Source organism: Sciurus carolinensis, chromosome 1 (assembly GCF_902686445.1).
Source record: "Sciurus carolinensis chromosome 1, mSciCar1.2, whole genome shotgun sequence".
Taxonomy (NCBI): Eukaryota; Metazoa; Chordata; class Mammalia; order Rodentia; family Sciuridae; genus Sciurus; species Sciurus carolinensis.
In genome coordinates this window covers 186,900,981-186,971,374 of record NC_062213.1, presented here as the reverse complement: position 1 = coordinate 186,971,374, position 70,394 = coordinate 186,900,981, and the positions used below count along the sequence as shown (strand labels likewise).

At 51.9% G+C, this 70,394-nt stretch overlaps 1 protein-coding gene across 2 annotated transcripts; it reads right to left on the bottom strand.

Annotated features, from left to right (window-relative positions):
• Positions 1 to 28,012: 28,012 nt before the first annotated feature.
• On the bottom strand, positions 28,013 to 70,104 carry Nkain1 (sodium/potassium transporting ATPase interacting 1). Of its 2 annotated transcripts, none has more exons than XM_047529537.1 (7): positions 69,464 to 70,084; positions 34,133 to 34,270; positions 32,809 to 32,889; positions 31,425 to 31,622; positions 30,555 to 30,615; positions 29,978 to 30,059; positions 28,013 to 29,838 (listed from the first exon to the last, which is right to left on the bottom strand). In XM_047529537.1, exons 1-7 carry the CDS (start codon positions 69,515 to 69,517, stop codon positions 29,829 to 29,831), a joined length of 624 nt encoding a protein of 207 aa, XP_047385493.1. In that variant the 5' UTR covers positions 69,518 to 70,084; the 3' UTR covers positions 28,013 to 29,828. The 2 variants fall into 2 exon arrangements, 1 of the variants encoding a protein (XP_047385493.1); XR_007105514.1 differs by lacking the exon at positions 28,013 to 29,838 and adding an exon at positions 30,749 to 30,845 and having other exon boundaries at positions 29,980 to 30,059; positions 69,464 to 70,104.
• Positions 70,105 to 70,394: the final 290 nt, after the last annotated feature.

Below are 70,394 nucleotides of genomic sequence, written 5' to 3'. Positions count from 1 at the left end.
ACCTGCATTATGCAATGTGGCTCCTGCTTCTGCCTTTGTCCTTGTATAGCGCATTCTCCACTTAACAGCCAGTAATCAATCCTATTTTCTTTTTTTGTCATGCTGGGGATTGAATTCAGAGCTCGGCATGCTAGGCAAGAGCTCTGCCCCTGATCCCCAGCCCCCAGTGTGTAATGAGACAAGGAACTAATAGGAATTGCTATAGTTGCGTGTTATGCAGTAATAATAAGCTGTATTTGGTATTTGTCTGGACTTGTAAAACTAAAATAAAGGTGCCTGGTGACAAACTTGCTGTGTGGCAGGATGATACTCCTGAACAATGCTGATATGACCTTTATCTATGATTTGAGTGGGGCTCCTAGTCTAGTCACGTTCTGGTCTTTATCAATGAAGACCAGAGCATGACTGGGCTGAAAATCACTACTTAAACCCCTGGGCTTTTGGAGCAAACTGTCAGCAGCACCGTGACCAGAGGACTCCACGTCGCTCTGTCTCTTGACTGCCCGGGCTGCTGTCCACACTATCGCTGATTGCTGCTCAACCGTTGTCACCAAGGCCAGAGGACTGACCGCCTCTCCCATGGTGATGACTGCCACCCAGCCTCCGGCTTATCAGACACCCGAAGACATCCAAAGACATCTGAAGAACTGAGAGAGGCTGAAAAGAATCCTCTCGGTCTTGCTGACTGACTTCTTGGCTAAGAGATGTTGCATTGAGTAAGTCCACGGGGATTCGTCTCTAGGCGAACAAGGGAGTGCATCTTCAATGTATTCGTGACTTGCTATATGTTAGGTTGAGTGTGCATTGCATGAATAAGATCCACTTGTTGGAACCAAACTTGATTCCGCTCTTACTTACTACTCGTGACACAGTGGTCCTAAAACTTGTCGTCTTGCTGCCTACCTCCAAAGCACACCAAACACGCTGACCCCAGGACCTTTATCTCTACCAAGAATATTCTTGTTCCAGTGATTTGCATGACACATCACTGCTCCAATGTTACCTGATCAGAGTGGCCTTCCTCAACAAATGCATGTAACATAGCCCTTCTGACCAGGCAGGTAGCACACGTCTATCTTCCCGGCAGTCAGAAGGCTGAGGCAGGAGGATCACTTGAGTTCAGGAGTTTGAAACCAGCTTGGGCAACACAGCAAGACCCCATCTCAAAAATAAACAGATAAATACAACAAATCTCCCCTCTGGCCTGGTGCAGTGGCACATGCCTGTAATCCCAGAAGCTTGGGAGTGTGAGGTAGGAGGACCTTGAGTTCAAAGTCAACCTCAGCAATTTAGCAAGGCCCTAAACAACTCAGTGAGACCCTGTCTCTAAATAAAATACAAAATAGGGCTGGGGATGTGGCTCAGTAGTTAAGCACCCCTGGGTTTAATCCCTGGAACCAATAATAATAATAATAATAATAACAACAACAACAACAACAATAACAACCCCTCTGGTTCCTTTTTTCTCTCTCTCTTTTTTTTTTTTTTTAAGCAGGGATTGAACCACTGAGTCACATCTGCACCCTTTTTATTCTTATTTTGAAACAAGGTCTTACCAAGTTGCTTAAGGCCTCCCTAAAGTGCTGAGGCTGACTTTGAACTTGCAATTCTCCTGCTTCAGCCTCACAAATCACAGGAATTACAGGTGTGTGTCACCATATTGGGCCCCTCTGGTCACTTCTTATACCTAAACCTGTTTTATTATTTTTTATGGCAGTTATTCCCTGTATGTATATATATACACATGTATATAAATGTCATTATATATATATGTGAGTGTGTGTGTGTGTATGTGTGTGTGTGTGTGTGTGTGTGTGTGTGTGTTTATGTGTATATACTTGTATTTTTTTCCAGTACAGGGGATTGAACCCAGGAACACTGCTTCACTGAGCTACATCCCCAGCCCTTTTTATTTTCAGTCTTTCTCACTTCAGGATGGCCTCAAACTTCTAATCCTTCTGCCTCAGATATCTGAATAGCTGGGATTGTAGGTGTATGCCACCTCACCTATTTCCCCTGATGTATTTTATTTTATTTTGGAACTAGAGATTGAACCCAGGTCACTTAACCACTGAGCCACATCCCCCAGCCCTTTTTATTTTTTATTTTGAGATAGGGTCTTGCTAATTTACTTAGGTCCTAGCTTAGTTGCTGAGGCTGACTTTGAATTTGCAACTCTCCTGCCTCAGCCTCCCAAGTCACTGGGATTTCAGGTGTGGGCCACCCCGCCCCTGCTTCCCGATGTATTTTATATTAATTTATTCATAATGGTCTGTTTCTCTCCACGTATATTTATAATCTGAATTTGTTTAAGACATGCACGTCAAGTGGAAATAGCAGGCTATATACAGTAAGCTCTCTTTCACTTACTTATATGTTTGTATGTAACTGATAGGCAGTCTGGTGTGAATCCCACTATTATGTATAAATATACCGCACCAATTAAAGAAAAGGCAACCTGAATGACATTGGCCAGGAAAAATAAAAGACAGATAAGTCCAGAAGGGGGAACACTATCCAGTAGGAATTCCAGAATGAGAGACTAGAAAGATTAAAAATAATTTTGTCCTTCGGCAATGGTTGAATAGCTGGGCATGGTGTTAAACATCTATAATCTCAGCTAGTCAGGAGGCTGAGGCAGGAAGATCCCTTGAGCCCGGGAGTTAAAGGCCTGCCTGGGCAACACAGCAAGACCTCATCTCCAAAAGAAGTCTCAGAACCTAATAACACTGACCTTCACAGGGAAGGCCTTAGGGTCTCAATCTGGTCATTCCTTCCTTCTTTCTGTCTCCATTCTACACAATTTGGAGAAGTAACCCCCCTCTATCAGGCCAAATAAGATGCCTACACACACACACACACACACACACACACACACACACACACACAAAGATTGGGAGCAAACCAAACAGCAGTACATTTACATAACCGAGGGGTCACTCCAGGGAATCTTCCCTGGACAGCTTCAGTCCCTACGTGACTTTCTGTGTCCTGAGCTGAGTAACAACCAGCAACTTTTAAACAACAGATTTTTTTTTTTTCCTAAACTAAAATAAAGACCTGTCTCTTCAGGCAGCCTTCTACATTATTAACAGCTAAGAGACCATTAAAACCTGCTCGGTCCTGCCCTTTCCTGATCCCACTCCATGGCCTGGAACAGGCAGACCTGCTATCTGCAGCCTAACTTGATCCACCCTGGGTGCCCTCCCCGCGTCTCCAGAGGACCGAGCGGCAGTTCCGGAGCATGAGTGCCCTGCACAAGGCCGCACGTCTAGTGGGCTACAAAACTCAGACCTGAGCAAAGTCTGCTCTTCCTTTTTCACTCAGATATTTAGGAATAGTTTGTGGATGATTCTGCACAGGAAAAGGTGGTCAGTGTGGAAGATGTCACCAGCGATGTCATGGTAAGCCCCTAGCAACCAGCTCTGGGCGCAAAGGCTAGCTGTGGTTTGTAACACTTGCTGGCTTCATTGGTGAATATATCTCACTAGGGTCGATTTCAAGCTACCAACTTGATGTCAACCTGGGTATTAAACAGCTCTCAGGAGCTGAGGTAGGCAGGCTCCAGAACACCACGGTAAACACTGGGCTCTTCCCAGGGACATACAGACGCAGGGTTCCGTGTGAATTTTCACAGAAGTATACAGCCCTGTAGCTCACAACCTACTTAGTATTCTGATAAAAATTAGAATTAATTCAAAACTCAGCATTGTGGCCCACAGGATCATAAATTTGAGGTGAGTCTGGGTAATTTAGCAAGACCCTGTCTCAAAACAAAAAAACAAACAAAAAGTCTGAGGATATAGCCAAGTGGTAGAACACTAGCCTAGCATGCAAATAACCCTAGATTCAATCCCAGTTCTGCAAGGACTGGAGGAGGGGGAGGGGGAGGAAGGGGAGGAGGAGGAGGAGGGGAAGGGGGAAGGGAGGAGGGGGAGGAGGAATGAATTCTAATTAATTCTAAATTGAGTCTCCTAGATGAAGTCTTCCTTCTGTCCCACCTCTGCAGAACCCTGGTATTTTGCTAAATGTCATTCTTAAGGATTTATGTTCAGGCAACAAGGACAGTAAGGGACAAATATTTGAGAGTCCAATGGGTTTGGTTTATAGCAATATAATTCTGACCCATGCTACCTAGCTAGCTATGCAGCTCTATTTCTGGGTCTCAGTTGCCTCTTTGTGAAATTGGGATAATGATCCCTGAGAAGGTTGTTGTGAGAAATCAAGGAGCTAATACTCATGAAGTCCTTATATCCAGTCAGGATGGCTCCTTCTGCATGTTGCCATGAATAATCACTTACATAGAACACTATGTTTAAAAATCAGAATACCATGCCAGGCGCAGTGGCGCACGCCTGTAATCCCAGCAGCTCGGGAGGCTGAGGCAGGAGGATGGCAAGTTCAAAGCCAGCCTCAGCAATTTAGCAAGACCCTAAGCAACTGAGTGAGACCCTGTCTCAAAGTGAAAGAATAAAAAAGGCTGGGGATGTGGCTCCATGGTTAAGTGACCCTGGGTTCAATGCCTGGGGTCAAAAAAATGAATCAATAAAATAAATAAATAAAAATCAGAACACCAATGTTCTCCTATGCTTTATCAGCAGGATGCACTGGTTGCCTGGGATGGGGGTACGGGAAATAAACAGGGAGAAACATGATGGCCTTATTAGGGTGATGACTTATTTATTTAATTATTTGTTTCTGGGGATTGAATCCAGGGCCTTGCCCCTGCTAAGTACATACCCCTCCACTGAGCTACACCTTAAGCCTGAAACTATGCATTGTCTTGAGAAGGGTCTGGCCCTAAGGGGTGTACACATTTGTCAAAACCCACCTAACTATACACTTACAAACAGGATTCTATTCTGTGAAAATTACACCTTTTTTTTTTTTTTTTTTTTTTGCAGTGCTGGGGTTGAACCCAGGGCCTTATGCTTACAAGGCAAGCACTCTACCAGCTGAGCTATCTCCCCAGCCCCTATACCTTGTTTTTAAAAATGGTTCCATGCCTGCAACCTCAGCTACGTGGGAGGCTGAGGCAGAAGAATCACTTGAGACCAGGAATTTGGGACCATTCTGGACAAGAATCCATGTCAGCCGAGCCCTGGAGCACATGTCTGTAATCCCAGCAGCTCGGGAGGCTGAGGCAGGAGGATCATGAGTTCAAAGCTTCATCAACTTAGCGAGGTGCTAAGCAACTCAGTGAGACACTGTCTCTAAATAAAATATAAAAAAAGGCTGGAGATGTGGCTCAGTGGCTAAATGCCCCTGAGTTCAATCTCTAGTACCAAAAAAAATAAAAAATAAAAATAATAATAATAATAAAATAAAAAAACATAAATTAATTAATTAAAAAGTAGCTGGGCATAGTGCTACCTACCTCTTCTCCCAGTGACTCAGGTTGAGGTAGGAGGATCACATGTTCCAGGCCAGCCTCAGCAACTTAGCAAGACCCTGTAAATAAAGTTTACAAAGGGCCAAGATGTAAGTCAGTGGTAGATGCCCCCTGAATTCAATCACCAATACTTCAAAATATAAAAACAAACAATAAAACTAAAAACTGAAATAAGTGGTAATGAAACAAGATTATAGATTATAAGTAACTTCAAAGTCTTATCAAAAAAAAAAAAAAAAAGGAGCCAGGTATGAGGCATGGTGGCACACACCTGTAATCCCAACAACTTAGGAGGCTGAGGCAGGAGGATCACAAATTTGAGGCCAACCTCTGCAATTTGGCAAAATCCTGTCTCAAAATAAAAACATTTGAAAGGTCTGAAAATACAGCTCAGTTGAAGAGTACCCCTGGGTTCAATCTTCAGTACCAAAAGGGAAGAAGGAGAAAAAGCATACAAATTAACAGGTGGAGATGAGAAAGAGCTGAGCGAGCAGGCCACACCAAGCCAAAACCCTTCTGTGGGTCTGCTGGGAGGTGACCTGAATCTGTCTCCAGCACAGAAGTGTCCATGGAATGCTCAACCCAGACAATGTGACTCAGCTGAAAAAGTTCACCCAGGCAGGCCTTGGTGGCACTGACTCAGGAAGGCTGAGGCAGGAGGATCACAAATATGAGGCAGCCTGGGCAACTTAGCAAAACCCTTTCTCAAAATGAGATTTTTTTTTTAATTATTTTTAGTTGTTGATGGACCTTTACCTTTGTTTGTATGCAGTGCTGAGAATCGAACCCAGTGCCTCACCCGTGCTAGGTGAGTGCTCTACCACTGAGCCACAACCCCAGCCCTCAAAATGAGATTTCTAAACAAATCTGGGTGTAGCTCAGTGATAGAGCTCTCACCTATCATGGGTGAAGCCCTGGGTTTGATCCGCAGTCTCTGAGGGTGGCGGGGAAAGCTCACATAATGGAGCCAGCAGCTGAATGAAATTTACCCCGCAGACACAGTAATGTACCCCAGCCTGAAGACCTTTAAGCTGCACCTTTCTTTTTTTTGGTACAGGGATTGAACCCAGGACCCAGGGGCACTATCACTGAGCTACATCCCCAGCCCTTCTTAATTTTTTACTGTATTTTTAAATTTTATTTTCTTTTTACTTTTTTCCAGGAAAAGACAGATTGTTTTGTACTGATTTTCATTTTTTATTTTGAGATGGGGTCTCCCTAAATTGCTTATAACCTTGCTAAATTGCTGACACTGGCCTTGAACTTGCAATCCTCCTGCCTCAGCCTCCTGAGCCGCTGGGATTACAAGCATGGGCCTCACACCTGCCTTTGTGCATTCCTGCAACCAGTGCTGCCTATGAACTGCTCCAGATTCCACCTGTGCGACCCACTGGGATCTGGGATCTGACTGAAGCGTGGGGGGAAACCTGTCCTGCAACATTAACACAAAAGATAAAGAAGATGTCAGGAAAAAAAAATTCTCTCACACAGAAACCAAAAATTTGCCCCATTTATACCCTGTCCTACCATCCCTCAAAAACCAGAAATAAATAAGAAAGCAGCAGTTACTGCAAGATGAAAAATAAGTAATTAGGAAGACGAACAGAACCTCTTTTTTCTGCCATCTGGGAGATACTGAACTGAAGACTCCAGCAGGTATAAATTATTTTAGGCTGTATTCCCTTCATTTCTTTCTTTCTTTTCTTGGGATTTTAAAGTATTTTTATTAGTGCCTTGTAGTTATACATAATATTGGGATTCGTTTTGACATATTCTACATGCATAGAATATAAGTTGCTCCATTTCAATCCCCCATACTTTCACTTTCCCACTCCTCCCCCCTCTCCCTGTTCTCCTTTCATTTCTACTGAGTTTAATCTGGATACCAACAAATCTATAGGGGGAGCAGTGGTGCCCACAGGAACAACCTGCAATATAAATTCGTTATTACCTTTAAGATAAGAAACAGCCAGGCATGGAGGAGCACGCCTATAATCCCAGCTACTCAGGAGGCTGAGGCAGGAGGATCACAATTTTGAGGCCAGCCTCAGCAAATTAATCAAACTCCTGTCTTAAAATCAAAAGCATAAATGACTGGGGATGTAGCTCAGTGGCAGAACACCCCTGGATTTGATCCTCAATACCAAAAAAAAAAAAAAAAAAAAAGTAAGGCCCTAGGGGTGCAGCTTAGTAGTGGTTCACTTGCCTAATGTGTAAAGCCAGGATTTGATGTACCACACACATAGACACACACACACACACACACACACACACACACACAAGGAAGAAAAAAACCAACAACTCAGAAACAGTTTCAACAGTCAACCAGATATAAAAATCCATCAAGTGACATTTAGGAAAATGTTATTTTTAAATGACTTGCCTTCATTTTCCTTTTGAATGAACATGTGCAATTTATGCTAGGATTTGACGCTGAATCCACATCAAAGTTGCTTGTAATTTCTCAACGGGAAGGCTGATTTAGATCTTGCTTTCAAGGGTGACTCAGTTTAAGAAATGTGTATGTTGCAATCTACTTCCTAGTTTTTCTTTCTGCCCAAATATGCCCTTATGGGTAACAGACCAAAGTACAATAAAATGAACAAAAGATCACCTGTGACTCTGTGTTCGGCAAGCATTCTTTGTCCTTAGGAGGGAGAAACACAGCGTATCTGGAAAAAAAATCTCTTGCAGTCATAATTAGTAAACAAGGGTAGCAATAAAAACGGTTTATGTAGTTATGGTCCTAGGTTGAGGAGATCTTAGAAAGCAATTTCATTTGCTACAGAAGGATCAGGTTCTTTGTTCCTGGTGGAAGCAGTTGATTCTGGCTAGCTTTCAGGCCCTGGAATCTCAGGGCCCTTGAGTGTAATCTGAGCAACCATTTTGTAATCGTGGGTCTCTGATTCCTGAGTGAGGCCAAGGAGATGTGTTTATCATCAGCAGGCATGGGCTGGGGCAGGGCAGGGAGCAGAGAACCAGAGACAGGAGTCACTAGGTTATGTATAAAATGACACATTTCACCCTGACTACTTTGTGTTAAATCAAGTCAATATTCATTTATCAATATTATGAGCTGCCTTTGAAAACTTTTTCTGAATTGGACACACACCTGTAATCCCAGCTACTTGGGAGGCTGAGGCAGTAGGATCAAGTTCAAGGCCAGCCTCTGCAGTTTGTGAGACTTTATCTCAAAATGGAAAAGGCGATGTGTGTGTGTGTGTGTGTGTGTGCGCGCGTGCGTGCTGGGGATGTGGCTCAGTAGTTAAGTGCCCTGGATTCAATCCTCAGTAAAGAAGAGGGAGGAGAAGGGGGAGGGGAAGGGGGAGGGGAAGGGGAAGGGCTGGGGATATGGCGCAGTGGTGGAGTGCTTTCCTGGCACATGCGAGGCCCCAACTCCCACCGCTCGTGCCCATGCGCGCACACACACAGAAGTAAGGCATCAAGCAAACCAGCAGCAGTGGGACCCTCTGACGGGGTTGGGATTGGTCTGATGCTCATAGCAGGCTTTAGCCTTAGCTGTAATACATACATTTTTTATGAGGAGAGAGGATCTGTGCATTTTATATGGAGTCAGGAACTATTTTTAAATGAATCTAACCCCACTTAAGTGTTAAGCCAGTCACTTGGAAGCCAGGGAGAGAAGTCCTGACTGAGCAGCCAGTGGAGTCACCCTGTGGTACATCTGCCCTCAGTGAGCCAAAGCTAGGGGAGGGGAGGAGTCACAGAGAGCGCACTGTGAGGACTCCCACCGTGTAAGGGGGACACCAGCTGCTGGCACCATCAGCCCCTGTTTACAGGACAAGCATAGCCCATCTAAACCTCCAGGGATTCCTAAAGCCCAGCCTACAGTGACTTCTGTTTTATAAAGATCTAAGCCTGGGCTGGGGAGATAGCTCAGCACGAGGCCCTGGGTTCAGTCCCCTAGGACCAGGCATGGTGGCACATGGACTAGCTAGCTACTCAGGTCCTAGCTACTCAGGAGGCAGAGGGCAGAGGAGGGAGGATCATGTGAGTCCAGGAGTTCATGGCCTGTGCCCATAACAGGAATAGACACTCTCAGAAGAAGAAAGAAAACAGAAGGGGGAGGGGGAGGCCCAAGGTTTGAAAGAGTAAGGTACTTCCTTGAGGACAAGGTGTCAAAGTTAACAATAATAATAGCTAACACTTATTGTGTGATCAGTACATAATACACATTGTTCTAAGACCTTTTTTAAATTTTTTTCTTTTTAGTTTTATATGACAGATGTGTTTATGTATTTTGACATACATGGAGCATAACTTCCCTCTCTTGTGGTTGTCCATGATGTGGAGTTTCATATTCATATATGAACACAGGAGGGTTATGTCCAATTCATGCCACTCTCTTTTCTATTGTTCTAAGAACTTTATACAAGCATTTATTAACTCATTTAATCTTCACACCAACTCTGTAAGGAAGAACTAGTTATCCCACTTTAGAGATGAGGAAAACGAAGCCCAAAGATCTTTGTCCAAGCAAGTACGGGGTGGAGCTAGAATTGAACCACATCTGGCTTTTAATTTTTCTTTCTTTCTTTTCTATCTCTTCCTTCCTTCCTTCCTTCCTTCCTTCCTTCCTTCCTTCCTTCCCTCCTTCTTTCTTTCTTTCTTTCTTTCTTTCTTTCTTTCTTTCTTTCTTTCTTTCTTTCTTTCTTTCTTTCTTTCTTTCTTTCCCCTTCCTTTCTTTCTTTCTTCTTTCTTTGTACCAGGGATTGAACCCAGTGGTGCTTAACCACTGAGCCTTGTCCCTTTAGAGACAGGGTCTTGCTGAGCTGCTTAAGGGCCTTGCTAAATTGAAGAGGCTGGCTTTGAATTTACAATCCTCCTGCCTCAGCCTCCTGAGGCACTGGGATTACAGGTGTGTCACCGTGCCCAGCAATTTCATGATATTTTGCAGATGAGGTAAAGACCCAGTGGAGGCATGGGGCTAAACTGCATTTGCAGGTGAGGGGTTCAGGGAGGAGCAGGGCAGGAGACATTTGAGTGGACCTTGAAGGACCAATAGGAGCTCAGAGCTGGGAGAAGGAGCATTCCAACAGAAGACAACATGAGAGCAAGATGGCAGGGTTGGATGTGACCTGGTGGGGACAGAAAGGGTGGAAGGGAGCAAGAAGGTTCCCTTGAGGGGAGGGTCTCTTCTGCACTTGAGTTTTATATTTCAGACGTTGAATGAGCCATGCCTGCTCTGCCCTCTGATTCTGCAACTGGGCAATGGAGATAATGATAGGAGCTGCCTCGAGGATTAAATGAGATACTCCCCGAAAGCACTGGCACAGTGCCTGGCGCATCTTAAGTCTCAAGAAATGTTAGTAGTATAAGTATTACACAGTTAGTATTATAAGTTATTACACAGCAAGAGTAGTAACCCTCCTGCATTTCTGCATTAGGTACAGCTCTGTGTTCCGAGGGATAGAAATCCAGATCAGAAAAGTGTGCTTCAGTTTTTCTTTGGAAGACTTGGCATCACCATGGAGGGTCTAGCTGGCAGTAGTTTCAGGAACAGCGGGATCCAGGGTCTCAGAAACTGCCACGCCTCTCCCCTCTGCCTGAACTCCATTCTTTCAAACCTGTTGGAAGTCATGGCGGTCAGTACAGCATCTCCCACTTTCCCCGCCCACCAGGAAGTCTGAGTCATTCTCCCTATCTCTGGGTTTAAACAATAGAGGGATTAAACAAACTTTGCCATAACATGGCCAAGGAAGTGGGGGCTCTAGAAGGGGGAGCACCTATTCCCCAGAAGAGTGAGGTGTAAGTCTGATAGGCAAAGGACCAAGTTCACTCTAACTTTGCTCACTTGCAAAAACTACATCCTTGGCTCAGTGGTACAGCCCATGGGTGAGACTCTGGGTTCAATCCCCTGCAAGAAAACAAAGACAAAACTGAAAACAGAAGCCAAAATCAGAACACCCATGACTTTGCCCAGAGCAGCTGTGTGTGCCTGCAACTCTCCTCTGAACACAGGTCTGGAAAATTGGTCTTTCTCTTTGGAATCTTATTATCTCTCTCTCTTTTTTTTTTTTTTTTTTTTTTTGCGGTGCTGAGATTGAGCCCAGGGCCTTGTGCTTGCGAGGCAGGCACTCTAGTAACTGAGCTATCTCCCCAGCCCCTATATCTTCTCTTTTGTTCCTGTTCTGAGATTTCATGCCAGTGGAACTAGACATGGACTGATTTTCAACAATTTTCTGTGTAGTGGGCCTTGCTGTGACACCTGATGTTCTTTAGAGTTCTCTCCCTCTTTTCTTCTCTTCCTTTCTTCCTTTCTTTCTTGGTGCTGGGATGGAACCTGGGACCTCGTGCCTGCTAGGCAGCTGCTCCACCACCTAGCTACATCGCTGCTTCCTCTGCAGAGTTCTTGAATGGTTGCCTCCTGTATATCCTGCCCTCTGTTTTCTTTGTTCTTCCTGAAACTCATTTTGGTCTCCTAGACTGCCCTTTACTTTTCCGATAATTGCGCTCTCGTTTTCCATCTCTGTCATTTGCTCTATGTTCTGTGCTATTCTCCTTAACTTTATTAAACTCTTCAAATTTTCATTGCAATGATCAATTTTAATTCCAAGCCCTGTTTTGTTTTACACAGAAAAAGGGTTTGAGCTTTTTGGAGGTATCTTCATGTGCAAAATAAAGAACAAAGTTCTTTTCATGAGATTAGTTTTCATAGTGTCAGATCCAGTTCACGGAGATCGTTTCCACTTCACACGGTCGATAGCTAAAACCAAGAAACCTTTGTGTAAAGACCAAAGTCCCAATTTTACTGACTTGCATGGGTCTAAGTCTATGCTACATTTTGGACCAAAGAAAACCACATATGGAAGCAATAGAAATGGGAAACGTGTCACTTTAGATCAATACTATACCATTAGGAGGCCACATTGACAACATGTCAGATGACTAAGCATTAATCCAGAAAACGGTTAGATACAAAAATGCTTTCATTGCAGACTGATGACTCTACAGATCTTAGTAACTGTTGTATTTATGTGGTAACAGTTAGAATCCTAAAAGAGAAATGTCTGGAAGAACATCCAAAGGCTCGAAACAATCTGCTGGGAATGCAATGTTCAAAGTGGTAATAAATACTTTGAAACACATGAGATATTTTGGAAACAGTGTATAAGTCTGGGTATTAATGACTTTGACAGGAAAGTATGTTGCTCCACAGAAAGAATTCCTTTTAGAAAACTCTAGAGTCAGGTAATGCATTGTTTTACTAAGAAAGGCTTTCCTGTAATCCCAGCTACTCAGGAGACTGAGGCAAGGGGATCACAAGTTTGAGTCCAGCCTCTGCAATTTAGCAAGACTTTAAGTGAGATAATAAAAAAAGTCTCAAAAATAAAATCTCAATCGGACACAAGACACAGTGGTGCACGCCTGTAATCTCAGCAGCTCAGAAGACTGACGCAGGAGAATCCTAAATTTGAAGCCAGCCTCAGCAACTTAGGGAGGCCTTAAAGCAATTTAGCAAGACCCTGTCTCTAAATAAATATAAAAAAGGGCTGGGGATATAGGTTAGTGGTAGAGTGTCCCTGGGTTCGATCCCCAGTAAAGAGAGACAGAGAGAGAGAGAGAGAGACAGAGAGAGAGAGAGAGAGACAGAGAGAGAGAGAGAGAGAGGGAAGAAAAACAGCTGGGTACAGTGGCACACACCTGTAAACCCAACGGCTCGGGAGGCTGAGGCAGGAGGATCGTGAGTTCAAAGCCAGCCTCAGCAAAAGCGAGGTGCTAAGCAATTTAGTGAGACCCTGTCTCTACACAAAATACAAAAAAAGGTCAGGGATGTGGCTCAGTGGTCAAGTGACCCTGAGTTAAATGATCCCCAGTACCAAAAAAAAAAAAAAAAAAAAAAGAAGAAGAAGAAGAAGAAGAAGAAAAAAAAAGAAACAAACAATCATAGGTGTATATGTGAAGGAGTCCCAGGACAAGCAGGCAGAAGTTTCTGAATCCAGAGTCCATCAAAGTCTCAGTAGGCAAAGCCACTTCTCTGTTTCTGTCTTCTAGCGTCACAGGGTCCCTTGGGTCCCTGATTCTTCCTGGTTTTTTCCATCTTGAAAGCAGACCCAGAATCGGGCTGGGGGTGCAGCTCTGTGGTAGACTGCCTCAGCAGGTGCCTGAGGCCCTGGGCTTGGCTGCCCAGAATCTGACCCTTCTCCCCTGTTCTGCCACAATGTCTTTGATCTGAGACACCCTCCCCTCATGCCTGGACTCGCAGTCAACTGCTGACAGTCTGCCCTGCTTCTCCCTCGGGCACTAGCGGCCGGGTCCACACACCGCAGTCAGAACAATTCTCACAGATGGTGAAGGGTGAGTCAGGTGGTGTCGCGCCTCCGTTCAGATCTTCCCAGTGGTCGTCTCGTCCACCGTGCCCTCCAGACCCAGCCTCGGTGCCTTCTCTGGCTTCCTCTCCCCGACACACACACAGCTCTCGCTTGCCCGCTCGACTCCAGCCAGCCGGTCCCCAGGCACCATCCCACCCCAGGGCCCTGCTCTGACTACTTCTTCCCTAGGGGATCCTTGCCCCAGGGACCACGTGGCCTTCTTCCTCTCTTTCTTAGTTGTAGATGGACACAATACCTTCATTTTATTTATTTATTTTCATGTGGTGCTGAGGATGGAACCCAGGGCCTCACACGTGCAGGGCAAGCGCTCTGCCACCGAGCCGCAACCCCAGCCCCTTTCTTCAGATCTTTACTCACATTTTACCTTCTTTGTGAAGACTTCCCTGGACACCTCAGGGAGCATTTCCATACTGCCTTTTCCTCCCCAGACACTAACTGTCCTACTGCTGAGATTCTTTTTTATTTTTATTTTTTTGCCTTGGCTTATCACCTGCTTCTTGTTTGTTTTGGGTGCTGAGAACTGGCCCCGGGCTTTGTGCTCGCTCAGCAGGTGTCTCCCAGCGAGCTGCACCCCTGCCCTAACTTTTCATTTGTCTTACTTATCTTGCCTGTTCTCTCATCAGTAGAGTACCACCTGCTTTGGGCCGGGTTTTTCCCTTTATGGTCCACTGATGGCCTAGCACAGAGAATAGCAGCTTGCACATCATTGTTGCTCAATAAATATTTAGTGAATGAATGAAATTCTGTGTCCTTTTCTCCGTGTAGACTACTTTCATGTTTTCCCCCCTTTCTGAGCATTTGATAGTAAAGTGCAGATTGTTCTGGAGCTCTGTAACAAACTTTATTTATTTATTTATTTGGTATTGGGGATTGAACTCTGGGACACTTTACCACTGAGCAACATTCCCCAGTCCTTTTTATTTTTTTCATTTTGAGACAGGATCTGGCTAAATTGCTGAGGCTAGCCTCCAACTTGAGATCCTCCTGCCTCAGCCTCCTAAATCAGTGGGATTACAGGCTGTGCCATGGACCCCAGTTCAGTGAATTCTCAGTACAAAGACTCTGGCTCAGTTTGAGTTAAGTATTTAGCCCTGAGCCAATCTGCTATAATCATTGAGGGAAGGCCACCTACACACCCTTCTCTGTGATAAGAGTCAGTTCCCTGAAAATCATGGTTGGATGCTCCTAGGGTTGGGCACAATGGCGCATGCCTATAATCCCAGCTTCTCAGGAGGTTGAGGCAGGAGGATTGCAAGTTCAAAGTCAAGGTCAGCAATTTAATTGAGGCCTTAAGCAATTCAGCAAGATCCTGTCTCAAAATAAAAAATAAAAAGGCTGGGGATGTGGTTAAGTCTTGATGGGTTCAATTAAAAAAAAAAAAAAAGGTGGCTGTCCCCCATCTCTCACATCCATCTCACACCTAGATGATGTGTCCAGTTAACCATGACAATTCTATTCCCTGGACTGTGATGGTCCAGCAATAGCCACGTGGCCCAATTCTGTGCAGTGCAATCCTGGATGAATCTGCAAAAGGGCTTAAAGTAGGTAGGTGTCTTCTCCTACGACAGGGTCATGGGATGACGTGGTGTCTGTCCTCTTTCTATGAATACTGTGCTGCTATTATGGAAGAAACTGTGGCCCTGACTTCCAACTGGTGAAGAATGAAGCCCCCACCAAGGCTGATGGAGCAAAGAAATGGTCAGAACCTCGGTCTTGGATGGAATTACAGAGACATCAGCCAACCCAGAAGCCCTCTTTATCTCTGGCTCTTCTTGGATGTGAAATAATAAATGTCCTTATTGCTTAAGGTTTGGATTGGGATTTCTGTTCTGTGCATCCTACCTGATTCATGCAGATGCTATTTACTCTCCTGCATCCCAGTCTTCCCAGGGGTGCTGCTGCTGGATTCGGATCAACAGGTAAAATGCAGTTACTGTGCTTTCCCTGGGAACACGTACTGCTGTAATGACACCCTGCAGACGGTTGGCTGAGAGTCATGACAACTTCAGCTGACCTCTGGCTAGATCAGGCAGTGAATGTAACATGCAAGACCTTGGCCTTCTGAGTGGATAAGAGAACATGGTAAGGGCAGGAAACTGTCCTTCTCAAACAGTAAAACAGTGCTGAAGACACCTGACCCAGCATGACATCTGTGAGCATTCTGTAGGCATCATGTCATGTCAACATTCTGGGGTCACAGTGCACTGTAATGGCTTCAAATTACTGCACGGTGATGTTCAGTCTTAACCTCTCAAAGTTGCCACTAAAAATAATTCTTCTTTTTCCTCTTCTTCCTCTTCTCCTCCTCCCCTCCTTTTCCTCTTTTTATTGGTACTAGGGACTGAACCAGGGGATGCTCTACCAGTAAGTTACATCCCCAGTTCTTTTTGCTTTTCTTAAACTGTGAGCCAGGATCTTGCTAATTTGTCCAGGCTGTCCTTGAACTTGGAATTCTCCTAACTCAGCTTCCATAGTCACTGGGGTTGCAGGCATGTGTCACTACCCTGGTTGCCACCAAAAATTTTTTTTAAATTAAAATGTGAAGTAAACACAAAAAAGTTCAAAAAACGATCTGCTATTATAAAACAATGCTGTGAATTAGCTACAGAAGCTCACAGAGCTGAGTGTCAGGACCTGGGCGTGAACCCAGGCCTCTTCGCCTCCATAGTCTGGCCTCTTTCCAATGCAAACTTAGACATAACTGCCCAGGCTCAGCTGTAAACAAATTCAAAATGAAATGGCCAGTGTTTTCTGAGAAGACTTTTTGCCCTGGCTTTCCCAGCACTCCTTCCCTATCCTTTTGGAAATGAAACCATTGATTGATTGATGGCAGAACTGGGAATTGAACAGGGTTTTGCACACACTAGGCAAATGAGCTATATCTCCAGTCCTTCCTTCTTTTTTTCTTGTTTAAGATAAGGTCTCAATTGGCTATCCTGTCTCATGGGATCACAGGGGTGCACCACTGTACTAGGCTCACTTTCACTCTTCAGACCTCAGATTTCTCAGTAGAAGACTGGGCTAGTAGTAGCAGCAACCCCACAGATTTGTTTCGAGGATTCTTGAGATGATGCCTATACACAGAATTACTTTGTTTCCAAGTGACAGAATCCCAAATCAGACTGACTTTTAGCATTAAAAAAAAAGAATATTGACTCACATAATTGTAAAGGCCAGGAGAAATAACTTCAGGCATAGCAAGATCCAGGAGATCAAATGATGTCATCAGAAGCAAGTCCCCAGACTCTGCTTTCTTCTGCTCTGGCTCCATTCTCAAAGAAGCCACACCAAATATATTTCAGCACAGGTACAAGCCTAGGCCAAACCGTCCTCTTCCCTACTGTTGACTGCAACAGCTTCGGTCTCCCCTCTTCCTCTACCAGCACCCCTTACTCCCAGTCTCATCTCCACATAGTGACCTTTTAAAAAATTTGAAGCAGGTCATATGACATGGTACTGGGGATTGCACACAGGGATGCTCTACCACTGAGCTACATCCCTAGCCCTTTTTATTTTTTTTATTTTGAGACAGGGTCTCTTTGCTTAGGGCCTCACTAAATGGTTGAGGCTGGCCTGGAATTTGGGATCCTCCTGCCTCAGCCTCCCTAATCCCTGGGATTACAGGTATGTACCACCACACCCAGCTCAAAACTTTTTGACTATCTGCTCATAGTAAAACTCAAATTGTTTGTCCATGACCCAATCTAACATCTGGCCATACTCATCCCCTGCTTCCCCACATCTTCCTTTCTCCTCGTGTGGGAAGGGATGGGAAGCAGGGTGGGCTGGGAGATATTTCCTCTGCCAGGAACTCATCCTTGTGGCTTGCACCATCTCTTCTTCATAACTCAATTCCCCTTGATCTCATCTAGCCTCATAATTTCGAGTCCAGCAGGAAAAACAGCTCTCTTACCCAACAGTTTGAACTGCGACCAACCAATTTGGACCAGTGAAAGTCAGGGCTGGCTTTCATTGGTCCGAACTGGCAGGGCGCAACCCCTTGAACACTGGGTCACTGTTGCCAGGGGGCTGAGATGCCTTGATTGGCTAGACTTGAGCCACGTGCCTGGATGGAGACTCAGGCTGAGTGGAGGAAGACAATCCCCCACCCCCAAGAAGATTGAGGTCCTGTTACCAGAAGGGTGAAGTAATGCTGAGCAGCAAAAATAACAGATGTGTATTTTCAGCGTTTGCACAGCAGCTGACGGATAGGAAGTGTCTATTTAAAAAATAAATAAATAAAGCGGCCAAAACAACAAACCAGCTTTCACTGCCTGCAGGAACCCCTGGGGGATTTCCTTCCTCAACATTCATTCATTTAACAAATTTTTATTGATAGTACTCATTTCCAGGCTTTATCCAAAGGGAATCTGTTATGCTCTTGAATCAAAATGTAATAATGTACTAGATGATGTGACTTGTTAGGGCAGTGCCTGGCGTCCATTCAACAGTATTTATTAGGCTTTTATTAGCACTGGCGAGGAGCTCAGTTGACAGCTGTGAGCAGCACCAGCCTCTCTTCCTGGGGCTTAGATACTAGTGGGAAGAAAGGCAGTTAAAAAGAAAGCTCAATTTAAACAGACAGAGGCCCCCATAAAACACACCTTCCAGCAAAGAAAACTAAACATCCTGGGTGAAGGGTTATGGAAAATAATATTCCTATAAAACAGCTCCCCAAGAAAATGGTGTGGCTCTGGAGGTGGGCAGGGAAATTGACCCAACATTAAACCTCTCCCAGTGCATTCCTGGTAACAATGGGCCCTCAAGGAAAGGGGCAGATATGGAATGGCAGGCCCTAACCCTTGACCTTCCCCATGTCAAATTAGTCCTGAATGACAACCGGCAAGATTTGAGTACTCGGGGTTTGGTTTTATGCTGTGTAACTAACCCCTGACGGTCAGAACTGCGTGTGCAGGGCTGGGGGTGTGGCTGAGGGGTAGAGCGCTGGCAAGCGTGAGGCACTGGGTTGGATTCTCAGCACCACATACAAATAAATAAATAAATAAAGGTCTACCAACATCTAAAGTAAACATTTAAAAATAAAACTGCACTTGCACGGTTTCCAATGATGACATCATCCTCACTGTACCTGAATCCCCTCTGTAAATGGCGGCCAATTTTCCCCATCTGGAAAATGGGCCCCAATGGCGCCCGAATCTGCGAAGGAATAAAGGCTTCTCTGAATCCTCCAAGGTCTCCTTCCCTTCCTTTTGCGCTTACACTGGGGTTCTTCTTCACGGAGTGGCCTTGTGTACCTTTGAAACTGTGTACTTCTGTTGATTTCTTTCTTTCTTTCTTTCTTTCTTTTTTTTTTTTTTTTTGGACCAGGAATTGAACACAGGGGTGCTTAACCCCTGAGCCACATCCCAGTCCTTTTTATCTTTTATTTTAAGGGTTTCCCTGAGTTGCTTAGGGCCTGGCTAAATTGCTGAGGCTGGCTTTGAATTTGCAATCCTCCTGCCCCAGCCTCCCCAGGCGCTGGGATTATAGGCTGCACCACCGCCCCCAGCTCACTTTTATTTTTTATTTAGAGACAGGGTCTCTCTAAGTTGCCAAGGTTGACTTTGAAGTTCTGATCCTCCTGCCTCAGCCTCCTGAGCCAATTTCCCAGCCGCCTCCCAAGCACCACCATGCCTGCCTGTGTTGATCATTTTAGAAAAGTAATGCCAGAATGAATTACGCCCAGTAGAATGGTTAAAAGTAAAGGGATTGGCAACATTGAAATCTTGGAAGGTTGCTGGGGAGTTGGAATACTTCTACATTACTGGTGAGAACCTAAAATGGTACAATCACTTTAGGAAACTCTTCAGCAGTTTCTTATAAACATACAACTACCCCATGATCCAACAATTCTGCTTTCACCCAAGAGAAATAAAAACCTATGTCTTTCATCTTAATTTATATTAAGTTAAAACTTATCTAGGATGATAAAAATTGAAACAGTAGTTGCCTGGGATGGGAGCTAAATTTTATACATGTTGATAAGGACATGAATTAAAAGGGATTTTCACTTATCAAAACTCACGGAACCAGGACTGAGGTTGTGGTTCAGTGGTAGAGTGCTTGCTGATCACTTGTGAGGAATTGGGCTTGGTCCTCAGCACCACATAATAAATAAATTAAAATTAAATTAAAACCCTCATGGAACCGATTATACATTGTAGTGAAATATCCCACTGTTCCCCACAAATATGTACACTTATTATGCCTCAATTAAAAATTAAATATAGGGCTGGGGAGATAGCTCAGTTGGTAGAGTGCTTGCCTCGCAAGCACAAGGCCCTGGGTTCAATCCCCAGCACCGCAAAAAAAAAAAAAAAAAAAAAAAAAAAAAAAATTAAATATAACCAGGTGCCTGTGATGCAAGCCTATAATTCCAGTGGCTCAAGCCTGAGGCAGGAGGTTGGGGAGTTCAAAGCCAGCCTCAGCAAATGCCAGGCTCTAAGCAACTCAGTGAGACTCAGTCTCTACATAAAATACAAAATAGGGCTGGGGCTGGGGCTCAGTGGTCGAGTGCCCTGAGTTCAATCCCTGGTTCCAAAAAATTTTAAAAAATTAAAAATTTAAATATATGGTAAATTAAATTCTAAGGCTGGTACTCTGAAAAGGGGGAAGAAAAAAAAGCAACTCATGAGCGGGAACTGCAAGCTTTAAGGTTTTTTTTTTTGTTTGTTTGTTTGTTTTGTTTTTTTCTGTACTGGGGATTGAACCTGGGGACGCTTTACTACCGAGCCACATCCCCAGCCCTGTTTTATATTTTATTTATAGACAGATCTCACTAAGTTGCTTAGGTCCTCCCTAAGTTGGTGAGGCTGGCTTTGAACTCACAATCCTCCTGCCTCAGCCGGTGCTTTTCACTGAACGCAAAATATACCTAATTAAAAAGAGAAATGCAGGAATCGCAGAGGGCAAGTTACACCTTACTAGGGAAGGTGCAGCAGGGTGAGTCCACGAGGGCTTCGACTGGGAGAGGCCCTTACTGAGGAGGTGAGCATGCAGACCGAACTCCAACTCTGCACCAAGTGGGAGGAGGAGGGAGAGTGAACTCAATACGAAAAAACTCACTTTCTTCAGTGGAGACCTTCCATAAAGCAGCTTTCATGTTTGTGCTTTCACATATCATCTCACAGTGATCCTTGGATCAGTATTTGGGCTCCCGTTTTCCAAGTAGGCAACAGGACGTGCCAGAAGTCAGGTTTTAGGTCTGCATATTCGGTGTCAGTGTGCCCGGGTCCCAAGCTGACCGCAGGAGACACTCCAGGTGGGGAGGGTCTGAGTACAGGAATGTTCCACCCAACAAAAGGCAGCGCCCGCACGCGCTCGCGTCGGCTCCGGGACAAAGCGGGGCGGAGCGCGGCCCAGCCCCGGAGAGCGGGAGCGGAAGGGTAGGGTGTGGGGTGCGGTGAGTTCCGACCCGCGGAAGCAGCCCAGAGTGCGAGGGCCGGGTGGGGCCCCAGCAGGGTGGGGGTGGGGAAGCGCGGGGCGGGGAGAGGGTGGTGGGGCTGGGGTGAAGGGGCGGGGCCCGGGCCTATCTGGAGAGGCAGGTCGGAGCCGGCACTGGAGCGCCAGGGCACCGGAGGAGGATGCGCGCGGGCCGGAGCTCGGGGTGGGACTCCACCTCCCCGAAGGAGGCAGGGGCGGGGGGAGGAGGGGGCGGGGCCTGAGGGCCGTGGAGGGTGTGAGCGCCTGATTGGTTCCGGCGGACTCGGCAGGGCCAATGGCTCCCTCCGCTGCCCCGCCCGCAGCTCCTCGCCGCCCTGTCAGTCTCGGGTACCCGGCACGTCTCTCAGGGTCTGCGGCTCAAGGCCGAACTGTGGAGCGACTCCCCACCCTACGTGGATGCTGTTTCTTCCGCGAAATGACTAGGACCGTTTCTGTTGCTCAGGGTCGGAGGAGACTGAAACGAGAGATTGGAGGTGAAGTGGGCTTTTTCACCATGCCCTTCACTTACATATACTTTTTTTTTTGGACTGGAGATGGAACCCAGGGGTGTTTTACCACTGAGATACATCCTATATCACCAGCCCTTTTTATTTTTGTTTTTCCAGACAGGGTCTCGCTAAATTGCCCAGGCTAGTCTCGAACTTGGGATCCTCCAACTTCAGCCTCGAGAGTAGCTAGGAGTAGCTGGAATTATTAGGTCCATGCGCCACCGCGCTGTTTTGTTTTGTTTGTTTTTAGCAAAAACAAAAAAATCAGTATATCTTATTCTGATAAAACGATGTACAAAATGGAACAAAATAATGATTGTTCGTTCTTTGCTGATGAGAGCCAAAAGCTTCAAGAAACTTTCATAAGAAACCTATTTATATATCTTCACATTAGAAATGTTTTTTCTTAGCAGCATTCCTTACATTCCATGAATTTAGGCAGGTAAAAGACTCAAAGAAGTAGCCTCTTCTGATTCCAACCAGAGAATCCGGGGCTAACATGCACTTTGTTCTTATTAGAAAGAACTGTACTGTAAAGAGCTGTATTAAAAATTCTCTCAAAGCTTGCACTTATCCCACAGGACAAGCCCATAAATAACATTCTCCTCCATTTTACAGCTAGGCTCTTGGAAAAATTTATGTGTCGACACACCCATGTTAATACAGCTAGTAAGTGGTAGAACCAGGACTTAAACTTGGGGTCTGAGTTAGTAATTTTGAAGTCCTCACCTCAAAACCAGTGGTCTTAACCACTTTATGATTACTGCCTAATTGTTTATTTGCTCATTCATTCAAAAAATATTGGCAACCTTCTCTGCTAGGTCATGTGCTGGATGTAAGGCATATAGGGACGTTTCTGGGCCCCATTTCTCTCATCCCTCAATTCTCTTTCCATGCATCCGAGCACAGTGACTATGAGTAGCTCTAGACTTTCATTGACTTTGTAGCTCTCAGTCCCAGAAGGGAGTGCAAACTTCTTAATAGCTGCAGCATGGAAAAAGCAGTCTTGGGGACCATTTCTCTAACCTCCTTGAAGTTGTCCTAAACCCTTGCAAAGCCAAACCCCAGATTCCTACGCACTGTACATGGCTTGGTGCAGTAGGAGCTGAGGCTACATGTGTGGCAGTCAATTTGTGGGAGTGGGAGTTCTTATTACAGGGCTCTTGGAGATATTTAATAGGGTCGCTAGGCAAACGCCAAAGGCAAGTGCACAGATGAGATGGCAGGAGATGTGTCTCAGAGCCCCAAGATCTGTGTCTAGGAACAGGACCCTGTGCATCACCATCCCAAGAGGACAGATGAATGCTGCAAGGACAGACAGAGGGAAGCTACAGCTGGAGAGAAAGTCCAAGTAACTCTCAGAAACGTCCCAGGCCGGAGAGACTTCTCTAAGCCCCCTGGACTCCAGAACCCAGACTCAAATGCCTCTAGTCCTGCTCCAGTGTGATCTGATAAGGAGGTCTCAGGTCACCCAAACTTCTGGGTATAGCCTTTATAATTTTCAAAGTCCTTACCCTTACCCTCTATGGCCCTGAGGGTGTTATTGGACCATTTTATAGGTAGGAATACTGAGGCTCAGAGCAACAGGCTAACCTGCCTAAAGCAAGCAGCCAGACCGAGACAAAACAACTTCTTTGTCACTCCCAGAGCTCTATGCCATTATCCCTCCTCCCATCTTCCCATCCATTGACTTTCCCCGACCCCAGGGTCCCCACCTGCACCTTCATCTTGGGGTCCTGAAACCGCCCCATCCACATCCATGTTGATCCATAAGCTCTCATCTTTCCAGAATGAGGTTCCAGGGAAGGGCAGGGATTTGGGGAGGGGTGGTCTCCCAGCTAGTTGCCTGCCAATCAGCAGGTGTCCAAAAGAGCCTCCTGCTTGCTTGTGAGTCGAGTAGCCCCAAGCTACTCAAGCCAGAAAACCACCCATATTAGTTGAGAAGAGTTTGCTTAAGAGTTTTAACTGGAATCGTCAACTCTTCAAGAGGTTGGGTGGTGAGTTTTGCTCCACAGAGCCATTTTGGCAAATGGAAAACCAATGAATTATGAATCAAAGCCCTGATTTTAAAAATGGGACCTGGATAGGAAGTTGGGAGACCCCAATCTAGTTTATATTCCTCCCTTCACCCCAATGCCTTGTTAGAGGTAGAGACACTGAGGTCCAAGTTTCCAAAATCACACTCTTGAATGCAGCCCTTAGTTTGCTGAGACTGGGGATCAGGGCTTGTTGTTATTGTCCTCTGCTGGAAAGGAATTAATATTTATTGGGGGCCTATTATGTGTCAGGTGCTTTATTGGCATTCTCACAATAACTTAAATATGCCATTTTACAGATGAGAAAAATGAGGCTCCCCTTAGGCGATTTATCCCAAATCTCAGTCTTTCCCAGATTGTGTTTCCTTAGTCAAAACAGTGGTTCTAGCCAGGCTCAGTTGAACATGCCTGTACTCTCAGAGGCTCAGGAGGCTGAGGCAGGAGGATTCAAGTTCAAAGCCAGCCTCATAGGGGCTTGGGGAGATAGCTCAGTCAGTAGAGTGCTTGCCTTAGGCCCTGGGTTCAATACCCAGCACCGCAAAAAAAAAAAAAAAAAAGCCAGACTCAGCAATTTAGCGAGGCCCTAAGCAACTTAGTGAGACCCTATCTTTAAATAAAATACAAAAAAGGGCTGAGTGGAAAAGGGCTGAGTGGTTAAGGCCCCTGGGTTCAATCCTTGGTACCAAAACCAAAAAACCGCCAATCCCAGTTCTCAACAGGGGATGATGCTGCCCAGGGTCATTTGGCAATGCTCAGAGACATCTGTGGTTGTTACACTGGGACCAGAGGAGCATGTGGTGGAGGACGCTCAGCACCTCTGGTGCACAACAGAGCCTCCAGCACAGAATTAGAAACCCCCAAATGTCTGTAGTGCTGGGTGTGAGAAATCCTGGCCTAGAGAAACCCTTGCCCTTCTGGTCACCCACTCTGAGTCCCCACCTGGGAGAGGTACCCCTGCAGCCAGCGGCTGTCCTGCAAACCGGTGCTGGTTGTGCTGCCTCTAACCAGAACCATGCAAGTGAATGGCATTTGACTGGCATTCAGTAAATGTGAGTTGGCTTGAAATACAAGGTAGCACCTGTCTCTGGTCTATTGACCTCTTGCTTCAACTAGGCTGCTGGCTTTTCCAGGACAGGGAGGTGTGTGAAAGGCCCTATAGCCCCTGTGTCCTTGCCAGAGATACACTGGGCTTCCTGTCACTTCAGTTAAGGCTGCAGAGCCACCTGGCCGTGTCCATAGAGGTAGTATATATGGAGGTTAGAGACATAGACTTAGGTCAGAAGCATCCTGCTTCAGGTGCTAGCCCTGCAACTTACTCACTGTATGACCTTGGGCATGATGCTTGACCTAAGTTTCACTTAGGCACACTTCAAGGGTAAGTTTAGCTCTTTTTTTTTTTTTTTTTTTTTTGGGTGCTGGGGATCGAACCCAGGGCCTTGTGCTTACAAGGCAAGCACTCTACCGACTGAGCTATCTCCCCAGCTCCCCCCCCCCCCCCCTTTTTTTTTTTTAAGTTGGGTATACCACCTAGCTAATTTGCTCCTGAATTTCTGGTCCACAAAAACTGAGAGCAGGTCTGGGGTTGTAGCTCAGTGGCAGTGTGCTTGCCTAGCACGGGTGAGGCACTGGGTTTGATCTTCAGCACCACATAAAAATAAATAAATAAAGATATTGTGTCCATCTGCAACTTTAAACAAAATAAAACAACAACAAAAACAACTATGAGCATCTGGGGATGGAGGTGCACACCTGTAATCCCAGCAACTCAGGAGACTGAGGCAGGGGGCTCACAAGTTCGAGGCCAGCCTCAGCAACTTAATTGTCTCAAAATAGTCTGGGGATGTAGCTCAGTGGAAAAGGGTCCCCTGAGTTCAATCCTCAGTACTGAAAAAATACATAAATAGAAAATCTTTCTCAGTAAAAACCTCCCTAACTGATCTGACATCCAATGTATTTATTTTTATAAATTTTTGACTTTGGGAGCTGAACCCAGGGTCACTTTACCACTGAGTCACATCCCCAGCCCCTTTTTATGTTGAGACAGGATCTAGCTGAATTGCCCAGGCTGGCCAGAAACTTGTGATCCTTCAGCCTCAGTCTCCCCAGTCTGCCACTGTGCTGGGCTCCATGACACTTATCTATCATGCATTTGACTTATTAATTTATGATATATCTCCTCCCAAAAGACATCCTCCCTAAGAGCAGGGGTTACTGTCTATTTTGTTCACTGTTGTATCCCCAGTTCCTGGCATGTAGTAGTTACTTAATAAATACTTGAAGAATGAATTCAAACGTATGGACCCCAGTGAATTAGGACCCAATATGCAGGTGGAGCTGGGGAATCTGCAGGCAGAAAGGCACCCCAGGAACAGTGCGGGTTGGGAAGCTGTCTCGGAATACCGGCAGGAGAGAAGCCTGCGCGGATCATACAAAGTCCAGGCCTCTTCTTTCACCCAAGATAGCACCAATGCCAGCGCGGGGAGAAGCGACCAAGGTCACCGGCGGGGGCGGGAGCAGAGGAAGCACTAGCACCTGGGCGCAGGACACCCGGGGTGGGGCTCTCAGCAGCTGCTGCCAGGCCCTGCGCAGCCAGGAGGCGGGCTGGCTGAGATGGGGACTGCTGAGTCACTGGAACCAGGCCTGAGGCAGACGAGGCCACCACGTCCGGGTGGGAGTGGAGCAGGGTGGAGCTGCCTCCCCTCCTCCAGGTGACCCCGGCTGAGGCCGGAAGAGGGAGAGGCAGGCGGAGCTCCAGCTGGCCGCCCCCTCCTGACCCTGCCTCCCGCTGAACCACCCTAGTGGCGAGTGAAGGCGCTGCTTAGTTTTAAAAGTCGCTTACATGGAAATGGCTAATCCACTAAGGAAGACGGGAAGGACGGCGGTAACAAATGAAATTGAGCTTAAATATAATTCCATTTTAGCCTGGAGATGTAGTTCAGTGGTAGAGCATTTGTCTAGCGTGCTTGAGGTCCTGGGAGGGAGGAGCGGAGAAAGGAAAAATGTTCATATAAAATTCCACTTCGCGTCTGTCATCTCAGTGGCTCAGGAAACTGAGGCAGGAGGATCTCGAGTTTGAAGCCAGCCTCAGCAACTTAGCAAAGGGCCTACGCAACTCAGCGAGATGCTGTCTCTAAATAAAATACAAAAAAAGGGCTAGGGAAGTGACTCAGTGGTTAAGTGCCCCTGAGTTCAATCCCTGGTAAAAACAAACAAACAACACAGAAGTTTGAGGCCAGCCTGGGCAACTTTAGCGAGACCCTGTTTCAAAATATTAAAGGACTGAAGAAGTGTCTCAGTGTTGGGGTGCTTCTTCAGCATGGCTGCAGGCCCTGGGTTTAATCCCCAGCACCAGGGTGGGGAGGAATCGAGAGGAACCCAACGTATTCCCCATGGAAGCGCCCTCTAACGCAGTCTTCTAAGCTTACTCAGCACCAGTTTCCTCTCCTCCAAGTTGCCCCTGCCTGGGCCACGTTGCTCTCTCGCAGCTATTATCTACCGTCCTCCTCCACACTGACCACCTCTGCCTGCTCCTCCAGTGCGCGCCCACTGGAACAGAAGCTCCTTGAAGGCAGGGTCTGCCTTGCTTTCCTCTGTGTCCCATGATCAGGCAGGGTAAGATCCCCTGCATCCGAAGGGGCTGCTGTGGAAGAGCAGGTGGCAGCTCCGTAGGTATAATTGGGGGAACATTTCCAAGATTCAGAGTCAAGTGGAAGAAGTAGAATGTTGCCATTTGTGTGAAAATAGGAAAAAAGAATATTTGTATAAATCGTCAAAGAACTGGTTATCTTTGGAATGATGAAGAAGAGATGTAAGTATATACTTTCCTGGAAACTTCTGGACTTTGTAACATTACGTGTTCATTAAAAAGTTAAACGTTTTAATTTCTTGGGCTGTATCATCAGAAAAGGATCCAGGATGTCAGGATAGGATGCAGGGATTCATGTCAAAAGCAGTCTGCCAGCTTGTTCTAAGCCAGGAACGGAACTGTCAGGAAGAGGCAGAGCCAGGAAGCAAAGAGGATTTGGAGCATCAGCCTAACACGCACTTAATCAGAAAAATAAATAGAAAGCTCTCCAAGGGATTGCGAAGCCAGGTTTGGGAATCCACTGATTTACTATGACCTTTGCGGGCTTTTTCTTTCTTTCTTTCTTTTTTGGAAAGGGAGGGAGCGCATCTTGAGAGGAAGAGGTCAGTGCCCCAGAATGCATGCTAATGCTGACATGGCCTTCAGCCTTGCTGGCTCTCACAGGGGGACATTTCCCTTAGGAGGTCTTTCTGACCCAGAGGGCAGGACAGGAAAACAGAGAAGAAAACACCATCTTTAATTAACCCACCTGCACAGAAACCAGGGGAGCCCTCCTGGCCTTGCAAGGTCCCAATGAGGAGAGAAACTGGTCCCCTTGCAAAAACCAGCTTATAAAAACAAAGGCTTCAAAGCACCAGTGGCTAGACCCGTCAGAGGCCTAGGGATGCGGGGAGTGAGGGCTGCAGGCGGGACTGACCCGCTGGCAGGGGAACAGCTCAGTTGAAGGGAACTGTCCCTCTCTTGAGCTGTACCCCTAGTTGACGAGGCTGGCCATCTGGGACCTCGGTGTCTATGGTAGCCAGTTACTGCTGGGGTTGGTGCTTGGTGCATCACTGCAGCTGGGCTAGGGGGGCAGGGGCACCCCCCCAGTGAGATCAAGGAGGGGAGTGGGCACTATGGACAGGCTCAGGTGTGTGCAAGTCACCCCCACCGTCTGGGCTTCCCTCCAAGTCCCCCGGCCTCCCTCCTGCCCAGGTCTGCTTCCATCTCATAGATGAACAGCCTGATCCTCTTTTCTGTGAACTCACAGCCAGTGCACAGGGGCATGTGTGGAGGGAGGTGGGAAAGAAAAGCTCCTGCCTCTGCTCGTACTTGTCCCAGAAGGGGTGGGTGCTGGTCCTCCTGACCCACCCCCCATTAGTCACGCTCCCATTCTGCCCCTTCGGAGCGCCTTCTGGGCTTTTTAGGGGTTGCCCGCGGTCTGTAAACACTACTGTCTGGGCAGCACTGACCCATCCTCTCCCTCTGGAACCACAGATCTTCTAAGTGGTGAGGTGAATGGAGCTAGCCATCAGGGACAGGTGGGGATTGGGCTCATGGGGGCAGCAGACCTGGCCTGAGTGACCTGGAAGGGAGTTGCACCCCACTTTCCTGGAGGAGAGAGCTTCAAAGGTTTGCCAAGGGTCTGCAGATGGTGAGTCTAGGAAGCTTTCCCTGGAGGTCAGGTTGAATTCAGGGCTTGGGCTCTGTCCTTCAGGTTCCCACCAAGAGAACACATGGGTATATTGCTTTAAGAGAGGCGCTGGCAAGTAGTGGAGATGTGTGTGTGGTGAAGTATCTGAGCCGGGGGGCAGGCTTGGAAACAGAATCCAGACCAGACACTGGGTTTTGGAATCAGAAACTAGAGTAAGTACACTATGTTCAAGGCCTGGCTCCACCAAAAACCTAGCTGTGTGGCCTCAAGCAAACCGCTTCACATCTCTGGGCCTTGGTTAGCATGTCTGCGAAATGGAAATTATAAACCCAGCCTAGTCCAGGGGATTGAGCCAAATGAGAAAGAAGAGACCATCTGCTAAGGATCGTTTTAATCACTGGAGGTGAAAAAACTGAGACCCAGAGAGAGAAAGGGCTTTGCTAGATGTCACACAAGGTGTCAGTGACCAAGCTACGACTGGAACCCAGGACTCCTGCTCCTAGTTCCCGGTAGCTTTCCCCAGGGCTGGTGAACGTGTGGTGAGATGGGGCGGGTCTGTGTCCTGCTGTTTCTCTCCGGACAAGGGGCAAGATGCCAGGTGAAGGGTGAAAGGGAGAGGTTGGAGAAGGGAGGAAGGCCCCGGCGCACTCCAAGGCTGAGATAAAAAAAATACAAACCCCGCGACCCCCCTCCCCCGCCCCGCCCCTCCCAGCCCCACCCCGTAAGTTGGGGCTGAAGGGCCAAGTCCGAGTCCACTCTTCTGGCTGCAGATCCAGGCGGGGCCGCGCAGGCTGCAGTAGGTTCGCGAGCCGCCAGGGGGCGCGCCTGTCCATCGCGGCCGCCGGGGTCAGTCCAGCAGCTAAGGGCGCGGCGCCGGGGTGGGCGCAGGGCGGAAGCTACCCCGACCTGCAGGAAACAAAGGCGGGTTAGGAGAGTACGTATGGGGCGGGAAGAACCGCTGCCCTCCCCGCTCTTCCGTCCCTTTCTTTTCCCGCCACTGACGTCCCTGTCCCTGTACCCCACCCAGCCCAGAGCCAGGACCCACGTGTACAGAGGCTGCAGTTGTAAATGCGACGTCTTCTGCGGCGCCTGGTATCCGTAGGAGTCAAAGCCACCGATGAAGTCAACTGCAGGAGGGGAACGGACACGTTAGGAGAGGCTGCGTCCTGAAAGGAGGGCACCATCCCCCGGCCCCAGGAAGCCCGGCTGGAGAGCAGGACGGTGGGGCCGAGGAGGGCCTGACCCAGAACTTGAACTGGGGGCGGGGCCGTGCGGCCAGAACCCGAGGGAAGGGAGCCGACCCAGCAGGGGTCAGGCCCCCGCGCCTGGAGCGCCTGGGAGGCGCGGTCGCAGAGAGAAGGCTCCTGGAGGCGAGACAATACCTCCTATGGGGTTGGGGCCAGACTGGGAAAGGGCGGGGTCGGGACCCGGATCGGGCACCTGGATGGGCTGGCTGTACAGACCCCTATCCACCCTGCCGGCTCTTCTCCGCCTCTGAAGGGGGAACCTGGCTGACCCTGGCTCCCCGCACCAAGTCCGGTTCCGGGCCCCTGTCCAGGGTGCTGAAAGGCGCGGCGCTGCGCCCGCCAGGCTTCCCCACCTCCCTGGGGCGCCTTACTCACAGCTGTCCTCCTCCTCCAGGAACACTTTGCTCACGTAGCAGGCGAACACGAAGCCGAACAGCTGGGGGAGGGGGAGACACATCAGGGGGGATAGGGAAGCTTTTCCTTGAACCCCCAGCCCACCCCAACTTGCGAGGGGGGCTCCAAGGCCAACAAGTTCAAGTTAAATGCCTACACTTAAAAGTCAAACATACCTGATCCCATTCTTCACTCTGGGAGGGCGACTTCAGGTAAGTAATTACCTCTTTGAGCCTCAGTTTTCCCAGTTAGACCTGGGAAATGCCTTAATGGCTTAAGAGGAAAGAGGATTATGTGACTGTGTAGCAACTCTATTAGGTTGCGCTTGTCTTTTTTTTTTTTTTTTCTTTTTCTTTTTTGGTACTGGGAATTTGGCCCTTACCACTGAGAGTGACATTCCCAGCACACCTCCCCACCCTTTTTAAAAATTTGAGACAGGATCTCACTAAGTGGCTGAGGCTGGCCTCCAATTTATAATCCTTCTGCCTCAGCCTCCCACATTGTTGGGATTACAAATATCTGGCACCATGCTCAGCATTGTCATTCGCTTTTGTGAATAAAGGAAACAAGCTTGGAGAGGGCAAGTGACTTATCTAAGGTAACAGGGAGTGTATTAGGTATTGAAACCCAGGATGGACTCATGGTCTGATGCTTCATCCTACTTATTGAACCTGTTCCCTGCAGGGGGATTGCAGCAGGAGAGAGGGGTGTCATGATATGGAAACAGATCCAGGCAGAAGCACAAGTAGCCTGGGAGAACCAGGTTTGTCCTCCCTTAACTGGGGTAAGGAGAGGGGCCGGGATGGAGGCCTGTACCTCTGGGAGTACATATGGGGTGGCAGCAGGACTCACCGCCAGGAAGATCTGCAGTGCACTGCTGAGCGCTTCGATGTAGGGGTAGTCAAGCAGGCATCCGGTGACAGAGATGACATGGTGGTCCTCCAGGGCCAGGCGGGAGTTCAGAACAGGGGTCACCAGGCAGCCTGGCCCATTCTCCATCCACCAGGAGCGGTGCAGGGATGTGTTGAAGGTCATGATGAAGTCCCGGTCCTGGGGGCAGAGGGGCCTGGGAGACTGAGTAGGCCGGGGTATCCTTCCCAGGCTCCACTTCTCACCTGGAGGAGACTAGAGCCTCTCGTGTGGTTTGTAAGGGAACAGAGGAGGACTCACCTGCAAGTCCACATTTGGCCACTAGGTGGCACTTGATGACCACGCTGGCCCCATTTCCAGAGAACATGGAAAGGGGCTGGTGTGACCCCTCAGGAGCCTCAGAACTTCAGAACAACACAAGGGACATTACCAGTGGCAAGGTCCAATCCCCCAGGCATTGGTGAAACCCTCAATCAGGCCCTTTCACAGCTGCTCTGGTCCTCCACTGTTCTCCTGGTTGTATGACCCAGGCAAATCGCTCGACTCTTTGATCCTTAGTCTTCCCATTTGTTACTCAGAGAAGGGGCTGGCCAAGATTGGACCTTACCCAGGCGGTGCAGCCCGGGTTCATTACTCCTGCGCTCCTTTAGCCAAGTCAAGATCCACTTAGATCTGTGATCTCATTTCATTCTCAGCAACCACATAAGTTGGGATTGCTACTATCTCCACTTACTAGAGGAAGAAACTGAAGTTCAGAGAGGACAAGCCAGAGTGACACTGCTGGACAAATCACAAAGCTGAAGCTCTTATTCACATATTTTGCCTCCTTCATATCTCAGAATACACAGTGTCTCTCCGGGTTTGCTTTTCTTAAAGTTAGACAACCCCACTTTCTTTAGTAGTTCTCCATGTGGTAGGATCTGCTCAATTTTTCCTGAATAAACACAAACTACTCAGTTTCCCTTCTGAAAAACATTGCTCCGCCCTGGATCTAAATCTTTGTCTAAACAGTACAATGTGCATGGAATTTTCACCTCCCTTGCTCTGAATACTCTACTGCTATTTATAGGGCCTAAGAGTAATTTCTGGGCCTGCCCGTACTGTCGATTTTTACTGAGCTTGTGACTAACTGGGACCCTCAGCCCATCTTCACACAGATTGCTGTTTAATCTCAGAGAAATGCAAAGGAAACAAAAAAGGGGGAAGAAAGGGGGAAAAGGGGTATCCAGACTATTTAAGTGAGTAGAAGAGGGAGGGAGTGTCTTGAAGAGTTGACGCTCTAGGTCTGTAGCACACTGGGAGACCTGGGGACAGGGATGGAAGGGTCAGGCGCTGCCTAATGGCACTGCCCAGGCCTGAGGCTTACCTGGGACAGCTGTCCAACTTCCAGGTAGAAGCAGATGATGAACGCGTTCCAGCCAACCCAGAGCACCAGCCAGGCTGCATACTGGGGAAAGCAGAGGTGGGTTCAGGGGGCAGGGCTACCGAGCACTGCAGCTCCCTGCTCTCCCCCAGCCGGTGGGAGAGCATCTGCTGGAGCCGCATCTGTGGCCCTGGGCCAGTCAGGAGCGGTTGCAGAGCGAGGACGGAGGCACTGACGAAGGGCCCGAGCCTTGGGGTGGCCCAGGGACCCCCTGGCCCCTCAGTTTCCCCACATCTCACATGTGACCACTTCTGGGAGAAGAGTGTCCTAGGGGGCTGGGCTGTGAGCTGCTGCAGAGGGCAGCCTGGGAGCAAGGCCTTTGCCTGCAACCCCAGCGGCTGCCACCTGGCGGACCCTGGCACTGCCTGGGGGCCTGGCGCTGTCCTGAGACTGGAGAGCAGTGTCCCCGTGTCAGGTGACAGAGCTTTGTTAGGCCCTGTTACCTGGCTCCTGAGAGCTGGGCCTGTGGGAGGTGCGGAGAAGTCCTAGAGAGTGAGTGGGCTCTTGGTGACAGACACTGCATGCCATCGTCACTGCAGGTATCAACAGGGTCAATTTCACGGAAAGCCTTTTCCCTCAAGACAGCCGTGGAAAGAGGTCACCGAGGATCCACAGGGTCCCTGGGTGAGCCTCGCTGAAAGCAGGACTTTGAGAGCCCAACAGAGACAACAGAGGGCTTGGAAAGAGGAGGTGGGGAGGGTGCTGGGGACTCAGTCAGACCCTGGGCTCAGTGCAGGGAGCCTCTGACTTCCAGTCCTTGAGGAACATCAGTCGCCAAGGACAAAACCCAAGCCCCACCACTCTGAGAAGCTCAACCTGAGGCCCATCCCTCCTGTGCCTGTCCCCAGGGCTTACTGAGGCAGCGTGGTGAGGGGGCAGGAGCCTCGGCTCCAGACCTGATGCTCTGATCCCAGCTCTGCCTTACTAGCTGAGCGACCTTAGGAAGGTTTGTGCCCTTTCTGGGCCTCAGCTTCCTCATCTGGAAAATGGGATGGTAGGACATGCCTCACAGGCCCACGGTGTGCCTGGTGCGTGCTAGGCACTTGCTAAATGGATTCTCTTGCTTATGCTTGGACTGTTTCTCTGGAAAATCCTTTAAGAAAAAATATCAACCTGGTCACTGAGCAAGTGCCTTTGCGATCTGCATATTCAGCCCCTCAGCCGGGCTGAGGCCGATGCCAGTCCATCTGGAGACCCAGGGTTGAAGGGCCGGTGGGCAGGGGTGAGGACAGGGGCCAGGCTCGGGAAGGGGCTGGGCGAGTCATACCAGAATGAGGTACCGGGAGCGGTACTGCACGGTGCCGAAGATGCCCAGGATGACTGCCATGATGTGCAGGAAGTTGGCCAGGATGGGAGCCCACTGGTAGCCCAGGAAGTCGAAGATCTGCCGCTGCAGCGCAGCCACCTGTGGGAGAGAGCGGCTGAGAGGGAAGGTCAGGGATTCCTCCTTGACCCTGTGCGGCAGGCGGTGCCAGTTCCCATGGCGATGGTCTCAGAGCCACCCAGCTCCTCCAGACCAGAGGGATGCTGGGAAGTGGGGGCGAGTCTGTAGGAGTGAGTGAGGTCCCAAAGCCTGCTCGGCACTTCGGCACTTCGGGGTGGGCTGGAGGGAGGCAGGAGCCAGAACAGCCGCCTCCCTGCCCAGGATGCCTCTCCATCGGGGTTGGAGCTCCCGCCCCTGCCCCACCTGGGCTGGCTGGTGGGTTCAGGACCCAGGCTGCCTCCCCAGCAGGTGAGGGAGAGGACTGAACCCCAGCCCTAGAGGGCCCAGGGAAATGAATGCCCGAGTCTGCTGCCAGTTGGATGTTGTCCTGGCCCGTGGAGTCCCCAGGCCACAGAGGAGGGATTTTCTCACTCCTCTTCCCCAGGGAATTCTAGTAGATTGGTTGCAAAACTGACCTCGCGTTCTTCCTTTTCCTATTTCCGAGCCCTCTGGCAGTTCCTCCCACGCTAATGCCAAGCTGGCGCGAGTGAAGGCTCGAGAAAGGCTTGCTCGAGCTTGCCGACCTGTGTCGCCTGTAACAGAGGCCACCTAGCGAAGGAGCCCGAGCTGACCTGCTGGAGCATGAGAGCCACCTGCTGACAGCTAGTAACCATCAGACACGGGAGAGAGGCAGCCGAGGCCACCTGCCTGCTAGGCAGCCCCCCAGCTGCTCAGATGCAAGGCCCAGAGCAGGACTGCCCCACGGGCCCACAGAATCATGAGCGAAACGAAATGACCGTTTCAAAGCAAGACACTTTGGAGTGATTTGTTATGCAGCAAAAGCTAACTGACACACACAGGACTCAATCAACACTCCCTTCCAAACCCCTCTACCCCATCCCACGCAATCTTTTTTTTTTTTTTTGCGGTGCTGGGGATTGAACCCAGGGCCTTGTGCTTGCAAGGCAAGCACTCTACCAGCTGAGCTATAGCCCCAGCCCCCCACGCAATCTTTTAGGAACAATCTTCAGGAAAAGAGGTGCCAAGGATAACTATTGTGTTCAACCCTGTCCAACGTCCCTTATTCAGGTGACAGAGTATGTCTCTGTTTAGAGAGTTACCTCCCACCACGCTGTCCCTGTGGCCTGGGGAGGGCTGACCCCATTTCTAATTTCTGAGGCAGGCAGGTGCCTCAGGCCCTGCCAGACAGTCAGACACCATGCTGGGCTCAGGATGGCACTCGCCCTGGCGCTCTGACCCTGAGGAGCACTCTGGGCATTTGCTGGGACGCTCAGGACAGAGCCAGGATACCTGAATGGTGTCAGCTCGGAGCTGTTGGTGGCCATCTATGCCACCCAGGAAGTTGGCCCGTCTGAGGAGGAAGCCAGGGCAAAGGGTCAGACAGAGCGGGAGGAAGATCACGGAGCGAGATCAGTGCCCGAGGCTCTTCTCCCTCTGGTACTTCTGACTGAGGTGACTCTTTCTGCCAGGGAGCGGGAGGAGGTGGAACTGTCACCATCACACAGGTGGTGGAGTTTGGGCAGAGACCAAGGAAGCTGCAGGCTTGGGCAAGGGCCGAGCGGAGCCCAGTGGTGCCAGGACCAGCCCTGGCACTTCCCTGCCCAGTACCAGCCTGCTTCTTGTGGGTGACTCCCCTCCCAGGGCTCCGCGGAGTGTGAGCAGCCTTCCGAGCTCGGCCCTTGCTGGGTGCTCCTTGACGGGCAGGCAGAGCTGGGGCTGTGATCTCATTTTGAGGAAAGAGAACATGAGGCTCAGAGAGGGGAAGTGAATTGCCCAAGGTTACACAGCAGGTTGGTAGCGGAACAGGCCTCTCTGTGCCACCTGTCCCATCTTGGCACCACATCCTGCCCTTCCTGGTTGGCACTGGCTTGGAAGTCAGGAGGTGTGGGCTCCAGTGGAAAGCCTGCCTCTGACTGCTGGGTGACTTTGGGCAGGTCGCCTCCCCTGTTGGGTCCTGGGCTCATCGCCCACACAGCCTTCGGTGCATGAGATAATCCATCCTGATTTCAGGGTCTGCCGAGCTCGGGGGAAAGCCTCCCCGGACTTGGACCACAGTCTCTCCCTGCTGCTCCTCCTCCGGAACACACCTCCCACTTCCGTTCTTCCCCTTGCACCTGACTCCAGCTGCATGAGCAGTGCTGATGATCTGGTGTCCCTCTTGATATTTTGACTCAGTAGCTATCTGGTCCAAGGGAGGAAGGTCCCCACCAGAGCTCGAGGGAGGCAGCTATGACAGAGTTGCCCCTGCTTGCAGTGTAGCGGGGGAGACATCCTGCCCAAACATGTCCCCTTGAGAGAGACCACCCCTGGCCCTTGCTCCAAACCCCTCTCCGTTCCTGTGCCCTCACGGATGGAAGGAGCACCACGGTGTCTCATTGGCTTGTTTTGTTTTGTTTTGAAAGCAGCAGCAGTAGCTCTGGAGTCACTCAAACTTGGTTCAAATTCCACCTCTGCTGTGTGACTCAGGGCAAGTCACTTTCCCTCTCTGAAACTATTTCTTCAATTATATATAGAAGATAATCCCTCCCCTGAGAAGTTGCAGTGAGGATATAGAGACATCACACGAACTAACACAATTAGAAGTGATAAACGGTGGCTAATGAACAGCAGTCTTAACAGTTTAAGCTTCTTAGTTTGGCCCTAAAGGCCCACCAGGATCTGGTGCAATCCTTCATTTCCTGTCAGCTCCTGCCTCCAAGCAGCTGAGAAATGGTTGAAGTCTCACCTGTACTTCCTTTCCTTTATCTAAGTCCTCCTTGGTCTTTGAAGGGGAGCTTGATCTCCTTTGGGAGGAAGGCCTTTCTGAGGGCCCAGGGGCCCAGGGCTGGCTCTCTGTCTCCACAGTGCCTCGGCCGTCCTCCACCCTCGCAGCCAGCCACCCCGGGCTCCTTCCCCCACAGCCCACTCGTCCGTCCGTCAGGCATCTCACACACCCTCATCCATCCGGGTTCTTCACTGAGGCAGCCACAGAACGTTTAGTCTCTGGCAGGCCCTGGGCTGGCCCTGGAAAGCCAAAGTGAGGAGTAGCCCTGTTTTTGGGAACTCGGTCCTAGAGGAGGTGGACAGGAAATCACAGTACAAACCAGAGTGGGCAGTGAGAGGCCTGGCAGGCCTCAGGAGATGCCCGAGGGTGTCTTTGGCAGGGGTATAGCTCAGCATATGCAAAGCTGGGGTTTGACCCCAGAATGGCAAGTGAGATAAATCAAGCCGGCCGCAGAGGCGCGCACCTGTAATCCCAGCTACTGAGGGGGCTGGGGCGGGGGAATCACAAGTTCAAGGCCAGTCTGGGTAAGAAGGACTAGGTGTATGTAGTTCAATGGTAGGGCGCTTGCCTAGCCTGGCTAAAGCCCTGGATTCAATACTGAAAGAAAAAATGCATATAGACCTTTTTAAAATTGAAATTTGTGACTTATAAAGAATATCAGTTCTAAAGTTTTATTCTTATTATTTACGGTGCTGGGGATGGAACCCCCGGCCTTGTGCAGCTAGGCAAGGGCTCTACCACTGAGCGAAAGCCCCAGCCCTGAAAGCTGTTTTTTTTTTTTTTTTAGAAAACCATGTCAAATATTCCAGAACTTCTGCTTGTGTGGCAGTGATATGCAGCTAATTAGCAAACACTGATAAGAAGAAAACAGGAGGACTGTCTTCCCCATCTGGTCGCACCAGCTTAGAAACAATAATTGGAAGGTTGTGACGACTGTAAATCACCGGCGGCTGCGTGTGTCTTCCTTACTTTGATGCGAGAAATGGTGCAGAAGCTACCTCGCCCTCTGCGAAGAATTCAAACGCACGTGCACCGAGGAAAAATCCAGCTTTGGGGGCATATTTTCACCTGGTCGGCATGCAAGCCAGGCCGCGAAGGCTTCTCGAATCTCTCCTAAGGGGCCAGGAGCTAAGCTCCTTGGGGAGAGGACAACCCATGCAGAGGAAAGTGGGCCACCACCCCTGCCACCAAGGAACTTCCACGTGCTGGGCAAGTGCTGTCCTGATGAGCCGCACCCCCAGCCCACCCCGCGCCTTTTCTAAAATACAAATCTCGCCACAGACATGTAGGATCCCAAGCCCAGAAGATGAGTCCCCGGACACGAGTCCAAGAGTGACAGGTAAGGACAAGTCCCTGTGGCCTCGCAGCCCTGCCATACCTACAGGGTAAGACCCTTACTCCTGCCCATCAGTTGTCCACCCTTGACCTCCAGGAGGCTTGGATTGCCTGTCCCTGACCTCACCGCCCTTTCCTAGCGGCTCCCTGAAGCCTCTCGTGTATGGCAGCCAGGCGAGGCCTTCCAGGGAGACTTCTCCTCTTCTCTCCTCCCACATTCCTCAGGCCTGGACGTGGGGTGCGATGCTCTGGGGTCCCCAGGCTGCTTGCAGTAGAGATGATGTGTTCTGAGGTCATCCTGTGGCCCTCTCCCTTGTCCACCTCGTCCACTGCTGGTCTCGACAGCCATGGGCTCCTCTCTTTTTTCCCTCTAGTACTGGGGATTGAACCCAGGGTGCTCTGCCATTGAGGTATGTCCTCGGCCCTTCTTATTTTGAGACAGGTCTTGCTAAGTTGCCCTGAACTTGGGATATTCCTGCGTCAGCCTCCTGAGTAGCTGGGATGGGTCGCCATGCCTGGCTCTGTGCCCTCTTTGAGAATGAGTTAGCCCCTGCCTCCTTCTGGCCCACTTCAACCTCGGGACCACCCCATGCAGCCCCTTGGCCTGTCTTTCAGACTCCGTCCCCTGCTTTATGGCGTGGATATGAGGTGTCCCCCACAACTCCCTCGTTAATGCAGCCGGAGGAAAGATGAGATCGCAGCAGGCGATCGCACCCCTGATTAGGCCTACTCTGACCTGATCGGTGGGTTCATCCATTTGGTGGATTAAGAATCCGAGTGGACTCGGGGGTGGTAACCATGGGTGGGTGGGGTATGGCCGGAGGAGGTGGGTCACTGGGGCTGTGCCCTCGGGGATTATATATTTTGTCCCTGGCTTCTTCCTGATCTCTCTCCTGGCTGCCAGAAGCTCATGGCTCTCCCCTGTCCCCCTCTTCTGTTCTGCCTCACCTCTGGTCCAAGGTGATGGAGTCGGAGACGATGGACTGAGACCTCTGAAACTGTGAGCCTAAAATAAACTTTTCCTCCTCCAAGTTGTTCTTATTGGAATTTTGGTCACAGTGACAAAAAACGTAGCACACCATGGCCTTCCCCTCCACTTCCATCTCAGCATGTTGTCACCTGCAACTGCCGTCTCCAACGGCTCCAATCTCGCAGCCCCTCTCGGCTGGCTTCCAAACACCACGCAGGGTGACAGGTCCTCTCGTGCCGCCGGGACGTGGTGATCCCTGCAGCCTAGAGCTCGTCCTCCTCTGCCTGGCCACCACACCTGTCCAGAAGAGCCCACAGCTGGAGAGACCCAGTGACTAGATTCCCCAGTGACTGTACAGCAGCCCAGCAAGCTGCAGAAGGTCACTCAGGGTCCACCGCAGGTCCACACTCAATGGCTTCCAGAGGGTTCCCGATAACATCCTACTACCTGGCCACGGTCTCAGACCCTCCAGCGTGCTCGGCCCTCCTGGAACCCCTCCAGCACCCTCTCTGGCGGCCTGGTCTCCCCTTCTGTCTGTAACCGGCCCAGGCTGGTCCCTGCATCTGCTCCAGCTCCTCCCTCTCAGGAGCCACACCACCCAAAACTCAATGTCCCCTCTCCCAACATCCTTCCCACTGGCTCCTGGACCCACTCAAGCTCCTCCCACTGAAAAGAAAAGAGCCATCCCTCCGCTGGGCCTCGCCCCCCTCCGCCCTCCTCTTGGCGTCCTGCCTGTCCCTCCTCTGAACACTACAGCCGGGCTTTCTGCTCAGACTCGGAACTCACTCTCACTGAGGTCACTGCAACCTGCATGGTCACCGAGTCCAGCAGATGCATTTCAGAGCTCAGTTTTCTCATCTCTCTTGCCCCCAGATGTCCCCTCCTGTGGGAAACACTCTTCTCCGGCTTCTGTCCCAGAGGCAGGATGAACTACGGTTAGGAGCAGAGCCCGAGTTTGAACACTGGTGTCACTGAATATTATACGACTCTGGGCAAGCCACTAACCTACCTGTGCCTCAGTTTCTTTGCCAAGAAAATGGGCACGATTTACTCATAGGGTTGTAAGGAGAGTCGAGCCAGTATTATTTAACATTATATAATTATATTCTTTTTCTGAAGTCCCTGCCTCCTGCCACGTTTATTTTTCCATGGCACTGGATTGAACCCAGGAGCTCACACATGCTAGGCAAGTGCTGTACCACTGAGCCACATTCCCGGTCCTTTTTATTTTTCATTTATTTGGTACTAGGAATTGAACCCAGGGTGCTTTACCACTAAGCTACATCCCCAGGCCTTACTGAGTTGCTGAGGCTGGGCTCGAACATGCAATCCTCCTACCTCCTGAACTGCCGGGGTCGCAGGTGTGCACCGCCCGCCATGCCTGGCTTTTCTGTGGGACTTCTCAGCCACTGTGCCATCTTATAGACTGTCCTTTTCCTGCCCAGATGGTGAGATCCGCCAAGGCAGGAATTTCTGCTTGTGTGGTCCACTGTGGTATTTCCAATAGTGCCCGATGCACTACAGGTGCCAAACTCTAGGCGGATCCTGCCCTGCCCAGCTACTCCCGATTCTGGGGCGACTCGTTCTCCTATGTGGTCAGGTCCTTATATATCAGAGGGCCTCAGGGTCACAAGCTGGCCCTTCTTGGGCGCCATGCATCCCAGGACACACACATCCACCTAAGCTCCAGAACCTGTCTGCTCACGTGCCAGCCTCCAGCCCCTTGAAACCCAGCTCCTCACCAGGTGGGTCCTCATGGATGTGATAATACCCAAACCTGGTCCATACCCAGTGCTTGGGTCCCCTGGTGAGCCCAGCTGCATGAGCTGGAAACCCCATCTTCAGGTCCAGGCTTCCATCCCGCTGTCTCAACCGCGTCCAGGTGTCAGCGAGGGCTGGCTCTTGATCTTCCAAGTCCCTCACATGACCTACTGTCTCCATCCATCTTCTCTCACTAGGCAACACCAACTCCTCCTCGGCCTACTTCAAGCCTGAACGTCCCTCTCCTCTCCAGAGTGAAGCCCCAGCTCCCCTGCTGCCCCTCCCCCTGCCCTTAGCACCCCACCCCCATCCCTGATTATTTATTTATCGGGTAGTTGCCAGCGGAGGGGGATGCTGTTGCCATGGGAACCTTCAGCCCCAGTCAGGGCTGCCTCTGTTCTCAGTAGGATGCTCTTGTCTGTCTAGACGCCAACCCCAGGAGCCCAACTCCAGGTTGGGGGTGGGGGGCGGAGGATGAATAATACAGATGGGATCCACCCCAGCCCCAGGAAGCTGGCCAGGGCCGAGGGCAGGGAGAGGGCTGGGCTCAGGGCCACGGAACCCATCAGAAACCTCTTGCGCCCAAGTCCTTGCCAGCCAATTCTGCAAGTCCACAACTTCCCTGGCCCAAATTCCAGACATGTCGCCGTCGGCCTTAGATGCAAGTCTGGCTGTCTGGGGAAGGATGAGGGAGGTGTCCCTGAAGTTTCTGGAGAACGGTTCGACTCAGCCTGGTTCTGTCTCTTTTGCTGACTTTAGTTGGCTGAGGCGTGAGCCGCCCCACTGGAAGGTCCAGCAGACCCAAGTTCTAGGCCCGCCTGTCACTGACTCCCTGTGGGATCTGAGCAGCAGATTCCTCCTCTCTGGGCCTCAGTTTCCCCACCGCAGACATTTCAGAGCCCTCTGTTGGGCTGCCGCCTGGCACACCGTTGGTGCTCAACACACAGCAACAGCCTCCGCTGCACCCCCAGACTCAAGCCCCCGCTTTCCCAGTGGATTTCTGAGGCAGCTGACAAAATTAAACTCGACTGAACCCCTCATGCATGAAATGACGGCGTGGGGCGGGGGCTGCGGCAGCGGCTGGAAGGAGCCCTGGAGATCTGAGGGGCCAGCCCTTGTCAGGGCCGTGGGCACAGTGACAGCAGGGAGGGGCAGCACTGGCCCTGGGGAGGCCTTCCCGCCCCTGGGCTGCCCCCATCTCCCGCTCCACCGGGGCTCAGGGCCATATGAGCACAAGAAACAGACTCAAAGGACAGTCACAGAGGCGGTGGTCTTTGGCAGGGGCGGGAGGATGGGCCACACAGGACGTCAATCTTGGGCACCTGCTCTGTGCCAGGTCCTGGCCGGGGTACATGACATGTGGCTGCGAACAAGCCGGTGCGGCCCCGGCCTCAGAGGGCGGGCCCAGGGGCAGACGCCGGGCTCTGGGGGCTGAGGACCCGGCCGCTCTGCTCGGCGCCCCTCTTTCTCCCGCGGCTTCCGCTTCTCTCCGTCCCGGCCTGGATGCCCCCGGAAGGGCCAAGGCCGTGGCTGGAGGGTGGAAGGATATCGCGCCACTGTGTAAAACACCAAAAGCCCCCAAAGTCACCACGTGTGTGTGACAGTGACGCAGAATCGAGAGCCAGGACGATGGTGGTGAGAAGGGGTCTCCGGGCAGGTGGAAGGACGCACACCTCCGCGCTTCTGAAATGGTTTAGGACAGAGCCGTCTTTAAGGAAGTTACCAGAACACATCCTCAAATGTTGACTTCGCCCTCAGGTGGCGTGAGGAGCCCCAGAGCGGCTCAGAGGACCTCGTCTTCCTCCTCTGAGGTGAAGGTGCTGTGTGGCCTCGGCCAGCCCTTTCCTCCTCTGGGCCTCATCTGCACAGTGGGGCCTGGCCTCGGAGCCCTGTGACCTCTGCGGCGGGTCCGGTGGCTCGCTTTTCCCTGGATGCTGGCTCTGCAAGCCCCGGGTCCTGCCTGGGTCCTCACATCCGCCTCCTCCAGCCTGACTGCACCCATGTATGCCCCATGCCAAGGGCACCCTCGCCCGCAGCCCTGGTGGGGTGACTCATACGGAGCGGTCACTCAAGTCTCCTGAAGTCTCGGCCAGGATGCAGCAGAGCCAGGATCTGGGGTCAGGGGAGGAGGAGGTGGGGGCGGCTTCTCTGAATCAAGGGCCTCTCCTGAGTCGTCGCGTCCTGAGGGCAGCCAGGGAGCAGCGGTCCTCCCCAGCCCCACGCGCTCTGGGCACTGAACATCTAGTCACATGCGCTCCACAAAAGGCCCCCTGAGCACCTCAGCCATGAAAACAGTAGACAGACCTACTGTTCCTTTGGGGATGACGGTCCTGCCATTTCCCCCCTCAGCTGACACGGGTAACACGTGTCCCAGTCAGAGAGCTGGGACAGAGGAAGATGAGCAAGAAGGGGGGCGCTCTTTCCCCGAGAAAAAGAAACCAGACGGGGCTGGGGAGATAGCTCAGTTGGTAGAGTGCTTGCCTTGCAAGCCCAAAGCCCTGGGTTCGATCCCCAGCACCGCAAAAAAAAAAAAAAAAGAAAGAAAAAAAGAAACCAGACAAACACCCCCAAGAGACTGTGACCTCTCTCAGTGGGCCCATCTCACTGTATTTCATGAGCACCTATTTACTTCCATATTTTGCGTCGTTGGGAATTGAACGCAGAGCCTCGTGCATGCAGGCAGGTGCTCTGCCACTGAGCTGCGCCCCAACGCCTCCTGTGTATTAAACTCCATGCTCTTGTCACACCTTTCAGTCCCAGCCCCAGGTGCAAGTGAGGAACCTGGGGCAGCAGAGGCAAGAGCTGAGACTCCAGCGGGCATTGGGGGCCACGTCCTCCCCCTGCCCCACCGCAGGGCTCCTTGGGCTTGGCTTCAGCTCCTGCGCATGCCCGGGCATTTGGAATCTTAGTCCTTGCTTCCCTGCTGGAGAGCTAATCTCCCTCCTCCTCAGGACAGGTCCTTGAACCCAGAGCCGCAGACTGCCATCTGTCTTGTCCTCAAGCTCCCCCACTGTGGCCCAGCCCTCTGCCTCAGCTGGGCCTGGGGGCCAGGGAGCAGCTGGTCACTACCTTCCACATAATTAGCCCTCAGAGACCAGCCTGGAGCTGCAGAGAGGCCCAGGACCAACTCAGATGGCTGATCTGGCCAGTCATGGTCCTGTCAGGAGGCAGGGGCCTGGCCTCTGTCTCCATGGCAACCCCACCCTTCATCCTGGTGACCATTGACCCATTCCCACCCCTGCCCAGCTGGGGGGCTCTGCAGGCCCCTTCTGGGCAGATCTGTCTACACCTCTGAGCTGGCAGCCCCATTAGAAGTGCCTGGTAGTGATCCAATTAACATACATTTACATTAATTTACATAAATCCTGGGCCAAGTGGCCCAGAGTACCGCTACTAGGGAGAAGTCTAACAAAACTTGAGAGTCCCCATCCCATTGGGCCTGTTTCCTCGCTGACCATCTGGTGCAAATCCACAGGGGCCACAGTGGCAGGCAGCAGAGAAGGGCCTGCAGGCCATGACTCTGTCACTCAGAGAGGTGACAAGGATGTGTAGCTCACAGTGGTGCTGGGGAGATCTCCGAGATTCATCCCCAAGCCTGGGCCTTGCCACACCCTTCTGGTCTCCACCCTGGGGCTCCTGGCTTTCTGCCTTGGGACAGGTCCCTCTTGTGGGCCTGCAGAGCCAGCTCCCAGGACCTGGGCTTACTCTGCCACCTCCTCCCACCTGGCCCTGGTCCTCCCTAATTTCTGGTTCTGGCAGGAAGTGGACTAGAAGCTACAAACTGCCAGTTTTGCATGTTTGACCTTTTGTCAAATGATACCGCCTATGGGCTTTGCCCTTGGGCCGGTCCATCCCCAGGGAGCAGAGTGCACCTGCCTAGGCTCTGGCCCCAGCACCCCAAGCTCTGAACAACCTCCAGACGTAGTTTAGGGTAGTGGATCACAGGGGGCTCTGCAGGCAGACCGCTCGGGTTCAGGTCTGGGTTCTGCTACTCACCACTGGCATGTAAACCTGGGTTTATCTTCCACATGAGCCTCAGTTTCCCTATCTGTGAAATGGGGATAACAACTCCACACTTTCTGGAATTGTGAAATTAAATGAGCTAATGTATGCCAAGTGCCTGCCATAGGAAGCGATCCATTCGTGTTAACTACTCTTACTCAAATGAGGGTAGTAATGAGAAGAAACGCTGGGAACACAAGGAGGTCAAGGAAGGCTTTACTGAGCAGGTGACGTTTAGGTTTGACCTCAAATTACTGGAAACACTCTGCATGTCCCTCGGTCGGGAACATGGCAAATTATGGTACCTGTGCACCACATGGGGGTGGATGGGCAGGCTGTAGAGCCACCAGAGGGACAGGACCGGGCAGAGAGAAAAAGAGAGTGAGGGCTGGGGAAGGAAGGAAGGCAGAATAAATCCAACTGTTCACCTGTTAACTCTGGGGAGTAAGATGACAGAGGTCTTTGAGATTCAACTCGGTATATTTCTGTAAGGTTTTCACCTTATAGAGTTATACTTTTATTTATTTATTTATTTATTTATTTATTTATTTATTTTTGGTACCAGGGGTGTTTATCCACTGAGTCACATCCCCACCCTTTTTTTGTATTTTATTTAGAGACAGGGCTCGATAAGTTGTTTAGGGCCTCACTAAGTTGCTGAGGCTGGCCTTGAACTTCCGATCCTCCTGCCCCAGCCTCCCAAGCTGCTGGGATTACAGGCTTGCACCATGGCACCTGATGAAGAGTAACAATTTTATAAGAAAATAAAATAAAGGTATTAAAAGAAGACACTAAAGCTGGACGTAGTGGCACACACCTGGAATCCCAGCTACTCGGGAGGCTGAGGCAGGATGATCATAAATTCCAGGCCAAACTAGGCAAGTTAGCAAGACTCTGCCTAAAAAACTTCTAAAAAGGAATGGGGCTGGACCGAGGCGTGGAGGAGGTGGAGAGGCTGAGCTTTCCTTGGCGAGCTGAGGATGGGGCCCAGAGGCCTTCTGCAGGCCTGGGTCCCACTCTCCCAGGACGCCCATCTTCTTGGCGATGCCCTCTCTACCTCCCACGTCCCCCTGTGCAGACTGCTGAAGTCACCCCGGTCTCATCCCCCAGAAGCAGGGCGCTGGCAGGCGCTGGAGTGGGCAGCTGAGGCCTGGAGGGGCGCCTCCCAAGAGCAGCGCTGGGCGCAGGAGCGGAGGGGAGACGAGGCAGGCGGGGAACACTCCGCGCGAGCACGGCGCTCCCAGGAGAGCAGGCTGCAGACGATTGAACATTTGGACAAAGAAAATGGTGATTAATCAGATTCCCGACTAAGCACATCGAGCACCACCATATAATTAAGCCAAAAACTCGCAGCAGAAAGCACCTTAATGGAGCGGACACTTAGGCAGAGAATTAATTACAACGGTGGTGTTCGGAGTTTCAGGGGTGCCTAGAGGAATGGGGACGGGGCCAGAACCAGAACAACCAGGAGTCAATCCTGCCCAACGTGGGACCTAGCCCGGGAGCCCAGCAGTCTCATTGGGAGCCTCAGTTTCCTCATCTGTAAAATGGGAATAATATCTACTTTCCCAGCTCTCCATGAGGAGTCAATGAAGTAAGGTAAACAAAAGACTTTGCATGTAATAGATATTCAATGAATTATTATGGATCGAACAAGCCACTTTCCATCTCAGGATCTTAAGTTCTCACTGCCAAAAAAAAATAGTGATTATGTGCTGTTTTCTCCACCAAGAAGTCAGAAACATGCCATGCCCACATTATTAAGACCATTGTTAAATCCTTGGTTTCATATTTTTATTTGTTTATTTACTATTTATTTTTTGGCATCAGGGATTGAACTCAGGGGTGCTTTACCACTGAGCCACACCCTCAGCCCCTTTTGAGACAGGGTCTTGCTAAATTGCTGAAACTGGCCTTGAACATGGGATCCTCCTGCCTCAGCCTCCAAGCTGAGGGATCACAGGCATGTGCCACTTCACACCAAGAGCAGGCACTTGCTGCTTATTCCCCAAGAAGCTGCACAGGTAGCAAAGTGTGGCCTAGCTGGACATGGGGGAGCACACCTGTGACCCCAGCCCTTTGGGAGTCTGAGATGGGAGGATCACAAGTTTGAGGCTAGCCTGGGTAACTTAGTGAGAATCTTTCTTAAAATAGGATAAAGAGGGCCAGGGATGTAGCTCAGTGGTAGAGTGCTTGTCTAGCATGAGCAAGGTCCTGGTTTCAGGGGGAAAAAAGGAGTTAGACCATCTGAGTTGGAATCCTACCTTTGACATGTAGCTGTGTGCCCTGCAGCAAGTCACCGAACCTCTCTGTTCTTTAATTTTTCCATCTTTAAAATGGGGGTGATGATAATGTCCCCTACATGGGGTTGTTGTGAGGTTTAATGAGGGAGTATGCACAAAATGCTCACAACACTGCTTGGCTCATAGCCAGGCAAGGGTCAGCTCTGACTATGGTGCCCCATAAAGCAGACTTTGGGCTCAGAGAACTTATGCTTTGAAAATAGGACCACAGGTTGTCCTGACGTGCAGGGGCATTTTGAGGCCAGGTGGCACCTGCCCCCACCAGGCACTCCGCTCTGTGGACCTGACTGGCCTGTGTCTGGCCTATGCTGGCTGCAGACAACTGACTTCAAGAATCAATTCACACCAGCCCAGAGAAGAGCCCAGAGATGGAAGCGGACACAGCCCACTCTGGGGTGGGGAGGACCGAGCCCGCCAGTGCGCTGCCTAACGTGCAGTTTGTTTACTGTGCTCAACTCCTGGAGGGTGTCACTGTCACTTTATGTAAGTGGAAACTGAGGCCCAGGCAGGTAAAGTAAGGAGCCCCAGGTCACCCAGCAAGTAAGAGGCAGAGACAGGATTCGAATGCTGACCCGCAGGCGCCAAAGCCTGTCTGCCACCCCACGTCACCCTGTTAGCTCTTCTGGTCCACAGGTGGCTCCCGGCCCTCCAAGCATCACACATGGCCAACTCCAGCACTGCTGAAGCAGGGGACTGTCCCAAGGGATCCGCCCGCGCCACCCATGGTGGCTGAGATGTGTTTTGTTCAAATCCGGGCTCCGTCAGTTACCAGCTGTGTGGCCCTGGTGGACATTCAAACTCCGAGCCTCATCTCCTCACCTAGAAAAAGGAAGAGAATAGCACCTGCCCCTGGGACAGGCTGTGACCTTAAGGGATGCAAGCAGACACCTGGCCCAGCTGCTGCTCTTTCCTCTCCTCTGCCCAGGTCCCTCCTCCTCCACCCACCTCTGCAGACTGGATCTGGGATCTGCTCTGGTCACCCGCCCAAGTCTTCCTGTCCTGCGTCCTTCTGCAAAGCTTTCCCTTGTCCTCCTACAGACCTCCCTCCTTGCTAAGAGATAAAACATGGACGGTCCCTTCTTGGACTCCTGGAGCAGGGTGGCCTGCGTCCTCAGCACCCCTGGGGTGGGGTCAGCACAGACCCCAGAGCTCCTGGGACCCACAGGCAGCCCAAGGTGCACCTTCAGACCCCCCCAGCAGAACTGCGCGGCTCCCCCCAGAGCTGCCTGCAGGTGACCCGCCCTCGAGTGCTCAGCCCTCACCTGCAGCTCTGACCCCCACCACGGGAGAGGACTCGGCGCAAAAGCCCCTGACTTTCAGGGACTCAGGCATTGGTCTTCGACCTGCTGTCCCACTTTAAGACTTAGGATGTTGAGATGTTGGCAAATCACACCTGACTGTCCAGGGCCTCAGTTTTCTCATCTATACAATGGGAATGCTTGACCCTGTTCTTGGTGCCTTCTAGGTGGGAGCGGGTGGGCCCAATGTGATAAGTGACATCCTGGGAACCATTAAGTCCTCCCCTCACAGGAGAGACCCCCTCCTCTTGGATGGGAAGTCTGCCCCACTGGGCCAAGAGGCTCCACCCCTCCCGTCTGAGTTCCTCAACAGTAGGGTGCACATCCAGAGAGCCTCTGCAAGACTCGAGTCTCCTGGAAGGCTGTCTTACATAAAAAATATGCATCCGGCACTCGTCTTGTTTATTTACTCATTTTTGTGCTAGGTATGCCGCAGGGCCTCACACAGGCTCCAGCCCGTTTTATTTTATTTTGACACAGGGTCTTGTTAAGTTGCTTAGGGTTTCACTACGTTGCTGAGGCTGGCCTTGAACTGGCGATCCTCCTGCTTCAGCCTCCTGATGCACTCAGTCTCAATCCACTGGCAGGTACAAGAACTGAAACTGAGAAGCTAGACCTTATCCATGGGTCACACAGCATAGATAAGCGCCTTCCTCATCTAAAATGGGGAGTCATTTACAATAGAGCTAAGTCTTGTTAGGCGCACGCCTGTAATCCCAGCAACTCAGGAAGGAGGCTGAGGCCAAAGGATCACAAGTTCAAGGCCAGCCTTGGTAACTTAGCAAGGACCCTGTCTCAAAATAAAAAGGGCTGGGGCTATAGCTCTGTGGTAGAGCACCCCTGGATTCACGTCCCAGTACAAAACAAAACAAAACCAAGTCCGCAGGTGAGTGTGATGAGGAAGGTCCACGCCCGAGGTCAGGCCCAAGGTCAGCTACAGTCATTGCAGGGAAGGTCCTGGGATGCCTGGGCTCTGTCAGGCACGATGAGTGCTCTTCATTCTCACCTCAGTTTTTTTTGGGGGGTACCAGGGATTGAACTCAGGGGCGCTCGACTACTGAGCCACATCCCCAGCCCCATTTTGTATTTTATTTAGAGACAGGGTCTCACTGAGTTGCTTAGTGCCTTGCATTGCTGAGGCTGGCTTTGAACTCTCCATCCTCCTGCCTCAGCCTCTTGAGCCACTGGGATTATAGGCGTGAACCACCTCGCCTGGCTATTCTCACCTCATTGGCTCAACCCATAAATACTTATTGAATAAGAGCCACAGCACTGGGCAGTGAAGCTCAGGCGGGGACAGAAGCAAACACAGATGTAGCCCCTGCACAGGACAGGAACGTCCTCACGCTGGTCAAGCACATCCACAAAGAACCCACAGCTGACCTCATCCTTATGCGAAGAGACTGAACAGTTCCCCTGCAGGTCGGGAACAAGACAAAGATGTCCGCACCCATCGCAACCGTTCACCGACGTCTCAGAGTGCCCGGTTAGGCTGGAACAGGAACTCGAGGGCACCCAGGTTGGAAAGGAAAAGTAAATCTGTCCGCAGTTGTGATCTCAGACGCAGAAAGATCAGAATTCAGGGCTGCAGAATCCAAGATCGCTGTACAAAAATCGGTTGCATTTTTATACACTAGCAATGACCAAGTTAAAATGAAATCAAGAAAACAATTTCATTTACAATAGCATCAAAAAGAAGAAAACCCTCAGAACAGATTTTTACCAAGAAGGTACAAGACTTGTAAGCTGAAAATCACAACCCGCCATTGAAAGAAATTGAAGACTTAAATAGATACAAAGATATCCAGTGTTCATAGACTGGGAAAACTTAAAATTGTTTAGATGGGCCTGGTGCAGTGGGACACCCTGTAATCCTAGTGACTTGGGAGGCTGAGAGGCTGGAGGATCACAAGTTTGAGGCCAATCTCAGCAATTTAATGAGACCCGGTCTCAAAATTTAAATTTTTTAAGAAGTGTGGGGGTGTAGTTTAATCCACAGTTAAAAAAATATATATATATATGTAATATACATATGATATTTAAGATGGCAATATTTTCTAAATTGATGGACAGGTTCAATGCAATCGCTATTAAAATTCTAACTACCTTTTTGAAGAAATGGATAAGATGGTCTTAAAATGTATAAGGAAATGTAAGGGAGTCCAAGGAGCCAAAAAATGTTAAAAAAGAACAAAACTGGAGGACTCACACTTCCTGGTTTCAAAACCTAAGACAAAGTCACAGTAATCAAGACAGTGTAGCGCAGGCTAAGGACAGACAGACATAGAGATAAATGGAAGAGAACGATCCCCAAAGAGAACCACATACTTAGGGTCACCTGATTGTCACCAAGGGTGCTAAGACAGTTCAACGGAGAGAGCAGCTTTTACAACAGATGGTGCCAGGGCAAAGGGCGCCCACACACAAAAGGGCAAAGTCAGACCCCTACCTCACGCCATCCGCAAAAATTCATTTAAAATTTCTCGAAAACCAAAGGAAAGGGCCCAAACTACTAAACCCTTAGAAGAAATGCAGGTTTGAATTTACAGGATCTTGGATTAAATAACACTCTCCTCGTTTATGATCCCAAAAGCGTAAGTAGCCAAAGAACAGCTTGATAGACGGGACACCATGATGCGGTTTGTACATCAGATGACACAATCGAGAAAGTGACTTGAGGGCTGGGCTGTAGCTCAGATGGTAAGTACTTGCCTCACACGCACAAGGCCCGGGGCTCAATTCCCAGCTACACACACACACACACAAAAGAAAGAAAAACGACTAGTGCAGGGCACACACAATATCCATTAAAATGGAGGCAGGGGGTTGGTTCCTCACACCAAAGGAAAACGGGAGGGAGGGGAGAGAGGGAGGGAGTGTGGGCCAACCTACAACACGGGAAACATTTGCAAATCAGGTATCTGGCAAGGGTGCAGAATCCAGAATACATCAAGAACTTACTATTCATCATTAAAAAGATAAACAACCACATTTTTAGAAATGAGCAAAGGATTTGAATAGAAATTTCTTCAAAGCGATACAGCGGCTAATAAGCCCGTGAACATATGCTCAAAATCATTAGGGATTAGGGGAATGCAAATTGAAGCCGTCAGGATGGCTATCGCCAAAAAGAGCTGGGGGCCCGGGGACCCCGCGGCAGGCATGCGCCCGGCCTGGGTTTGAGCCCCAGCACTGCAAGTTACACAAGCAAACGAGATCAAAAGGCAATGAGTGGGGCGCTCGCGGGCGTGGAGAGCCCAGAACTCTCGGGTGTTGCTGGGAATGCAAAGGTCTCCCTGCTGTGGAAATCGGGCTAGTTCCCCAAACAACTGAACAGAGAACCGGGACGCGGCCCAACATGCCCACTTGCAGGTGCGTGTGCGTGCGCGTGCGCGTTGTGTGTGCGTGGGCATGCATGTGCACGTGTGTGTCTACATAGACCTTAGTGGTTGCCAGGGGCTGGCGTCAAGGGGAAATGGGGATTGACTGCTAAGAGGTTCAGAGTTTCTTTAAAGTGTGAAGACAATTACTCTGGAATTAGTGGTGACAGTGCACAACTTTGTCAATGTATTAAAAAAAAAATGAGCTGTCTGCTTCCTCTCGTTATTTATTTTGTTGTTTGTTTCTTTGGGCGCTGGGGATAGAGCCCCGAGCCTCACACAGGCTGAGCACGCACTCTACCACGGAGCTGCATCTCCACCTTCAACTGTAGACTTTAAAATGGAAAATGTATAAAATGTGAGTTACCTTTCAACTTTTGAAAAAGAAAAGAAAAGAAAACAAAACAAAAAAAACCACTCAGACACAGCTCTTGCCCTCGGGGCAGTTGATATTCACACACACACAACCCTACAGAGCAAACTGACTCTTGTGCTAAGTGCTCTGAAGGAAGGACTCCAAGAAGAGCCACCAGGTGAGTGGTCAAGGGAGGCACTCCGAGGAAGGGATTTGGAGTGAAGGGAGAAGGAAGAAAGGAAGGCTAGATGTAACCCCAGAGCCTTGGGAGGCTGAGGCAGGAGGATCACAAACTAGAGGCCAACCTCAACAACTTAGTTAGACTCTGTCTCAAAATAGGCTGGGGACATCGCTCAGTGGCAGAGAGTGTTTGGGTTCAACCCCCAGTGCCAGGAGATAAAAAGAGAGAGAGAGAGGAAGACTCAGGCAGAAGGGCAGAAGGAAGACCAGGGGCAGAGAACTCACTGGTGGAGAGGTGGAGGGAGCTGGGCAGGCAGAGGGGCCGGTAAAGATCCATGTGGGCACAGTATGGAGAGTGCAAGGGAGAAGCACCAAGGGAAGGGCAGGAAGGGCGACCGCACCAGTGGCCTGCTTGGCAGTGTGGGAGGCTGAGCTGGAAAGCAGGCTCGGATGGGGAGGGCACCACGCCCTCCGAGATCCCTGGGGCCAGACACCCCCTGGAGGTATCAGGCTCTTACTGTGGGGGACCCAGCAGGAGATGGGAGGTCATTCCTCCTGGTTGAGGCCACTGCTCATGTGACCCATGAGGGGACCGTGGGGTGTGGGGGACAAATCCGCATCCCTGACTTCTGCAGCCCCTCCTGTCCCGCTGCTCCCAGGAAGGATGTGCTGATGGAAACCAGCTTCACTGCTATGGCAACGGCAGCCACTTCTGCCTCCTCCTCCTCACTGGGAGCCAGGTGGGGAGTCTGCCCAGCAACAATGTGGGTGTCTGGAGCCAGTGGGCAAAGGTGCAGGGAAGCCCCGCCCCCAGCAGGGTGGGGGATCCCCTGTCATTTATTGTCCCAGCCTTGGCTGGGATCCCAGCTTCCCTGCTTCTCCTTCCAGTGGAGAATCACAGCAGCGACCAACATCTGGACAGCCTTTTAGGGCTCGGATTGTGATTCATGCCAGCCTGGGATGTGGGATTACCGGCCCCGTGGGACTGATGAGGACACTGAGGCTCAGGGAGCAGAAGGGCCTGCAAACCCCGTGTCCTCCTGCACAGGGCAGGAGCCATCAATGAAGGAGGGAGGGTCCCGGCCCCTGCTTTCCCCCTGGTAATCTACCTTTTGGGGGTGTTGTGCTCTGTCCCCGTCAGGCCCATGTAGAGCCCTGGGGGCGGGTCACTTGGGGCTCGTGAGACAGGGCGGTGGGAAGGACTGTGAGGAGGGCTGCAGAGGGCATCTCTGGAGGGACACCCCCAGGGACTAGGCCCAAACGTGTCCCTTCAAAACGCACAGCTCCGAACTTGAGCATGAGCATCACGGACCACGGCTGGTATTTGTGGGCACTGACTTTGTGCCAGGCACTTGGCAGGCACCGTCTCCTTTAGCACTCACAACCGCAAATGCGGGGGTCATGGCCCCATCCTTGTGTGGAGCAGAGCCTGACCCAAGCCCTCAGGGAGGCAGAGCTGCAGCCAACTGGGCCCGGACCCCCAAGCCCACGCGCTTCGCCAGACACCTACGGCCGCTTTTTGCAGTGCCCAGCCCCTGGGCAGACTCCCCGGGCTTCTCCCTCCCATCCCATCCCCGGCAGGCCAGGAGGATTAAGGGGAGGGCAGAGGATCGGGAGTGGGGAGCCTCTGTCATCATCTCCTGGCCCTGGGCCAGGGGGCAGAACCTGCTGGAGGAAGAGCTGTGGGTGGGGCAGGAGGGACAGAGGCAGGGTTCTCAGGACCTGCATGTGGCCGTGCTGACCAGTGCTCTTTCCTTACAGGTGGCACTTCATCTCATCCCCGGAGGGACAGGAAGAGGCAGCGTCAGCTAACGCTCACTGCAGGCCGAGTGGCTGTTGGGCAGGGAGGCCCGAACCATTCCATTCTCGTGGGAAGCCAGGCTTCGCGTGTGGGGAAACAAGCACGCAGTGACTTCCCTGACCGTGAGGAACTGTCTTGGGGGTCTGGGGACGGAACGCAGGGCCCTGGGCTCGCTAGGCACGGGCTCCTCCACTGAGCTACAGCCCAGCCCATGTGGACTGCACCAAGTCCTCCCGCTCAAGGGTCCCCAGACTCACAGTCGGCCAGGAGAGCCAGCAGTCCCTCTTCCAGAGGCCCTTCCTGAGGTCACAGGGTGCCAATGGGGGTTGAGCCCCCTCTCCTGGGAGTGCACCGCACCTCCTGAACTGTGGGCCCCTGCCCCCAAACCCTGAGACCCTGGGAAGGCTGGCCGCAGACTCTCAACCGCAGATGCCCAGAGCTGAGTGCGGGGCGGAGCCAATAGCTTCCATCCACGAGGAGCGTATTTTTGTTCCGGGTACTTTTGTCTGGAATCACACACACAATCTCCAGCCTTCAAGTGGCATCAACCCACTTCCTAGAATAGTCCTTGAAGGGCCCCGATGGCCAGGCTCCCTGCTCTCTCCTGGAGCAGTGAAGAAAGGAGGCAGGGATTGGACCCCAGGGCCCCCTGCTTCCCGGAGCCTCTGAGTACAAAACAGGTTGGAGGGGTGCTCAGGGACCCTCCCTCCTTCCAGGATTCTGTGCCAGGAGGACCCCATTCAGCAGACCGCGGTGGCTGTGGGTGTCAGGCACCCTGCCGGCTCAGGGGCTGGTGCTTACCCATATGGGTGGGACAGCAGCTACCGTTTTCTAAGCCTCACCTAGTGCCAGGCACTGTGCTGAGCGCTTTTCCTGTGCTCTCCCACCGAGTGTGTGGACTCCGCAGCCCTAAGAGGCAGGCACGATCACCATCTCCGACTCCCAGATGAGGACGCAGGGTTGAGCAGCGAGCTACCTGCCTCTCTTCACGCGCCCGGGAAGCTGAAGCGGGCTCCTGCGCTCTCCCTGCCTCCTCTGCAAGATGGGGCGCTCGCACCACGCTGGTGCAGCGGGAAGGGCAGGAATCTGTCAGGCACCTGGCCCCAGCGGCCCGACAAACCGTGCCCCCACTTCCTATCCAACAAGTCAGCTGTCACAGCTGACAACCACAGTGTCATTCCCAGGCTGGGGCGACAGCCTGGCACTTCAGCAGAGGATCCCAGTGTCCCTGGTGGCCTGTCTTAGGGATGACAGCGAGTGGCAGCTTAGGGATGGCAGTCCACTTGGACGGCTCATGGGGCTGCTGACCACAGACAGGCAGTGACGACTGAGCAGCTGGCAGGGCCCGAGGCTGAGGAAGCCCCCGGGGAGCCTCTGCCCGCGTCCTGCCTCCAAGTCCAGACTCTCCTCTTCACACTCGGGGATCTTCAGGAGCGGGAGCAGGGCGCCCGTGGAGGCCTACGCATCATCTGTCAAGGTAGACACTCTTACACAAAATACGTCTGTCCTCTGACCTCGGCCTAATGTCTGGAAGGCCAGGCCGTGCGCTTCGGTGTCTCCGAGACGTGGAGTGTGGAGTCAGAAGACAGCGGCGTCTGGGGCACCTAGCATCCCACCTCGGGGCCTCATATCCACGGGCCCAGAAGTGTCACTTCAGCACGGCGTCCTCTGGAGAAGCCCTGGTGGTCCCGAAAGTAGGACAGGAGAGGGAGTCCCGAGTGTCTGCGCTGGGATCTAGGGTGGGAGGGTGCACAGGCTTCCGGCAGGCGTTCCCCGACCCTGCGGACCTCTTGCCCCATAGCAAAAGACATGGCCAGTGGGGGCAGGGGAGGGCCTGGGCCCCTGATGCTGCTCAGATCCCCTGAGGTGTTTGTTGTGAGCAAACCGATAAAAACTCATTAGAGACATGTCTTCAGAGGAGAGTCTCAGGTCACATAGGCGCCAGGCTTCTAGGGACATCCCAGGGGGACAGAGAGTATGGGATTTAACATCAGGAAATCCAGGTTCAAGTCCCAGCTCTGCCACATGCAGGCTGTGACAAGTGGCTTACTGAATTCCTCTCTTGGGTCCCATTTGTTCCTCTATAAAACAGGGAAGATTTTTTCTGCCTGGAAGCGTGGGAGTGAGGAGTAACGACCGTGGAACCGGGAAGAGCTTTGACCCTGACTTGCACAGACCCATCGGCTTCACTCTTACTGCAAAAGGTGGCGCACGCCAGTCACCCTAGCGACTCAGGAGGCTGAGGCAGGAGGATCCCGAGTTTGAGGTCAGCCTCAGCAACTTAGCAAAGCCATCTAAAAATAAATATAAAAAGGGTTGGGGATGTAGCTCACTGGTAGAGGTCCCTGGGTTCAATCTCTAGTACAAAAAACCAGCCAAACTAAAAACGACCCTCTCTGTGACACCAGATCTCTCACTGTCTTTTCCAGTCCCAACCTGGTCACTGAGAGCGCCTGAGTCCTCATGGGCAGGGACTGTGCCTCCCACACCACCGAATCCCCAGCACTTAGCACAGTGCCTGGCGCCATGAGCACCCAGTGACAGGCTGGAAGGACTGAGAGGCGGAGTCATCGTCATGCCCCTCCCCACCCCTTCCATCTGCCCGAGGCCACACTTAGGGTCAGGCTCTAGGAAGAGGGGGTCACTGTGGGACTAGGAAGAGAGGTGCCAGGGCACAGCTGTGGGACAGGAGGTGGCAGGGCCGATGCTGGAGGAGGGCACGATGGAGGAGCCGCCCTGGAGATGGGGAGAGGGAAGACCTTCCAGAGGCAGGACCAGGGAACACAAAGTCACAGGCGCTCAGCTCACCGTGGCCGAGTTCAGGGACATGGACACGGTGCGCCAGGATGGGTGGGCAAGCCTGGGCAGGCCTGCAGTGTCCCCTGCCTTGACCCGTGATTCTCAGTGTGTGGTCCCTGGACCAGCAGCAGCAGCACTCCCAGGAAACTTGTTAAGAATGCAAATTTTAGGGCCCCACCCCAGGCCTACGAAGTCGGCAGTTCTGGAGGGGAGGCCTAGCGGTCAGCGTTTTAACAAGGCTCCCTGTGAGCTGATGACGCTGACGGTTGAGAACCACGGCTTTCGGGTTCTTCAGGAGGCAATTAGGAGCCTCCCGGGTTTTAAGAGGGAGGCAGGACCAGCACTCCACTTTAAGGTCATCTGGGCAGCTGGTGAGGATCGATCCGGGCGTCCGGGGAGGGGCCTGTAAAAGGTCCGCATCTGAAGGGGGTCTCCACGGACCCTCACCTCCAGCTGGACAGAGTTGCTGTGTGCTGCAGAACAATGTGGCTTCCCAGGTGAAAGCCCCCCCCCAGGAAGTCACAGACCCTGCGGGGCACAGAGCCTGTTGTCAGGGTGACCACCTGTCACTTGGAGGAAGAGGGCAGCATCCTACCAAGAGGTCAATGATGGGGAGCTGGTAGTCATGGCAACCTCCCCTCAGGTGGGGCAGGGAACAAGAGGAAGGGATGTGGGTTGCTCTGAGAACCCCCATCCCAGGAGGAATCTACTGACCCCCGGCCCTCAGTGCCCCCCTCTAGTCCAGCCTCTGTCTGTTTGGGCCCCAAGTGCCAATGTCCTCCCCTCCTTCTCCTCCTCAGTTTGCATCCTCCTGGTCACAGCCTGAGGGCTGGGTTGTCTCCTGGGTTACAGCCTGGGCTTCAGTAGCTGCGGTGACCCCCTCTCCAGAGGCCAGGGCCTCTCATCCGCCTTCACCTTCCTTTTCCAACCAGCGCAGGGGCAGCGACTCCTGTGGGGGTGGTGACCCAGATCAGTAGTGGGGCCCTCCTACGATCTTCAGCTGGCACAGGGCGAGAAGAGGAACAGGACACACTGTCCCCTCCCACGCAGAAGGGCCCTCTTGCTGTTTTTAAGACTCTCGGGAAGAAAGTCCAGGGCAACTTGGGCCCAACTTGACCCTCAGGAGAGAGGTAGGCAAGAGAGTGCTGCACCCCCAAACCTGCTAGAGTGCAAAGTTCAAGGGCTCTAGAGTCCAAATGGTGTGGGTCAGCGTCCTGTGCTGACACCGTTCAGGTGGGCAGGTCTTGTCTCCCCGCAAACCTCAGTGTCCTCGTCTGCACACCAGAGACAACATCCATGCGATCAGGTCTGCGAGGAGATGCACCTGCCGGGCGGGCAGAGGCCCCGTGCCTGCCTGAGGCCTGCCCTGTTTCTCGGGGAGGGGGTCAATGTCTGCTCCAGGGTGGCTTCTCCTTGCTGGTGGGACACCTTGTGGGGAAGAACAGCAGCCTTGGGGTCAGAAATGCCCCATAAATATTGGCTGCCAGTGCTGTTTTCACTACCAATCATCTGGCGATGGATGGAGGCCCGCTTGGTAAATTGCTTCCTCGGGTTAATTTATATCTGCTGTCGTTCCTCGTAGTCTTCGAGCACTACGATCTGCCAGACGGATGCTTGCTGGAAAGCAGAAGCCACGTGCTTTCAGCGTTCCTGCCGTGCCCCACCAGTTTCCACAGGGTGCACCCAAGGATCTCGGCATGGAGGGGCGTCTTCGCTAAGCCAGCATGCCCAGCAGACGAGGCAGACAGCCCTCCGCCCCCGCCTCCAGGGAGCGGTCCTTAGCCCAGCCCAGGGTGTCCCCGGTCCAGGACCCTGCGTGTCAGAGTCTCCGTGGGTGAGCAGGAGCTGAGTGGCAGCAGCAGGATCTGGGACCACAGGGAAGTCCCAGGGCCGTCCCTGCCCCTCCCACGGAGAGCTGATAATAGGAGTGGTTCTAATTATGCACTAATTGCTTTCTTCCAAGCAGCTTCTCTGGAGCCAAGGAGTTCAGAGTTCATGAATAAATGAAGAGGGAGGAAGCGGGAAGGGATGTTTATTGATCCACGAATCTCAACGTGCTGGGCGGCGGGGCGTCTGCCCCACAAATCCTGGGGCATGTGGCGTGAACAGTTTGAATACAAACAAGCCAGTGCCCACGTGGTCACAGCCCAGGTCCCTCTACCAGCAACAAACAGATGGGGCGGGGCAGGAGGGGTAAAGGGAAAGTCACAAGAAGCATCCTCAACCGGCTTTGGGTCCCAGTCCCTCCACCACCCCTGACTCGCACTGTGTTCTCCGGCAAGTCACAGATTGTTTCTTGGGCTTTAGCTTGACCTGCTCTGTGGTGTCAGGGTGGAAGCGACAGCTCACAGCCCCCCGCAGAAACCCCTGCTTTAGCACGTCACTGAGGGAACCACAGAGCTAGAGTCCTGAAAGGAGCATCACAAGTTTGAAGTCAGCCTCTGCAACTTAGCGAGACCCTGTTTCAAAATTAAAAATAAATAAATAAATAAATAAATAAATAAATAAATAAATAAAGGGCCAGGATGTGGCTCAGAGGTAGAGCATCCTGCATTCAATCCCTAGTACCAAAACAAACAAACAAACAAACTGGGCTATGCCGGGTGCACCGCCCCTCCATCCAAATACCTCATTCTCTAAGAGGCTGGAGCCTGCAGGGGGGTGGGGGGAGGACACCATGTTTGATGACACTCTGTGCAGTGGGACACCTGGTGGTCAGATGCCTGCTCTGCCACTCCCTGGTGGGCTGGGAGGCCCCGGGGAAGGCACTGAAGCCTCCTGAGCCTCAGGCTGCTCCATCTGCCGAATGGGAGCCACGGATGCTGCTGCGCTGTGCAGGTTTGCCCCGGGCAGCTGGTGTGCTTAGCCTCGAGTCGGGCACACAGTAAGTGTCTGGGGAGTGGTAGCTGGAGGGCCAACATTGCCAGCAGCCTTCAAGTGGACTCTCGCCTGCATCACACATGGCAGCGGACTGGGGTGTGGCTCCGGGGTACAGTGCTCGCCTAGTATCAGTGAGGCCCTGGGTTCCAACCCCAGCACTGCGGGGAGAAAAGGAAAGGAAGGAAGCAGGGGAGGTGGCAGAAGAAAGAGAAGGAGGAGGAGGAAGAGAAGAGGAGGAGGAAGGAGGTGGAAAAGAAAGGGAAAAAAAGAGAGCTTCTAAAATGCAGAGAAGTCAAGTGATGGCCCAACACCATGCATGCTCCACTTGTGTCCCCAGGAGTTGATACATAGCAGGTATCCATGAATAATGTCCAGAATTACAGAAACAGGGAGGGGAAAAGAAGCCGGGTCTAGAGGTGCATGCCTGCAATCTCCCCCTATTTGCCTGTAATCCCAATTACTGGGGAGGCTGAGGAAAAAGGATCATAAATTTGAGGCCAGCCTGGGCAATTTAGTGAGACCCTGTTTCCAAATTAAAAAAAAAAAAAAAAAAAAAAAATGCTCAGCAGTAGAGAGCTTGCCCGGCAGGTGTAAGGCTTAGGTTTGATCTGTGTACCAGGAAAACAAAAATAATAAAGCATAAAAACAGACCCTGCTTCTACCGAACAAGGTGGACTGATGAAAGAACTAGACTAAAATTGCCTTCAAGGCCACCGTGAGGTGCTGGGTCTGAGGGAGCGCCGGACTCCTCGCCTCCAGAGCGGCCAGGACCAGGCCGGATGGGGTGGGCAGGGGTCCCTGGTGTGCACTTGCTGCAGGAAGTACTTTCACCCCTTGGTGATTTCCACCGAGTGAGGAGAGCTGGCCTTTGGCCTCTTAGACCCTGTTCCACCCCTGCCTTGCTGGGCGACTCTGGACAAGGGACTTCAGTTCTTGGACCCCTGCTGCTGTCTGGAGAAGGGCTCTGGGCCTCAGATTCAGCTGTGCCCACCTCGGCAGGGCGTGGCGAGGCTGAACAGCCCAGGTACGGGCGTCCCCACGGGACGAAGCCTGTCCCAAGAGCTCAGTGAAACTTCTCTATTACACAATACCACGCGAGACCCTGAGGTCCATTTACATATGGGGAAAAGAGAGTCCCCAAGAGGGGCAAGGGCTTGTCCAAGGTCACAGAGCCAGCTCCCAGCAGAGCTAGGCCTACTTGGGAACCAGGTCGAGCAGGGCTCCTGTCCAGACTTGGGCTCCCCGGGGGTATGAGATGCTTGAGTGGATAAGCTCACGACCTTCCACATACCCAGGCCATCCTGATCATGGCTTGAGGACTCTGGGGGCCTGAAGCTCCCCTCCTCCGGTGCTTCGTGGTGGCTCCGAGGCTGCCTAGTACCAGCGAGGTGTGTCAGAGGACAGGGAGGGCCGACCTGCCTTCCGGGCCCACCTGGCCGGCCCTCCATGCCAGGGCTGGCTGCAGAGGCCTTGGAACGGATCCAGGGGCCCAGGACCAGAGCACTATTTGTCAGCTTTGCATGGTGGCGGCAGGCTCATCTCCATGGCAACGGTGCAGTGTGAAGGCATCCTGGCATCATTAGGGAGCGCGCCGAGTAGTATAAACAGAGGCTGCAGTAGATTACACGCCTATTATGAGCAGTCTCAGGCTCTGAGCACTGGTAATTATGCCTAATTGTGCATTTAATTGTGTAATTGAAAACCCACATCTCTGGTTCAGGCTGGGGCTGCAGAACCAACCCCCCCACCAAAGAAAGGAGGCTTAGGAGCCACCCTTACTGTGGAAATCTCAGGGCCGCCTTTCCTTCACGGGCGGGGAGTGGCCAGGACAGGCAGGAGGGGAGAGTCCCTGTACACTTCCATTTCCCTGCTTCCTGGGTCAGGAGCGCAGCCAAGTCCTGGGATCTGGGGCGGGGATAGGAGGGAGCAGGCTGAAGGCAAAGAGGCAGGCGAGAGCTCGAAATGTCCACGTTTCCATTACTTATAGATAGCATCTCCTGCTGTCGGCACTGTCCTTTCAAGACCTAGAACCAGCAGTTGGTGGTTCCAGGGACCTGGGTCATCATTAGATGCTCTACGTGTCCAAGTAGTCACCCAGCCTCCCACAGAGCCTCAGTCACTGCCCCAGACAGGTAACTCACCACGGGGTCGTCAGCCCCTACCTCTACAGAGCCCCTGGAGAGTACAAAAAACACGGCTGGAGTTCAATCCCTCCTCCACGCTTCCATTTCACAGAGTGGGAAAATGAGGCCCAGAGAGGGTCAGGCCGCTCAAAGCTGCAGAGCGACGGAGTAGCAGAACCTCGGCACTCCAAGTTGCAAATGAGGGCATATCCCTACCCAAGGTGACTCAGCACCTAGAATTGTGACAGGTGCTTTGTGGAGCTTCATGCTCATTTACTGGGTAGGGTCAGCTGTGACGATGCTGGGAGTACCAGTACTTCTGGAGTTTGGGGAGCTCATCTGCAGGGCAGGGGTTAATGATGAGCCAGAGCCTCCCAGTGCTGAGTCTCTGTGGCCTGAGGCTTGATTTCACACCAAATATGCCACATGGGCATGTGGGATAGGGACAGTGCAGAGACTCACAGAGACAGAAGAAAGAAGTGTCACTTGAGTCCTTGAAAACCTGCCACCCAGGTGTGAAGCCCTGGTCCTCAGAGGCCTCCTCTCCCCAGGCCCTGGTATCCATTAGTCACTGCTGCCTGCAGCCAGGGGACAATGAGGCAGCCACGCTGCCTCTACCTGGGAAGGGAGGGTGCTGGCTGCTGGCTTGAGCTGGAAGGGTCCCTCTAGAGAGGCGGAAAGCAGCCGGGAGAGGGCCATGCCCCGTCCCGCGTTCCCTCTTAGTGAGCCCTGTGCCCACCTCTCCCTGCGTCATTTCAGGTCACACGCAGCACAGGGCCAGGAGGTGGCTGCTGTCATCATTCCCATTTTACAGATCAAGGGACAGCAAGGCCAGGGGCACGAGGATTCAACAGAACGGCCGCTCCACCTTGGGCCTTGCCCTGGCCGAGAGCGTGTGAGCGTTTCGCGCTCCTGCTCTGCACAGGCGCCACCGTCCACTCTGAGGCAGATCATGGCCCTGATTCAGAGGAGTGCAGGGGGGCGGGGGGAGGTTCAGGGTCTTGCCCAGGGTCATCCGGCTGGAACTCAAACCCTCGTCTAAACCCAAACCCTCTCAGTCCGCCTCCTCGCTCCCGCATGGGCCAGCTGCTGAGAGGCAGGGGCCAGGAGGCCAAGGTAACCCACAGAAGCCTGCAAACACAGCGGACAGCTCTCCCTCCCCGCTGGCAGAAGTGTCCCTGGGAGGTTTGCGTTGCTGCCTGAGGCTCCCCCTCGGTCTCCAAAGCCATCCGCATGCCTCTGCAGGCTAGGGCAGAAGGTCAAGGCCAAGGTGCTGGGACAGGCCAGTTCCACCCACACGGCCTGGAATTTGTTTTTTTTTTTTTTAAAGAGATCTCTGGTCTCAGTCTGTCCTCCTGTCACTCACCCTCCTTAAAATTAGTGGAGAGAATATGTTCTGGTGATCAGATCTGACTCTCTCTGCTTGGTCCAGATTTTACAAATCCTTTCCCCTTAATGACTTATCTGAGACCCAGACTATATTCCGGTTTCCTTGGTAACAAGTCATTTCATTCTTCTGAGCCTCGGTTTACCCACCAGTAAATGGGTATCAAACCCGCACCTATCTTGGAGTTGTCATGCCAGTTGGGAAGTTGTCCACACGGGGTAGCTGCTTCCCTCGGTGGCTTTCTCTCCATTTGTATCATGGCTCCATTTAGCCCCACACTGAGCTGAGGGTTGGCGACGGGGAGAGGAGGCCTGTGAGCAGCAGCTCAGATGATCTGGCACCTGGTGAGACCTGCCATGTCTGGAGAAAGACTTTGATTTCTCCACCTGCTCCAGCCCAGCACAGCGGGATCAACGGGGCACACAGGGCAGCAGAGGCAGAGGACCAGCTCTGGGTGTGAATCCTCATTCCGTGCCCACCATTTATGGACAGGCCAGATGGTATCAAGGGACAGTGCCAGGCTCACAGCAGACATCAAACAGAAGGGCATTCCTGTTTCCTGAGTCCCACATTTTCCACATAAAGAAATACAGACATGGGTTGGGGTGTAGCTCAGTGGTAGAGCACTCGCCCAGCATGTGCAAGGCCCTGGGTTTGATCCCTAGCAGCACAAAAATGAAAGTAATAATAATAATAATAATAATAATAATAATACAGAAGTGATGATCTGGAGCGTTTATGGGAATGACCTTGATCACGAAGACCTCTAATCGAGGGAGAGATGGGCTGAGGTGACTTGTCCAAGACTCAGAGCAGATAACACCTGGCCATAGGAGGTGCCTCCCTGGGCTTGGCACCGTGCTTGGCACTGTCAGGGCATCATCTCACTGAATCACCCAAACTGCCAAGTGGCGTTCTGACTACTTCTGAGGTAAGGAGGTAGTGGTTCAGAGAGGGTGAGGAATTTCCCAGAAGTCACAAAGCAAGGCAGCAGAATCTGCCTAACCACAGAATTGTGCTCCTGACTCCTGTGCCAGCATTCAGAACACCTGTCATTTACAGGATCCCGATTTAAAAGTTATCTACCTGCAAATGAGCAGGACCAGGGCCATCCCGGACCCCTGCCTCATGAGGGCTGCTTGAGGGCCATCTGGCCTCAGTCCGTCCACCTGCCCAGGGAGGTGATGCCCCCAGCTGCATGCCATCTGAAGGGGACTGAGAAACAGAAGGGGTCAGTGTCCTGGACAACTTCATCTCCTGACTGAAGCCCAGCCCAAGGACCTCAAGCACCAGCACAGAGCCAGATCCCTGTGAGGATCCACGAGCTCAGAGACACAGCTGCTTCTGAGTGCAGGCACCCGCCGGAGCCAGCTCCCTCCGGCCTTCACCATCACTATAGCTAATAACGACATCAATCAGGGTGACCACGTTTCACACCATTACTCGCAGCTCAGCTGGAAGTGACATATTTCCCCCTCACCCACTCACCACCTTCAGAAAGTAAAAGAGCTTTCTAGAAGGGAAACAGAAAGACACTTTTTTTCCTGAGTACCTACTATGTGCCTGGCACCTGGCTAAGGAAAGTCCCTTCTCTGCCTCTGCAAACGGAGATGACTCTCGTCTCCACAGAGGAAGGAGCTGGGGCCCAGGAGTGAATGCACGTGTCCAAGGTCACACATAGAGGGGACAAAAACAGTGATGTATTACTGAGTGCGGGCGTCACAGGGCCAAAGCACTATGGGTGGTTACTGCTGAAACATTATCCTTTTCACTTTCAGTTGGGGAAACTGAGGCTTGGCCCTCTCTGAGGTCACACATTGGTCTCATGGAAGCAGCCGAGGGGCATAGGGTGAGGTCAGCTCCCTTTCAGGCAGAAGAGGGCTGCATCCTGGTTCCGTCACTAATTAGCTTAGTGACCTCAGGAAAACCTCATCACCCCTCTGAACCTCAGTGTCCCCACCTGAAAAAGGGGATCATAAAAGGGGCAATCCCCTGTGTGGAGTTATGGTAATCGGAAGGATAAAAGCAGTACGATCGCTAAGCGTTTATTGATCGTTAACACGTGCCGGGCACTCGGCCAAGCCCTCTACATATGTGAGCTCATTTGGTTAAATGAGGTAATGCGCATAAAGTGCTTAGCACAGGACTCCTGGAATGGGAGGGATAATGACGCTGATAAAGAAACTGATGACAACGCCCTAGGGCAAATGTCCCTGGTCCAGCCCCTTCCGGGAAGAACAGAGTGGCCTACAAAGTTTCCGGAAGGAGGTGGATTCAGGTTGGATGGGAGAGAAAAATGGCAACAAATAAAACTTAGGAAGTGGTTAATAATGTCAAAATGATAGAGCACGTCGACCTGGGGAAGCGAGGGACCCGAGAGGTTCTAGGGAACAGAACCAGAGCAAGGGGCACCGAGACCTCCGCTCCAGTCCACATGTCAGCCCAAGTCCCAGACAGGCAGAGCTGACAGCAACCGCAGGGGCCGGGCCATTGCTTCTTCCCATTTATAGGTGGAAAAGCCAAGTCTGATGGTGAGACAGACACTTGCCCAAATCTGCAGGATGCCAGCAGCAGAGCAGGGCTTGGCCCAGGCTTCCTGCCTCCTGCCTCCCAATTCAGTGCCCAGCTACCTGCTGCTTCCCACAGAAGACGGTGCAGGGGGCACCTGGAGTGTTTGGGCAGTGTTTGGAGTCCCCGGGAAGACACTCACGTTATGAATCATTAAGATAATAATGAACAGCTACGGTTTATTGAGTGCCCTCTGTTCCTGGTGCAGCGCTAAATTCATCGCATGGGCTTAATTCCCACAAGAACCCTAAGAGTTAGTGGCTGTTAATATTATTTAACAGATGACAGAACTGTAGTTTAGAGAGGGTAAGCAACTTTCCCAAGATTACACAGCCAGGAAGTGACAGAGTTGGATCCAGTCCGTCCTGTCAAACTCTGGAAATTTAGTACTCCCCTACTCCCTGTCCACCTGAGGGACACCTATGGCTTCATACTACTGTCCCTACTGCTTCCTCTGACTCCCCTACCCACCTCATGCCCTACTCCCTCACCCAAAGCAAGGCTAGCCAATACAGAAGAGGTTTAGAATTGACCTGCTTCGTTGTAATGCCTAAATTCCATTCAGAAAAGAAAAACGACACCGTTTCTCAAGTTTTCTGCTGAAAAATATTTAACAGCCTCTTATATCCCTCAGTCCATTGGATAAGAAAACCAAGTCTCCCTTTTCCCTTCAAGCTGGTGAATTCAGAATCCCAGGAGCATATTTTGGAAGATGCCAGGCAGTGGGGACTCCAGAGGCTTAGTGACAGCTGGAGGGACCCTCTCTGTAATCAGCTCAGACACAGCTACAGAGCCAAGAGGACAATTTCCAAGTTCCTCCTCGGAGCACCTCCCAAGTGATCTCCTGTCACCCATACAAGCTGCCCAAGTCACCCAGCCAGGACATGGGAGAGGTAGACTCCCACCCAGGTCCCAGCCCACTCCAGAGGCAGCTGCTGGTGGAAGAATGGGCTCAGCTTAGCAGGAGAGAGCTCTGGGGGTAGGGGGGCCTGCTTTGCCACTTTCACTCTCTATAGGGCAGTAAGCACCTCCCTAGGTGCCCCAGACATACCAGGGCCACAACTACTTATTTTATAATTAAGAAGGCATGGTGATGCATACCTATAATCCCAGCAAACTGGGAGGCTGAGAGAGGAGGATCACAAATCCAAGGCCAGCCTGGGCAATTTAGCAAGGCTCTGTCTCTAAATTAAAAATAAAAAGGGCAGGAAAATAGGGTAGAATGCCCCTCGGTTCAATTCCCAGTACCATGAAAAAATAAATAAATAAATAAGGGCTAGGGATGTAGCTTAGTGGTAGAGTGAGGGCTTGCCTAGCATACGTGAAGCTTGGGTTCGAGCCTCAGTACCACAAAAACAAACAAACAAAAAACAACCTAGTTTCTAGCTTAAAATTTTTTAATTTAACAAACCCAGAAAAAGAATCTTTTGGGTTTCAACGTTTCTTGGCATTTCATGTTCCACAAAATAAAGAAGAGTGTTTCTACTATGATCCAGGAATTGCCAAATAACTGATTTGTTCATTTATTTTGCAAATATTAATGGAGTGCCAGGCACTGTTCCAGATGCTGGGGATTTAGCAGGGAACAAAACAGACAATCTCTGCCCTTCTGGAGTTTCCATTCTACCTGATCATAATTAATCTCCCCTGCAATCCTCAAGAATGAACACTTAATGGTCAGGCAGACCCAGTCTGCTCAGTCTCCCACAGCAGGGGGCTGGGAGGGTGACAATCTTCAGAGCCTGGGCTGCTTCTAATGTTGCCCAAGAGGACAGGTTTGTGGATGGCATGTTAGGGGCTGGTGTCCCTAAGTGGAGGGAGTAACATTTGGGGGCGGGGTGTCCTGACCCAAAAGCTTTGCTCTGTCATCTTTGCACCTATGGAGAATGCACACCTAGATAGAGCCTAGCAATAAGGGAGGCTCAGTGTCCTTCAATTTGCACTCAGATCTGAGTGCTGCCTCAAGGGGCTTTCCACCGAGAGAAGAAACAGTCTCAAAGCCCCTAGTTGGGGCTGAGATTGTGGCTCAGTGGTAGAGTGATTCCCTTGCACGTGCGAGGCACTGGGTTCAATTCTCAGTACCACATATAAAAAAATGAATAAAATAAGGAATGTTCATAAAAAGTGAAAAAGGAATAAAACATGTTTTCAAATAAAGTCTCATAAACACTGAAAAAAATGAATAAAACAAAGGTCCATCAACAACTTAAAAAAAAGAAACATTAAAAAAAAAAAAAAAAAAAAAAAAAAAAAAAAAAAAGCCCTTAGTTGTTGGAGACACTGGTCTCTCCTTATCCACTCTCCTAAATTCACCTGCCAGGGTCTCTCCTGAAGGGCACAGATGGCCTCAGCCTCCAAATTCACTCCTCTGTCCTCCCTGAGACAAGAACCTGAGTTCTTAAAGCTGGGGCAGGCATGGGGTCCCTAGAGCTCTGATCTTTCACGGGGCACCTAGCAGAGAGCTGGTCTGTCTGGCCCCACCCCTGGAGATCTAGTGGATCGGAGGACTGCTGGAACCTGGGTAGCCACAGTGGCCAGGCCAAAGCTGGGAGGGTGGTCCAGCGCCTGGTTAACTCATGCTGGCCCAGGACCAGGCTGCTGCTGGTGACCCTCTCCAACGAGGTGGCTCCGCATTCCAAGCAGCCCAGTCCAGTCGGGAGGGTGAAGGGAGGCAGAAACAGCACAAAGGAGTGTTGAGCGTTCTTGGAGTCCAAGATCCCAACACACAGATGAACACTGACCAGAAACTGACGCACCAAAGAGAAAGCCGGAGAGACACACACCGGAGCAGAGACTTTGCGAAACACTCGCGCAGGGGCGGAGACCCGAGGCAGACCCGGAGCCCGGGAGACGCACGCGAACCACGATCTGGAGGGAAACACGCGGCAGGACCACCGGTCCACGGACACACCCCCCGGCCCCAGGAGAGCCACCGAGCCCCAGCGCAGCCCCAACCGGAGTCCGCTCGTCCAGTGGCGGCCGGACGCTCGGAGCCCCCGGCGTGGGGTGGCCCGGGGCCCGGCACAGGACGCGCTGGACCGTGCGCGCTGTGCCGGGGGAGCGCGGGGCACCGCGGCGACAAGCGCACACAAAGAGACAGCCCGGCCAGCAGGAGCAGGCTCCGCCCGTCCGCTGCGCGACTCGGAGCACCCCCGCGCGGCGCGCCCCGCACACACGCGGCCAGCAGCCCTCCGCGCGCCCGGACCCGCCCCGCCGCCCCACCCCGCGCGGCCGCCCGGCGAGCTCACCAGCTGCAGGCAGCAGAAGGCGACCAGCGTGCAGCGCCCGCTGCACTTGCCCATGGCTCCGGGCCGCGCCGACCGCCGCCGGCGCCCCTCTGGCTCCGCGGCCGCCGCTCCTCGCGCCGCGCGGGCTCCGCGGCCTCCCGCTGGCGCCCCGGGCGGCGGGGCCGGGCGCCTAGGGCCGGGTCCGGAGGCGCCGGGTCCCCAGGGCTGGGGCCGGCCGGCTGCGCTGCGAGTCCATGGTCCGCCGGCGCTGGTCTGCCGGCGCGCCTCCTTTGTCTGCGGCCGGCCGTCAGGCTCACCCCTGCCCCGGGCGGCGGGCGGCGAGCGCAGGGCGGGCGGCGCGGGCACCGGGCGCGGCGCGGCGCAGCACTGCCCAGCTGGGGCAGCCGCCCGGGCGCTCGGCGGCCGCCGCTTCCCGGCCCACCACGTGGCTCTGCCGCCGCCGCCGCCACCGAGCGGGGAGGAGAGGGGAGGGGCGGGGCGGGGCGGCCGCGGGAGGGGGAGAGGGGAGACGCGGAGGGAGGGGGAGGTGCGGGAGAGGCCGGCAGAGGGGAGAGTGCGGCTCACAGCCCTGGGTCGAGTCCCGATTCCGCCGCTCACTCGCGGTGTGACCTTGAACAAATCTCATCACCTCTCTGGACCTCGGTGTTCTCAGGAACAAAGTACGAAGAGCCTCGGTGTCCGTGAGAACGTAACCTGCAGTCATGTAGATAAAGCGCTTCGTGGAGTCTGGCCTCCCGAGGGTGCTGGAGCATTTCTCCCGCACCCTGCCTCTAAGGTCCTGGGCCTCCAGTTTAACTCTACTTTCATTTCTGTTCTCAGATCTGCTCCTCATCCCAGACTCCCTCCCAAGTGCCTGGCCCTGAATTCTTCCCTCTTTCCTTTTCCTACCATTTATTGAGCCTGACTGCAGGCACACTCCTGGTCCTGGAAG

Bases quoted from the DNA above. Each gene is read 5' to 3' on its own strand.
- Nkain1 (XM_047529537.1), bottom strand. From the start codon at position 69,517: ATGGGCAAGTGCAGCGGGCGCTGCACGCTGGTCGCCTTCTGCTGCCTG. The intron at 34,271-69,463 runs GTGAGCTCGCCG...TCTCTCCCACAG, and splicing joins CCTTCTGCTGCCTGCAGCTG to GTGGCTGCGCTGCAGCGGCA. The intron at 30,060-30,554 runs GTGAGTAAGGCG...CCCCTCCTGCAG, and splicing joins CCTGGAGGAGGAGGACAGCT to TTGACTTCATCGGTGGCTTT.